The sequence below is a fragment of the Nuphar pumila genome, chromosome 7 (assembly GCF_984573655.1).
Source record: "Nuphar pumila chromosome 7, dmNupPumi1.hap1.1, whole genome shotgun sequence".
In the NCBI taxonomy this organism is placed as follows: Eukaryota; Viridiplantae; Streptophyta; class Magnoliopsida; order Nymphaeales; family Nymphaeaceae; genus Nuphar; species Nuphar pumila.
In genome coordinates, this window is record NC_143255.1 from 54,916,904 (window position 1) to 54,988,992 (window position 72,089).

Consider the following 72,089-nt stretch of genomic DNA (forward strand, 5'->3'; position numbering starts at 1 on the left):
GTATTTCCCAAGTTCCAAATTCAAATTTTTTAAGTTAGAATTTCAATTTCAAAGTTTGAATTCAGAGAAACCAAGTCTCTCAGAATCGATTTTCACCAAATGTCAAGGATTTCTCAAAATCGATTTATACTTCTCTCAGAAGTATATTTCAAACCCCATTTCACGATTTCTCATGTGATATCATTTCCAAGATTTACATTTTCTAAACATTTCAATCATTCAAAGCAAACATCATGTTTTCAAATGTGCATTTTCTGAAAATTCATAGCACATGCCTGATTCTATGTGCATTTAGAAATTAGAATATGATTTAGACAAGTTGAATAGAGCATAGCATAAGATTGATCCTTGGTTCAATTACCCCTGTTAAAGGTGGCAGGAACGGTTGAACCTCGTACCGACAGGCGAGTCCCATTCTACGGAATTTTCCCGCATTTTTAAACGGAGGTGAGTTATTTTCAAAACTTTTTCAAAGGTCAGTTTGACTTGCAAAAGTAAAATTTTGCGATGATAACAGATCATCATGAATTGTTCGGCTTTGCTGTGAAGCTATGTGTTTGCGCCAAGAGAGTGAAGCTCGATTTAAGCTTTGACATGTTTGTTGATAATTCCTTGTTAAATCTGAAGGTTAAGTGTGAGCATATCCATTCTGCTTGTCTGGTCTTAAACAAGGTATGCTAAAGAGACAATGTAGCATGGAATTCCATGATAGATGGTTATGTTTTGGTTAATCATTTATGAAAATTTTTGTGGCCTCTCTATGAGTTAACATGATGAAGCCATTTTGTTGGGTTGCCTATAACTATGTCTAGTTTGGAATGTATCTAAGCAATCAATCGAGGTTGGTGTGACCAAATCCACTTTCAAGTGGGTTGGATTCCTTGGTTGCTCCTGACTCTGGAATAACTCTTCCAATTTTGGTTTTGTCAAAATGCCCAGTTTTGTCTCTCTTAAGCAGTATGAACATTTCAAGATAAGATTTTGACGTATTGGCGATCCGAAGTCTTAGCTGCTGCCCCGCGCAAGGTGGACAATCAAGCATTGCTTAATTTGTTTTTAGTCTAATTAATCTCGATACTTACCAGGTATTTTTCTCAATTTGTTCTTAAAGCTAGCCCCTACAGCATAGCGTATCCATCTATGTTTGTACTTTTTCCTGTTATTGCATATCCTGTTCTCACTAATAGTATTTCCAAGCTTTAATTTGTATCCATATTATAACATTATCTTCATATCTCGTATCCCATGATATATACATATGTGTTGTGTACCTGTTCACCACCATGTATGTCCTTAATTCTATCAGTTGATGTTGTGTTTCCATAATATCTAGTTGAGATGACACGGTCTAAGCTCTCTTTATTCGTTACATTTGTATTAGATCCATCTCAGCATATGACTTAAGCATACAGGTGGGATAATTTATGGAATCTTGTATGTCTGCTATCAGGACAATACTAATTTGTCTGGAAGTTCCCCATCTAGACTTTATTATTAAGATCTGTTCATTTTTTGGTTAAATGGACAATCTGTTCACTGGGGTGACGATCCCAATTTCCTGTGGTGACAAGCTGAAACTGTTGAAACCGAGCCCTACAACTTGGGAAGATATGTTACTAACATGAAGCAAATTTGCCAGGGCTTGGTTATTCTGGATCTTAGCTTTGAAAGCATCTCATTAGAGGAGTACCAGCAGGGGTATATCAAGTAACCATTTTATTAAGGTTCAGTCTGAGGGCAAAACAATCGATTGCGGACTTTGTACGTTGTTAGTTGTTGTTACTGTCTAAACACTCGTCACTGAGAGGACACGAACTTCATCAGAGAGGTGATATTTGTTGTGATGGCAAGGCCATCCTACAATGATGATGGGAGTTGCTGGATGGTGGTCTCAATATAAACACTGGTGGAGTCTGTGGGTATGTCTTTCTGACACAAAAGGGACTTGATATCATTTCCACGAGTGTACTCGTTGAAGACACTTTCTCTCTATATAATGTGATTCAAGGATTGTCATTATAAGCAGTTGAGAACAGAGAGATTTTTTTGGATATATGAATGCCAATCCGGAGCCTAGGCTAACAGTTTACATTTGTTGAAGCCATTCATCACATATGGCCCAGCAAAAGCTTCCAGCCTATAACATAAACTCTTGACATGGACAGAGTTTATCAACTTCGAACCTATATCTACCTTGTATGAGTCTCTTTATACATTTGAGAAGGTTATGGAAAGTTACAGTTTTGTATTGACTGAAAGTTCAGGTGTTGTATCCAACCATCTTCAAGAGGAAACAAGAACAAAGAAAGGAACTACAGAAGAAGATTGATCGCAGGAAAGACCTCCTTCTCTGGTGGACCCAGTGACTGCCTTTGTCACTGTAATCTGACATTTGAAACAACTCTTCTATCTTCTGTCAATGAGGGGACTATTAAAGCTTTATCCCAGAGTTTTGCAAAACATCCTGGGAAATACATTCCTTGGTTGGTTGAGTGTTGTAGGGTTTCTGAGCTGTCAAAGCTATCTGTTCTCTTCATTATGCTGAAATCTTTTATGATGCAAAAGGAAGGTATTTTCTCTTATTACCTATTGAAAATAAATTGAGATACTTTCTCCTTGTTCATTGCATTGTCCTTGTCATCACCTGTATGAAATTGTTTTAGTTTCGCAATTGCATAAGCTCAATATTGTTCTTTCTTATTCATGTTTACCTTTACTTTTAGATTGGTTGTAAAACAATGTGCATATAGATTCACCTTTGATGCTTGGTCATGATTGATTGTGTAATGTATTTGCATCTCTTTTCAAGTTATATGTCAATGCATATATTTATAATAGCCTAGTCTTTATGAATTTTCTGTACATTAGATCTTTAGTTTGCTTGATTAGGCATTTAATTATGTGACGGGTGTCCTACTGGATTTGCTACATAATGACCTTGGTTTTTACCAATAAAGATGGATATTGATTTGCTGAAGTCAGGCATGCTATCTCTGTGTTAGCAGTTGAAGCACTCCTCTACGGTGGTAGCCATGAGAGAGCTAATCTGGACCATTCTAACACTAAACTAATGATATCTTCTACTTCAGCAAATGTTGTTGGCACGGTATTCACCACCATGGAAGAAGAGCACTCATCACACAGCCTCCATCACCTCCAGCAACGCCCTATCACTTACTTTCAACCCAGCACACTACACTCCACATACAATGTCACTTATCGATCCCTGCAACACCCCTATCACCTACTACTCCCATTTCACTGTTGCACACTCACTATCTTCATGCACTTCACTTCGCTGCATGGCAAGCACCCAACCACCACTTCATATACTCGTTGTATGCTTAACACTCACAATATCACAATTGTTCCTTACTCCCTGCAGCTTCATATACACAGTAGCCCATGGGCTGCTGTAATTTTTGTTCAAATACACAGTAGCCCATGGGCTGTTGTAGCTTTCTTTGTCCATCTATATAGTGGCCCAGGGGCTGCTGTAGTTCTTTTGCTATGTTTACAAGCGCAGTAGCCCATGAGCTGCTGTAATTTTTGTTCTAATACATAGTTGCCCATGAGCCGATGTAGCATTCTTTGTTTGTTTGCGCAGTAGCCCAGGGGCTACTCTAATTCTTGTTCATATACATGGTAGCCCATGGGCTGTTGTAGCTTTTGTTCATAAAAATAGTGGCTCATAGGCTGCTGCGGTTCAATTTTCATCTACGGTAGCCCATGGGTTGCTACAGCTTCATTGTAACATTCATGTCATTTTTCTTCACACTTCACACTCCCTTCCACCTCACTACCCATCTACAGACTTCCACCTATATACATATATATATATATATATATATATATATATATATATATATATATATATATATATGTATATATTCATATATATATATATATGTATATATTCATATATATATATATATATATATATGTATATATTCATATATATATATATATATATATATATATGTATATGTATATATATAGATATATATATATATATGCATGTATATATGTACATAGGTATATATCATTTTCATCTTTCTACACTTTAGATCTTTCATATCTTGGCATATGAGCATTTTATCATTAACATCCATATGATATGTACAATTTTCCTCTATTTTCATACTAATCAAGTGTTTTGCAGGGAATATGTGGAAAATGTCATTACTTGGGAGTTGTACTTTCAATATTAAATGTTGTAATAAGTTAGGTCTTAAATGAGAAATTACATTTCGAGCTTTTAGATAAAATGAATGAGCATTGTAAATATCATAAATTGCTTATTTTCATGATTTTTGCCTTTATTTCCCAAAATCTCACAATGGTGAAACACGAATGGCACGTGCACCATTTCATAAAAGGTGATTAATCCTAAGTTGATGACTTACATCAATGGCCATAGTCAGGATGTAAACAAAACTTAGGATTTTCATCTTTTATAGAATAACACTAGATCCACACTGGATCATCTTTAAAAATCATCATATTTTTAAATATTTTCTTCTTTAATCAGAGTTTAACTTAAAATTAACTCAAAATATATATCAATGGCCATAGTCAGGATATATTGAGAGTTAATTTCATGCTAAACTCTATAAAAGCACCAAAATACGTTCCATTCTTCACCTGAATTTAAATATAGATTATTATATAATACATTCAATGACCATAGTCAGAAGTGTATTATATCCTCAATCTTATTTTAATTCACTTAAAGAATGAAATAAGATTTTTCAAATCCAATTTCAAATTCTTTAAATGCATTTCATCATTTAGGATAGAATTGCATCATATTTCCAAAATTCTTTTTCCAAAACCCCAAGTAATCTCAAATATCTTTCTTCAATCTCTATTTCAGTCCATTCTTCTATCTTATTTCAAAGATTTAAATTTCGATTTCAAGGTCCAATTTGACTTTGAGATTTCAAATTCAATTTTATATCCAAAATTCCATTCCCAAAATCAATTTCAAAGTTCAATTTAACTTTGAGATCTCTAATTCATCTTCTGAGTCAAAATCAAGTTTATTTTCTTATCTTCAAATTCAAAACCAAAATTTGAGATTAATTCCGAATCTCAAAATTTGACTCCTCCTAAATTTTTAAATTAACTCTGGGTTTTTCAAAACCCAGACTCATCTTCAAAAGTCTCATTTGGACTTTCAAAATCCAAATCCAAAGTTAGAACCCAATTCCACTTTGGATCTCAGACTTCAGATCCAATTCCATTTTAGGATTCAGAATTCAATTTCACTTTGGATCTCAGACTTCATATCCAGTTCCATTTTAGGATCCAGAATTCAGTTCCACTTTGGATCTCAGACTTCAGATCCAGTTCCATTTTAGGATCCAGAATCCAATTCCACCTTGGATCTCAGACTTCAGATCCAAAACCCATTTTAGGATCCAGAATCCAATTTCATCTTGGATCTGAGACTTCAGATCAAAATTCTATTTAGGATCCAGACCTTTGATCCAAATTCCATCTTGAGTTCCAGATTTCAAATCTAATTCTATTCCCAATTCCATATTTCAAATTCGGATCTATCTTGATTTCCATATTTCAAATCCAATTCCATTTTTCAGATCTCATCTGGACGTCTTAAATCCATTTCTATTTTTAAATACCATTTGAATTTCTCAAATTCAAATTCCATCCTGATTTCAAACTTTAAATCTAGAATTCAATATCACTTCAAATTTTCATCTCCTTCTCTTAAATCCATGTTTAAATTCAAATTCAAAGTCCATTTCTGACTTTGAAGCTTCATTTCCTTTTCACTCATCTTCCAATCATTCTTTTCAAATTCGAAAGATTTATTTTCCCAACTCTGATTATTTTAAAAACTTAGAACTTCTCTGATCTATCTCAAGTTCTAAGTTAGATATTTTCATTCAAAAATCATTTCTCCACTCCATCATCGAGTTCATCCCAGAAAACTTGGAAATTTTCAAAAACATTTTCTCAAAAGAGCATACATCCTTGCGTTGCACAAGCATGATTCTTTGTGCATTTAGATTTAGAATAAATTCTTAGATAATATTTAGGCAAAGCAAAAAGGCATAAATTCGATCCTTGGTTCGATTACCTCTGGTAAAGGCGCCAGGAACGGTCGAACCTCATACCGACGAGCGGATCCCGTCTCCCAATTTTTTCCGCAAATATTTTCAAAATGAAGGCGAGTAATTTTTTTAATATTTTTAAATCAAGGTCAAGTGAGACCCCACAAAAGAGTTCTTCTCTCTCTTCTTTTCTTTCTTTTCTCTTCTCTCTTCTTTTCTGTCTTTTATTTTTCTCCCTTAAAAAAAGGAGGAAAATAGAGGTTAGAAAGGAAAAGAGAAGGAAGAGAGAGAAACCACAAGAGAGACAAAATTTTGCGATGATCACAATAATATCAGAACAAAGCAAAGGCATAGATCCAACCGGACGAAGATGAGTCCCATCACGGTCGCCAAAACTGTGATCATCGCAAAATTTTTCCTCTCTTGGTATTTCTCTATCTTCCTTCTCTTTTCCTTTCTAATCCCTATTTCCTTCTTTTTAAAGGGAGAAAATAAAAGATAGAAAAGAAGAGAGAAGAGAAAAGGAAAGAAGAGTGAGAGGAATTCTTTTGCGAAGGTCTCACTTGACCTTAATTTTGAAAATATGTAAAAGATTACTCGCCTCCATTTTTGAAATATTTGCGGGAAAATTGGGAGACGCGGATCGCTCGTCGGTACGAGGTTCGATCGTTCGTGGTGCCTTTACCACGAGTAATCGAACCAAGGATCGGATTTATGCCTTTTGCTTTGCATTAATATTACCTAAGAATTTATTCTAAGTCTATAAGAATGCACAAAGAATCATGCTTATATAAATGCAAAATGTATGCTCTTTTGAGAAACATGATTTGAAAATTTTCCAAGTATTTATGAGATGAACTTGATAATGGAGTGAGGGAATGGTTGAATCTAACTTAGAATTTGAGATAGATCCGAAAAGATATTTGAAGTTCTAAGTCTTTGAAAATAATCAGAGTTTGGGAGAAATAAATCTAGACTTTGAAAAGAATGGTTTGAAGTTTTGAGATAAAAGAAAAAGAAAGGAAGTTTCAAAGTCAGATTTTGGACTTCTAATCTGGATTTTAGGAGAGGAAATAAAGTTTAAAAATGGAATTGAATTCTAGATTCGAAATTTAAAATGAGAATGAGATTCGAGAACTCTAAATTGAGTTTGAAAAATAGAATTGGGTTTGAGAGATCAATATGGGATATGAGAATTGGTTTTTGGATTTGAAATCCGGAAATCAAGATAGAATTTGAATCCAAAATCTGAATTCTGAAAATGGAATTGGATCCGAAGTCTGGGATCCAAAAAAATGAAGTTGAATTCTGAATCTTGAATGAAATTGGATCCGAAGTGTGAGATCTAAGAGGAAGTTTGAATTCTGTATTTAGAATCCTAAATGGGAATTGGATCTGAAATCTTAGATCCAATGATGAAGCTGAATTCTGGATCTTAAATGGATTTGGATCTAAGATCTGGAATCCAAGATGGAATTTGGATCTGAAGTCTGAGATCCAAGATAGAATTGAATTCTGGATCCTAAATGGAATTTGGATCTGAAGTCTGAGATCCAAGATGGAGTTGGATTCTGGATCCTAAAATGGATTTTAGATCTGAAATCTGAGATCCAAGATGAAGTTGGATTCTAACTTTGGATTTGGATTTTTGAAAGTCCAAATGGGACTTTTGAAGATGGGTCTGGGTTTTGAAAACCCAAATTGAATTTAAAATTTTTTAGAAGAAGAATTGAATTTTGACAGAATCAATCTCAAATTTTGATTTCGAATTTGAGAGGCATTTTGAAGATAAAAAATGATTTTGAATTTGAAATCAAAAGATGAATCAGAAATTTCAAAGTTTAAATTGAACTTTGAAATTTGATTTGAATTGGAGATTGAAGTTTTGAATACAAAATGAGTTTGAAATTTCAAAGTCAATTTGGACTTTGAAATCGAATTTTGAGTCTTGAAAATGAGATAGAATTTGAATCTGAACCTATAAATAAAAATTGATCTGAGAAATGAAGAAAATACTCAAAGTCACTTGGATTTTTGAAAAAGAATTTTGAAAATATGATGCAATTCTATCCTAAATGATGAATGAATTTAAAGAATTTGAAATTGGATTTGAAAATCATATTTCATTCTTTAAATGAATGTAAATAAGATTAAAAATATGATACATCCCTAACTATGGTCATTGAATGTATCATATAATAATCATATTTAAATTCAGATAAAAAATAAAACACATTTTTGGTGCTTTTATAAGGTTTAAAATGAAATTAACTCTCAATATATCCTGACTATGGCCATTGATATATATTTTGAGTTAATTTTAAGTTAAACTCTGATAAAAGAAAAAAATATTGAGAAATATGATGATTTTTAGAAAGAGATCTAGTGTGGATCCAATGTTATTCCATAAAAGATAAGAATCCTAAGCATTGTCCACATTTTGACTATGGCCATCAATGTGGATCATTTGCTTAGGATTAATTACCTCTTATTAGAATGGTTCACGTGCCATTCGTATTTTCCCATTCGTAAATTTTTATAAAAAAAAAGGAGAAATGTGAAATAAGCATTTCTAGAGAGTCTACATGAACATACATAAAACTCTCATCAGTATCTACTCATTACAACCTTGATTTGAATCTAAAATTATGAAAGCTTCTAATTTTAAGGAGGAATTTAGCACTTTAATCTCTCCTGCAAAACAGAGTTAGCAGGATGCCACATATAGAAGAAGATGAAGACACTATCTTGGAAATGCAAAAGTGGACGTGATCATTTATTTTCTAATGAGAACACCTATACCAAATTTGCTATGCTTGTATCAACAATAAAATACACACATATACATATCTTATACTAACGAGGCAATGGCCTCTCAAGCCAATGGAAATCTACATATGAGAAGGTGCATTCAATGCCTTGGTGTTTAATGGAGGTATGTATGATAAATGACATAATAGAGATATAACCATAATGTGATGAATATGCCTAGGTAAGGAAAAACAGATAGGTTGCTGAAAGCATATCAATTAACATGTTATGAGCATTAAAATGATACGTTGTGGGTATGAACAAGATACTTGATGTGTAATGAACATGCCAAAAGAAAAGATGGATAGGGAAATACAGTAGGTGGTTGTGTGTGCATTGTTGTAAATGCAGTGGCAGTGAAGAGAGGTAGTGGATGGTTTAAGCATGGAATGTTAGCAGAGTATAGCATATATTGCACAAAAATTATCCATCGGTATTACCAACAATTGCAGAAAAAATATATGATAGATGTAATATAATGGAGGTATGTGGCAAGGTATGATCATGTTGTACAGATAACACAGTGAATGTACAGGGTACTGGTAAGTGTGAAATGGTAGTGAAGAGCTGGAAAATGTGTAGATGCTTGTGTGGTGGGTTGTGCTGCTAATATAGGTGATGTGGTTGTGCTGGAGCATACTAGATAAATAACATATACGCTAGAACTGATGTTGGTATATATTACAAAATGTTGAAACTGCTATTACGTGCTTGGTGGAAAAAAAGAAAAAAAAAATTAAGAAAAGCATTAAAGAACATAAAACACTTACCGTGAAGGGCAACAATTGATGAGAGCAAAAGGCGTTTGAGAATCACTACTCCACAACAAACAAAGACATGGTAAAAACTCAAATGTAAGAAACAATTAGTTGTAAAACAATAATTATGACACACTACCTAACACACCCATTGCTAATCATGCCCTAACTTTGTTAATAATATGTTGATACTGACTGCTAGTGTACAACACTAACCCCTCTTTTAACTTTTAGTAATACAGACCATTAACTGCTAATGCTAGTGTATATCCGCTGTTAATCATGACTTTCATTATAAACCCACTGCTAGCCTAACTGCAGACACCATGCCATGTTGCCTTGATACTAACAATACCAGCATTCTGTGTTGACACAAGACATACTGACAAAGGCCAACACCTACATTATAACACATACTCATGATCTAACACACTGCTAATATACCTACCCACCAAGGTTTAATATTCAGCTTTCAATTGCATTGTATACATTACATCCTATCATACTGAAGATACAATTTGTTTGTTACTTATATAAAAAAAACACTGACACACCATACCATCAATATATAAGTATATTACACAGATCAACTACCTCACATGATACTAACACATTCTGCTAACACCTACTAACTACATATTGATTGTCACATTCTGCGTTAGCATTCGATAACCAGTACTAACCCACTTGATATTCATCTATAGTAATCAAATTCCACTTCCAAACCTGGAGATAACATAATAGAGCTCATATGTAACAATGCCCAATGATAACTGGCTGTGAAGCAACGAGTATGTATGCAGTGGTGATGGGGTGATGAGGCGGTTTGCAATAGTGATTTCAGAAGCATCACAGGGATGATTCTCCCTGACCGAGCATATGTATGAAAGTCGCCAGCAAAACAAAACAATGATGCAAAAAGTATCAACTGAAACATAGTAAAAGGATAATGTGTATCTGCCAACAATAAAACAAAATTTTAGTGTATTGCTAACAAAATCAAAAGAATGTTATAAATGAAGCAGAAATAGTGAAACCCAAAGCACACACAATATAGATGGTGACAGTGAATACAAAAAAAAAAGAAGAGAAGCAAAAGAAAATGCTAACGTGTGTTGGATGTAAATCTACTGTAATATACAGGAGAACACACAGACGTACATGATAAAGAAGATAGAAATTGAAAACAAGATAAAAATAAAGTGAGAGAGGCAGATCAGATCAGCAATCAGAGAGAAGATACAAACAGAAAATTAGAGATCAAAGGGGAAATCAAGGTGTAAGTTGATTATCTAGAATAAACTAAAATATTTATAGGAAATTCTTGATGAGATATCCAAAAGCATGAGAATTAACGCTACATGATAAGAGCAATGTATTGAAAAGAAAACATCTGATGGTAATATCATGTAATATCAAAGATATGAACTCCTGTAGATGCAATAGTGAGGGCTAACATTAGAACATAACAATTCTGACTTCCTGTTTTAGTCAATTATTGATGTTGAATGAAAGATGAGATTAACAAGAGATGGATGTTGCTATTTAAATAGAAGAACAAAGACATTTTGTAAAATATGACCCCCAACCCTGATGCTACTTACCTTCGGGCCCAGACCACGACCAGTATCATCAGAGAGAATGAGGTACCCTTGAATGACGTTCGCTTGGTCTGCGACCAATATCCATGCCAGTTTCCGTCCCTTCAAGGAAGCTTTAGGACTCTTAGAGATATCACGGCCCCGATAGCCTCATCGATCTGGTTATCATGTCGTTCTTAAACCCCAACAACAGTCGTATGATCTAGGATGGATAGTTTCAGATCTTTGAGAACCTTCTGAAGGTCCTCAACTAATAACCATATCTTCCCCCCCCCCCTTTTTTTAGTTCAGGTCTCAATCAATAGAGAATCATAACCACTCGCGTGATCTGATCTCGGATTATCAAGTATCGCATCCACTTGTGGAGCAGGTCGCTCTCTGCATCTCTCATGCTTTTCAGACAATGATATACAGAAAACAATCGGGCGAAAGACCCATCAGACTCATTGTTAAAGAGAATATGCATAAAAGACGATAAAATGTTGGAAGCACAATGTAGAGTGAGAAATAGCAACAAGAACCAGACACAAAATGCCGATATAGATAAAAAGAAAAACATGAGAACACCGTTGGATAACATCAAAACCAAAAAGTTAAGCATAAACAGGAAACGAGAGTGAACAGGAAATCAGAAAAAACGAGGAAAGGAAATGGAAAATCGATAATATCAACCAAAAATCAAGATCACAAGATAACAAAAAAAAAAGGGAAATGTTGAATCGATGAATATTCAAAATCGCTTAATCATAAAAAAAAAAATTGAAAAGGAAAGAATAAAACAAGTTTTGGAGTCTGATGGCTCCCTTGATGTAGCAGCAGGTGGGTCGATTTTGCTATAGGCAAATCGATCCCACCATGTTGCCTTACGAAAAGGAAGAAAGTAAAAAAAATGAAAATCAAAAGAAAACCAAGACGATGTTATGAAAGGGAAAGGGGGTTTCTAAAAAAAATCAAAGAGGTGTGGGTTACTCACCTGTAAGCGCAGGTGCTTTGTAGTCGACTTTCTTCGATCGGATGAACAAAAACTTAGGAAATAAGAAGAAGCGTGAAAGAGGGGTGCTGGGGTGAAGGCGGATGGTCGATGAAGTCCCCTGCATGCTTCTCTTAAAGGGAGAGAAGGAAGGTTCGAGAGGGAGGGTTCGGTTGGAGATCGAAGGTGGAGAGGAGGGCAGAGGCAGATGGACGAAGCAGAGAGAGGGAGAGAGTGCGATGGAGGAAGGTTTCCGAGGGAGAGAATACGAGAAAAATCGGGAGAGAGAGAGAGCCACCCATTTTAGGGTTTTTCTCTCTTTTTTTCTTTTTTCAAATACACCCTTTGATTTTATCGAAATTTCTAAAATGAGGCTTTTTCAAAAAGATAGATTTTATAAAAAGGACGTTTTCTTCAAAAAGGTGGTTTTTAAGAGCTCATCATTTTTTTGTATATTCTTTTTTTTGTTTTTTTCCTGATTTTTTTTGTATTTTTCTTAAGATTTTCTACATTTTTTGTATTTTTGAGAAAAAAAAAACTCTAGAACTAGGGGAAATGAGAGATTAAACTATTTTTGGAATTTTTTTCAGAAATATTTACAAAAGAGGGGTTTTTTGAGAATTTTAATGTTGTTTCTTGAAAAAAATTCTTCAGAAAATGGGTTAGGAAAAAAATGAGTTTAGATTCCAGCGAATCCGAAAAATGAATGGAATTTTTGGTTAAAATTTTACCCGGTTATTCAGAAAATGTGAGTCAGGGGCAAAGAAGGAATTTTTGGGTTTTTTTGAAAATTTGGGGATGTTCACAGATACCCATCAAATCCTGGAGCTTTCCAACCAGATGAATCTCGCATGACCGAGAAGATTTCATTTTCAATGAAAGACACCTGCATCGACTTGGAGAGAGCATGGTCCATGGACAAGACTAAGACGAGACCCATAGAACCACTTGTGGCTGCAAGAATACAGGTTAGTGAAATAATTGGTAACAGCTGGGAGAACCTGATCGCCCAAGTAGGAAACACCCTCGATGGACATAGATTGAATGGCTTGTCTCCTATGTCTATGAGAGGCGAATGAATGAAAGAACTTGGTGTTCCTGTCACCCACTTTAAGCCATATCACCCGAGACTGCTGCTTCCAGCAAATCTCATCCTTCAATCGCCAAGATTGCAATAGCAGAGTCAGCTCGACCAATCTCATATGCAAACAAAGAGGTCATAGCCAAGAGAGACTGATGGATAGAAGACAGTTCACGCTCACATTCCCCCAGATTTTGGAATTTGCTTATGTTATTGGAAATAAGTCAAGATTTGATGTCGCAAGATAAGTGAAAGAGTTTAACCAGGCATCGGGATGTCGCTCGGGTCGCATAACAAGGTCTACTCCAAGACTGAAGGACGATCGACTTGAAACCCGCCTCCTTAAGCCACCATTGCTCAAATTTGAAGGTTCTATAGCTGGAGAAGTCATGCCCCTATTAGATAACAACCTGACTATGATTCGAGACGAATGGGGGAAGGAGACAACACGAGATGTCATTAAGAGAGCTCAGCAGATCTGGGGATACGAGCACTCAGTCGAGCAGACGGTAGCACAGGCGAGATCGCTGAATGGTTCAAGAGAAAGATTCACCGACATGGGGGACGGGGTACAGTCGGTGCATCTGAATAAAGTTTTGGAAGCCGAGTAGGAAACCAGAATACTTGAGTCATTTGACGACAACAGGCAGTTGAAATCTCTCATGATAAGATGTTGCTCCCTAAAGGATTCAATGAACCTATTCAGGTCCGACCAAAACTCCTCCCGACGGATCTGGCGGTGGGGACCGTACACCATGGTGACCACGACTGGCACAGGCTTGGCCGAAAGGGGAAGGGCAATGAAGATGGAAAACGCACCTTCGTCCCGTTGGTGTAAGCCTAGAGAAGGCTTCTCGAGGATGAGAAGACCTCCCGCATAATAGAGTGCGGGCTTGAAGAAAAAATCTGCACCATGACAGATTTCAAAAATGACTAAGCGCGAGATATCCGCCATCTTTGTCTCACATAGAGCGATGAGTGTAACGCCACGAAATCTTAACTCAAATTTTGAGGATTTTTTTTTTCTTTTTGAAACAACGGAAACAAGTAATACTATATGGTTAAGTATTCTGAAACATTACAGTGGGGCGCAAGACCAAAACATTTATTTCATTTTATTATTAATGAATAATAACATCAGAGTTTCTCAAACTATCCCTAGAACAGTAAATCCAAAATCTCGATCTGATGCCTCATCCCACAGCCGCTCATAAGCTCTAATCTTCACCTAAAAAATGAAATATTTATAGAAATTAGACTACAACTGTCTAAGTAGGAATTACTGTAATTTTTCTTGCAGGTATATCATGTGTCAAGTATGTGGTGCGGGTGCCGAATGTGCTTTTCAGCATATACAAGAATAAGCAAAGGTCTACACTACGACAATCAACAATTTATCAGAAGTTAACTGGCAAGTAATATCATTAGCAGCATTTAAATATCCCATAACCACATATACGAATTCATGCAATAATTTAGAGGAATGCATTTATACAACATGGTGCATCTATTAGGCATAAAACAACATTCATCAATATCATGAATTATAATTTAAGTAGAACATGACATTTAACATGCATTAGAAATTAAACATCACACATCCACCAATCATATAACAATTAAGAGAATAAATAACATATGCATGTTCTAATGCATAGCATGAATATACATGATTTATATGCAATGCATGAACACTTTATTATCTTTTATTAAAGTTTCTTTTTCCATATGCATGCCCTATTAAATGCATACAATTTAAGCTCATCGTTTTAATTAATTATCGTTGCCCGCGAATACACCAAATGGGTAAAATCCCCGACGTCAAGTTAGGTTCCCAGGGTAGCTTAACACACAATTTGTATTTTATTACTGGGTTCCAAACTTAGCCCTCGACCGATATCAGGAAACAACACCATCCATCGGAACATTGGACCTCCACATCTAATGTTGGGGACACAAGGGACACCCCACGCCCACAAGTGTCACTTTCTTCGTATACCAAAATAACAACAGTTGTGTCAAACACACCTCCCCTAGGTCAAGTGACGGACTCTCCCTAAAACCGTGGTCAGGAGAAGAAACCTCAATATCGGGTTCAGGGGACAAAAATAAAGCCCACAGAGTTTTTGTATCCTCACAGTCTCTCCAAGACTAGAACTCTAAGATCCCCATTCTCCAGATGGGAGATCCCAGAACGTATATTACATTGTTCTTTACTTTCTTTTTTTCTTATTATTAATTCATTTCTTTTACATTTGCAAATCAACATGCAAATTTAATAACATAGGCTTGCACATCAGCATGCAACCATAAGCTCGCAAATCAGCATGCGCAGCTCTTCACGGTCTACCACCTGTGGCAACAAGAGAACGGTGCAATAAGACAATAATATCAATTTTATAAATTTACAAATCAACATGCAAACATAAGCTTGCAAAACAGCATGTCAAGCTCTTCACGGGACCACAACCCGTGGCAACACATAGAACAGTGCAATAAAAATAAATGTGATTTTTGTGATGCATTTAAATAATTAAAGAAAGAGCAAACCAAAGCTCAAGACTCTTCAGGCTTGTGATGATTCATTTAGATCATCGATGCATCATACGCAAAAATTATAATAATATGCAATTTATGCAATGATACCAACATGATTCCAAATGCACATTCATTCATACCAATTTAACAATGTGCATGAGCTACCAGAGTGATATGCATGTGTTCACCATCCATGTGAAATTGCTTTCGTGAAATCACTTAACACACATGCATTCATTCATGATTCATAAGTATATGAGAACATTTATGCAAGATTATACATGCCAAATACACATTGATTCCATGTATGCACATGCACTTGAAACCAAATCATAAATGCATGATAATTAAACATGTCTCATAAATGTAGGCACATGAAACTTTTCATTCATAACATGTGTTAACATCCACACACATGAACATAACCCGGATCTAGAAATTGAAATTTCATGGCTGCACACATTCATATCATGTATGCACCTGTACCAAACAAACTTTGCAATAACATATTAACAAAAATCAAATATCTCACATGTTACAAACTATAAAGCATGCTAACACGTGCCATTAAATATTTGAAACCAATCTAACAACCTCATTCCTCAAATACATATAACATGAGCTTAAGCCTTAAAGATAAACTGTGTCTAGAGTTTCAAAGCATTAAAATGGGAACATTTAAGCTATGACTGTCAAAGCCATAAAACACACAGATAAGACATGAATTTGTTAAATCCGCATATTTGATCAATTATTTTATGTTTGGTACCATGAACAATAATGAAAATTTGCTTCAAAAGACGGAACATAATGAGATGACATAGGCATGTTGGTTAAACTCTCACTAGTGGTGAAAAATTCAATTATGCAGCTAAGAAGCTGAGGTCCACAAGCACTAAAATTGCAAATCTGGAGCTAGACCTTTCAAAGCAGAAAGCCTGACAAGCAATAGTAAATTGATACTTTGTTCTTGTTATTTATGTTGGGTTCCACAAGAAGTAATTGAAAAGCCTACCCTCACTTTAGATCAATATAGTATCAGCTATTGCACTATCTAATGAGTGGTATGCAATATGGATTCATGTTAGAGTATTAACATCAAAGCATATCTACTTTAGAGTCGAAGATACACTTTCGAATACATGCTGCATACAAGCAATACAAATCATACATTTTCTGACAAAAAAAAAACAGTTTAAGCATGTGGTATTTCGTGTAACTTAGTCACAACACTAGAGAAACCCAGAAGAATGCAATTTGAAGAACCCTATAGAGCCCAACAGCAACTGGGTCCAGCATTAATCTTTTGTTATATACATTTCAAGTTTACATGATTTCATGATTCTAACCTCAAAGATACTTTGGGATAGAAACTCTCAGTGTAGGATATAATTTCAATAAGCATGCACTCACCTATTTTCAATGTAATATCCTACTAAGTTAGGCTACACTTCATATGCTACAACATATTGAACAACAATGTATTTAAAAGCATATTACAATATCAACTGAACAAGACATACAAGAGGATGTATCTCAAATATTCACAAATAGAGAGGGTAAACGAACTGAGCAACTCATGGCTTGGCTTCGTTCAACTTGTTTATCAGCCCTATCCAAAAGAATATAAAGTTCCAGATTGCTAACTTTGCATTATAGAAGCATGAGATAGAAGTTGGATGAATCCAAAGGAAAAATTATAATCCCAAATCAGATTTTCAACTTTCAATTATCATGACCTTGAAATCTATTAAAAACGACTCCACCATCCAGAAGAAATGAGTCAACTCAAAATTCGAGAAACAAGTCACCTTGAACCTACAAGATTAGTACGTCATGGATGACCCCAGGTCCCAGAATATTCCATAATAAGATGCTATCGTGCAACTAAATCCAAATCAAGCAATCCATGTAATAAGAAATCTAATCACTTTCCACAATAAATAACCTAGACCGGACAACAATACAAATGTCTCACAATGCCCTCCAATCTATACGAGTTGATCCTCAGGACTAAATTACTGAATCAAAAGATTGGATAGAATTCTTGACTAGCATCTACAATTACAATATGCCTTAAAGACAGACATATTTACATAATTTACCACATAAAACCAGAAATTACAAGAAAAATCTTAGGACCCAATTCCAAATTCACGAAAACAACAAATGATCTATTGCAACTGCTCCTCAACAATATATCCCCCCCCCAAGTCCGAGGTCGCAGCCACCGGAATCCCCCAACCTCACAGTCTTGGGTTTTTCGGCAGCCAAGACTTCCATTAGAAACATCAGAGCATGTGACATCCGGGTTTCCTCCCCCTTGACTGACCCAACCACAATCAAACTCAATCTATACCTAACAAGAAAAGGTACAAAATCCTACCTTTTTCGGCGAGAGGATGGTTGCCGACGACTGGGGGTGGCTGGCGACAGCAGCAGCTGGTGGTCGGGAAGCCCTCCGACGTTGATGACCTTCCCGGTGTACGCGAAACCAAAAGAGAAGGAGAGATACAGGGGGACGAGAGAAAGAGAGAGAGAGAGAGAGAGTTCTGGTAAAAGGGAAGGGGAGGAGGCGAGATATAGAAGGAAGCCACAAAAATTGGGAGGGTTCCGTTATCCTCCCCTTCACCCAGCGGCTGTGCATCCCCCTTCCTCAACCTCCTTACCTCTACGTTCTGTTAGGGTTCAAAAATGAACCCTAACACTCATTTTTATCGGGTTGCCTGTTTCGAGTCCTTTTTTTTAACCTGGTTCGTAACACGGAGCACGGTCCGGGAATGAGACCCGCGAACCCGCCGCTATCAATGGATCCTTTACTCAGTTGAGTTTGTGGTTTGGGCCCATACGGGTCTAATTGTGGATCCATATATATATATATATATATATATATATATATATATATATATATATATATATATATATATATATATATATATATATATATAACACTACCAATTAGGTACGATTTCGGTTTGGCCACACTTGTGACTCGCAACCCATTCATAAAAGGGGTCCATGTTTTGGGCTATTCGGATCCATCCAAGGATCCGAATCCGCAAAGTTTTGAATCATTCCTTTTATAGATTCCAACGTGGTAAGGATCTTCGGTCCAATTTGTTTATGACTTCATGTGGGCAGCTCTGGGTCCAAGGATCTGAAAATTTTCTCTTTATTACATGATTGAAACTATGAATCCAAAGGATGTAATTTGGATCCAAACCTTCAGTAGATTAATATAGCTCCAAAATAAACTATTAAGGATTCTAATTAAGTTTTTTATCTTAAGACCCGTTTTAAAATTCGTGGATTCCTACCATTCATCCAGGATCCAATATCAATTCTAACCCAGATATTAAGGACCAAAATCAGAGGCCCAAACAAGAGATTGAAATTTATTGTTAGATATCCATGCAATATATTTGTGATCCAATAACTACGATTCGAATAGAATATTAGGGATTTGACATTGAAGATCCAAACAGGATACTCGAGACCCAAATATAATTAAACAAATACAACGCTAAAAAATATCCTTATACTAGCTTAAGGCTTTAACTCTCAAGTTTATTTATCTGATAAAAATCATGGGTATTACATCCTTTCCCCCTAAAAAGAATCTCGTCCTCGAAATTTACATGCAAGGACTGCTCGAAAAGACTGGGGTACTTTCCTCTCATACTGGCTTTAGGTTCCAATATGGTTTTGACGGTACCATAATATTGGCATCTAACCTTGATGGTATATAATGTTGGCATGATATTCATATAACCAATCTATATTCACTAGGTTTTCTTACTTAGTCATATCGAGTAGGGTCAGGTTAACGGTAATTTCTTCACGTCCAATATTATTTATGTGGCTAGTATATAGATTGCACATATAAAATTTTATCGGATAGGGTTATTATATACATCTAATACATGCTTCATTGGTTTCATGTTCACACCTAGTAAGGTTTGTAAGGTCTACGATATAAAAGAGTATGACCGCATAATAAAAATAACAATTAACATGACTAATAGCAAAACAAAACGAATTATACTCACACAACACTTGCAGGGTGTGGCACGACCATGATCTTTGATTTAGTGTTCCCATGCTCTGATACCAAAACTGTAACGCCCCAAAATCTTAACCCAAATTTTGAGGATTTTTTTTTCTTTTTGAAACAACGAAAACAAGTAATACTATAAGGTTAAGTATTCTGGAACATTACAGTGGGGAGCAAGACCAAAACATTTATTTCATTTCATTATCAATGAATAATAACATCATAGTTTCTCAAACTATCCCTAGAACAGTAAATCCAAAATCTCAATCCGATGTCTCATCTCGTAGTCGCTCATAAGTTCTACTCTTCACCTGAAAATGAAATATTTATAGAAATTAGACTACAACTGTCTAAGTAGGAATTATTGTAATTTTTTTTGCAGGTATATCATGTGTCAAGTATGTGGTGTGGGTGCCGAGTGTGATTTTCAGTATATACAAGAATAAGCAAAGGTCTACGCTACAACAATCAACAATTTATCAAGAGCTAACTGACAGGTAATATCGTTAGCAGCATTTAAATATCTCATAACCACATATACGAATTCATGCAATAATTCAAAGGAATGCATTTATACAACATTGTGCATCTATTAGGCATAAAACAATATTAATCAATACTATGAATTACAATTCGTGTAGAATAGGGCATTTAACATGCATTAGAAATTAAACATCACGCATCCACTGAGAGGCCATCAATGAGCATGCAGATGAATCGAGGCTGAGCCGAGACTCCAATAAGAGGTTGCTGATTGACCCACACAAAAATTGAATCATCCGAGACCTGGACCTTCGGCTGCGGAAAAGACCCAAGATCTGAACCACCATTGCTCAGTGCAGACAAAAATGATGATGCGGCCTTTACAAAGGGGTAGAGAGAATACTGGGGCGCTTGGATGGCCACTGAAGGACCCCTAGGCCAATCTACCTCAGGCAAGGGGTGTACCATAGGGATCGACTGCAGCGAAGCCCGCTTCTCGAGCCTCCACGAATCCCACAAAAGACTGCATGGGCGAAATCGAGGAAAAGATTGCTCAGAACTCCCACCAGCCCACCCTTGAGTCGGTCTATCGCCTCAGGGAGGAGAGGTACAGGGGGAGGAAGGACCGAGATACGTGCTACATGAACTGCCATGCATACCAATCCCGGACTCCAAAGTGCAAAGGGGCGGTCCCCCAAGATGAATGAGAACTTCGAAAAAAGATACAAAGGAGACGACATATAAGGAGGGCGGTGAGCTCCCAAACCGAGGCGGATGATTACCGCATGCAGACCCATAGGTAAATGAAACGATAAACGTCAGCTTTTGTAAATACGCTCGAGATGAGCAACCGCCTTGCACCAAAGTGGGCCCGGATGCCAAGGTCGCTATAGGAGAGCAAAGGGCTGATTGAGAACCTTGGAAAACTTTGCGCGGCCACGAGGACCCAGCGACGTCGATCAAGGGAACTAGCCTAACCAATGGTTGTCACTGGTTTCGAATATCAAGAGGCCAACGCGGCCACCAAAGCATAGAATGACAGAGTCTAGGCATAGCTAACGTGAAGGAACCACCTGCCTTACCTTTTTTGCCTTAAAAGCACCTCGAGAAGCAGAAAAGGGAGAAGTTGAGATATAGTACTTAAGCCAGTTAGAAGAAATCATACTAATCGCAGCAACCATAGAGCACATGAACGGCATCCCAGAGTTGTAATCATCATCGGAAGAAGAACCCTCAGAGACGAAGGCAACATTAGAATGATGGGGAGCTAACAATGAGGTGCAGGACCCGAGTCGGGCATTGAGGGCGAGCGGTCCATCGGGACGGATACGATAGAGATGGTTGAGCCAGAAACGCTTTCTTGTGAATGACATAGGCGCAAATGACGATGAGAGAGTCGGCACCCAAAGTTGATCTTGATAGCCATGAACGTAGACGAAGGATCCTACAGTTGGCCGGTCTGTACCCAAGGCGAGAATGAGGTTTTGCGCCGGGGTGCTTAACTCGCGAAGAAGCTCGACCATAGGAAGGAGAATAGGTAACATCACTAGAGCGCCTGCAGACCGGGTGTCGCCTGAACCAGAATGACGAGGCACAATGGAGGCATGCACGACGCTTTCAAAAATTGAGAGATAGACAATCGGCACACCACCAGTCCCCCAACTTAGCCTGAGGAAGAAGATAACGAGAAAGACTCCGGGAAAAAGACTGCTACCAGGATGACTTAACCTCCTGCCAGCCACGGACGGTGTCCGATCGGGGAGACATACGATAGAAAAAAGGAGCATGGAGCAGGGTGTCGACAAAGCAAGCACGAAGGGATTCAACCTTGACGGCCTGCAAGAAACGCCGGATGTCACGAGGGAGCAACGAGCCGGAGGCCAGACAAGAAGCGAACACCTCTGATAGGGAAAAGAACACACGGAAAGAGAGGTTGAAAGGGAGGGCAACAGAGGCGCCTTGGCGACGCAGGGCGAAAGCTATCCCCTAGTCATTCAAAGCCTCTTGGATAGAGGAGAGGGCCTGTTGGTTGACGGATGGGTGGGGCATAGGCCCCAAAAGTAGAGGGATGAGGGAGGCATGGGTCATGGCAAGCGAAATACCCAAGCCATTTTGAGAGAAAGAGAGAGAGAGAGAGAGAGAGAGAGAGAGACTGGTGGACGACGGGAGTGGGAGGGGATCTGGATGCTCGCCAGCGTGGTGGTGGTGCTCGACGTCTTAGGGGAAGAACATGCGGCGGTGTGGTGGTGCTTGACATCTTATGCAACGACGTGGGGAAGGAGAGGGTAGGTGCTGCCTCGCGAGTCATGCTAATGCCTCTCCGTAATGGGGCACCTGTAGAACTTCCTCCCAGAGTTTCTATTCGTCTGGGAAGTCAAAAACCAAACACGGGCCCCGCCATAGGGGCATTGCTACTCCAGAACCGAGGTGTCGTCGTTCACAGGATCGGGCGTTCTAGGGCTCTGCTTCGCCCTCGTTAGGTTAGGGTTCCCCGTCTCGGATCGGTGGCAGCTCCGGCGAAGGGGAGCCCAACGTGAGGGGGAAGAAGACGAAGAGGGAGGAAGAAGGGTCTCAGAATTCAACAGAGGAGTCGGGGGAGAAAGGGGGATCTCAACGAGGTGTGTCAGACAAAGGAGGTCGAAGGTCGAAGGCCGGGGGTCGAGGGGGAGAAGGAGAGCCCAACGTGAGGGGTAAGAAGATGAAGAGGGAGGCGGAAGGGACTCGGGTTTCAGCAGAGGAGGCGGGGGAAAATGGGGATCCCGGCGAGGTGAGTCGGACAAAGGAGGTGGAAGGTAGAGAGAGAGATGAATATGTGAGTTTCCATAACTTCCAAGAGAGAGTAGAGAGTTCCAAGATAACAGAGGCTTAAGAAAGTAATTTAGAGAAGAATTGTTGAAAAGAAAGTCTCAACAGGAGTCTCAACGTAAAGAGGAGTTTTATCCAACCAAAAGAAGAAGTCAAGATGAATCAGAAGTCCAACTTAAGAGGAGTTTGTCCTCTCATGTAACCTAAGCACATATAAATATGTGTGCCTGTAACCTCTTAATGATATGAATGAAAACAAGTCTTTGAGGGTGTTGGGCGATGGATGTAGGTAGGGGTGGCAATCGGGTCGGGTCGGCGGGTTGGCGGGTCAGAATACCTCAACATGAACCCGACTCGTTTATTAAACGGGTCGGATGTGGCAAACACGAACATGACCCATTTATTAAAGGGGTAACCTGACACGACCTGATTAACCTGTTTAATAAATGGGTTGGGTCGACATGACAAGATTACAACGATAACCTCTGACATGACTTCTGTGGAGCCTGTAATCGAATAGAGGGAGTAATTGTATCCTTGTCAGAGATGCCATTTGGAGCTCTACTTTTTTTTTTTAAAGCTTTTAAAGGTTGGCATGATAGACGTCAGGAGGAGAGACATCTTTTGGTAGGATAAGTAGAGATGACTTTTCAGGAGGCGCCTTTAGTGGAGATTTTTTTTGCCCAAGCCACAGTGGCATTCTGTTAGACGACAAGTGGGGAGACATTCTTTGGGAAGGTAATGTAGGACACACTGGCAGAAGATGAAACACCCTTTAGAGGGGCATCTCTTGGAGTGCCCAGGGCATATTTTGGTCTCCACGCTAGCTTATAATAATTCACCTTGAGCTAGAGAAACGCCTTTCCTTTAAGCCAATGAGGAAGCTGCATGGGGAGACTCCTCATGATTTAGTGTTCTTGAATCTCGCCAGAGTTCCTTGGTCGACACTGGTGGGAACTGCTTTTCCCAGGCAAGCAGGTGTCCTCCAACTCCATATTCGATTTGTGTTGCTGATCATGACCCTATGTTGGAGGATTACAGACGGGGATCCAATGGCTTGCCACCATGAAAGAGCACAGTGTTGCAGTTGGAATGCCTTACCATTGCCGACGGGTTGAATGAGACCTTTCTGTGAGGCTTGTTTCATTCTTCAACACTCGACGTCCAAAAACTGGTGTTTACGGTGGTAATTATCTGTGTGCCAGAAAAGTACTAAGAAATACGTGTAGTACCATTTTCCTTTGTTGTTGTTTCCCTCTTTTTGAATGATGTTGTACAGCCTGGACTTAATATATATAAACGGGTTAAAGGTTAAGGGTTCATGTAAACCGGTTGACCCGCCCGCCTAACCCGTTTATTAAACGGGTCAAACGGGTTGGCGGATTGGCATACCCCTAACACAAACCCGACCCGTTTAATAAACGGGTTAGGCAGGTCGACCCGTTTACGACACAAACCCATTTAAGCCAAACCCGAACCCGGCTAAGAAGCGGGTTGGCGGGTCGTGTCAGATTTTGCCACCCCTAGATGTAGGTACAACTTCAGTAACCATGTAAATCTTGTGCATGCCGTACTGTGTTAGTGTGTTATTTTCCACTTCTGTGCCACAAGGCTGCAACCGTCTCTGATCCACACCGCATGCAGTAACATAAACTAGATAAAAAATAATTTGTAGCACTGCATAGCAAATTATTGCAAAGGTCATTTAGTAAAGAATTTTGTGTGGATAAAACAGAGGAAAACTTGTGCAACCAAAAACAGGGTGAAATCCCATAAAAAAATTTGAAGGAATGCAATATATCTTAATTCTCTATCAAGTACTGCAGAAGTTGAGCAAGCTGTTCAAAGAAAGTCCTGAAAAGGCAAAGCTTTTGGTAAAAAGATTGCACATAAAGCAGAGACGCATTCAGTTGCACAAAGAAATATGAAAATAAAGTTGTGAATCCGGAAATCAACGCCATTATTTTGCTTCATTAGCAGGGATTACCATCACCCTGGAACTATACAGCTAATAATACTATATATAATTTAGTGACTTCAATAAAACGTCAAGCGCCTGCTTAGAAATGTCTTAGAGTTCTGCATCTGCAAAAATGCATAGAATGGTCAATGAACATTTTCTTTTGCCTTAAAAATTAAAACCATGGCCAGATGAACTTACAATTCCATATGCAAGGCCCGCACCAAGACCAACAATGCTAACTATACGATGAATTAAATTATCAAGGCTAATATGGTCCTCAAACATGCAACAGATCAGATCATAAATCAGATAAGCAACTGTCGCAGCCAGTGTCTGCTTCTACAAAACATAAGGAACCAATGTCTACTTTAGAAGAGTAAAAAGATTGCAATTGCCAAAAGATAAGTACGATGAACAGACAAAGATTGGTATAAGAATGAATCCATCGATCACTCACTCATTCTAATTTTACTAAATGTCAAGATTCATAGATTATGTATACTTCAAATCCAATTTAAGCAGAAATCACTCATTCACCTGCAAAGGAGTGGATGGTGAGGCCAATGGGCAGACAGGACAGCTCCAATCTTGCACTGTTAGAGAAGCTAAGCAATCAGACAGACTGGCATGGCAGACAAATAATTCGGTTGCAAAAATCAAACGACCTTGACTGAAAGGAATTTTGCACTAAAGCAAAAGCCATGCCCCAGAGAAGAACTCCAAGGGGAATCCATTTGAAAAGGTATTCATCCATCTATCTTCCAAATCTGCTTCTATCAGAAAAAACAGAAGGAAAGGGAACAAAGGGAATAGTTAAATCTTTCCTTCACACAGTCTGAAATCGCTAAAATGTCGATACCAACGAAAATATATTTTAGAAAAATGAAATTTGGGACCTGTCTTTTTTTTTTTAAAGGCAAGCGGCAGACCCCTGAAAATTGGGACCTGTTACACTATTAAAATCTGAATAGATGGCATGCAAGGAAAACCAGACACCATACACCCAAAAGTAAGGTTTTTATAAATATTTAGCCTCACAATGAAAAAACCAAAAAGGAAAATACTCTAATGGCAATAAATACTGGGGCACTGAAAAAAAATGATTGGCTACAGAATACCACTAATGAGGGAAAAAGAGAAAGTTGAGCAGGTCAGCTGTACAATTGCTCACCAAATTGGACTACTAAGCTGTTCCTTCTGCCCTTTGGAACCATTAATTTATATCTGTTGGCGATATTGATGCCCTTTGGAACCATTAGTTAATATTTGTTGGTATTTGATAGTTACGGGTCAATCAAGTGCGTGTGCTCAACATTTTCAATTTGTACTGAATTTCTGCTATATGCTTTTGTGAAATATAATTTTTCTAAGTTGGCTAATTATGGTAAGCCTCGACTACGATGGTTTGAATCGGTTGGGAGTAGTTAAATAAAGCTTTCCATTGTTGATGGTTACGAGGAAATTGTTTTCCTCAAGGCAAGGGAAAAATTGTAAAAATTAGTGTCATTATTCAAAGTAGAATCTTTCCAAGATGCTAATCAGAGATCAGTCCGAATTTTCTCCTTAAATGGATATGCCTTATTAGCATGATTTACAGAAACTAATTAGGCCTAAGCAGGTTTACTCAATCAATATCATACGATCAAATTAAGCAATCAGCCACACTATGGTTTAATGTAGCCTCTTGGATAATAATGTATTATTTTGTTCAAGTTAATGTAGACATTGTTTAGTAATGAATTAATTGAACAAATTGGGCCAGCCCAGCGATAGGCTAATTACTTGCACAAATTGAACATGTACCTTCAGATCAGTTCACCGAGGCTCTTATAAACTTGATTGGTTTTTAAGTATGATGCACCCATTTCAGTTTTATAATTCATATACTGCATCTAGCATCCAAAAAAAAATTTATGTGGCAATGGTTAGATCATAAGCCTCTTATCTCACCGAGCGTGAGCTAGAACAAGACAATTCAAGCTTGATTCGATTTCCAAACTACTAAGATGAGTTCATAAGCCCAGGCTCGGATCAAGCATAGACCGTGGGAAGCCTTACCATATAAAAAGTTAAAAAAAAAAACATATTCAAGGTGGTTCCTTCATTTAAATGTTGTGGGCCTTGCGGTGCAATTACATGAATATACCCTCCATTACTTTTCTCTTAAATGGTAAACATGTTAGGTGATCCTATTCCATCCTCTTCCACAAGTTATGCTTTAAAATTGGTACAAATTTATTGCAAATGTAGCTTTTAGGTCTAATCGGTTTCCTCAACACATTGACTCTGCTCCACAGAGATGTCCTAATTGATTGTCATCCAAAACCTAGCCCTAAAATCCTGACTCGTTAATCTTGCCCTAAAATCAATTGGCAGGACTACAAACTTTGAGTTAGCAATACGTCATCCTTCTTCAAGGCTATGATCATGTGGCTCAAAGCAAACGTAAGTTAGAAATCCTCTAAAATCCTTTTCTGGTCCATTTTGGACGGTGATTCGACGTCAGCGCTTGCTTGCGTATAATCATGCCTAATGTTGTACACTGTAAAACATTCTCTAATAAAACATGATTAAGATATTGTTATTGGCAAGTTATTGCCATACTACGATGTCAGTTTGGAAAAACTTGCTGCAATTTACTGTTTTTCTTTTAAGGCAAGCTGGGGTTAGGCAGACCCCCACCAGTTATTATTCAACGTACCACTAGGGTTTTGAACCTGCAACGTCTCACCACAGTGATAGCTCCTACCAACCACGCAGAGCCCCCATTGGTTGCTGCAATTTACTGTTGCCAGTTGCAAAGTTGCGCACTTTTCCCACAAGTAGTTTCAGCCTTCTTTGTGAGTGCATCCGAGCGCGAACATGCACACACACCGGGGAGCACACGACTCTATTGCCATTGCAGTAACTCCAGTGATTGCTTGTGGATCAGAGCATCGCCTGCTGCCACAACATTATAACCTGAACTTGTAAACAAACAGAAAGAAGAAACTTAGTATAAACATGTAATATCCGAGGCAAATTGATTATGAAAGCTTGTTGTTTGTGATATAAAACAAAGCAATAACAATAGAGGCGAACTTCAGGATAAAGTAGAAAGCTGTCGAACCAGATCAGTCCAGATGCAGGCTTGCATAGGCTAACCATGGACAAAGAGATACCAAGAATTGGTTTTAGAAAATAATTTTCACCCACCAAGAGCACGAGACCTTATGGTTACAGCCGTGACATAGTATGTTAATGAAACAGCAAAACAGGGCTAAGTTAATTGGAACATAATATACTGTAATGAACTGATCTGAACAATCAATAGATTAGATACTGGAATAGCACTACTGGAGCCAGCCTCCAACCCCGAGTTCAGTAGACATTGATACTGCTGATGTAAAACCAAGGATTGGATAAACTAATGTTTTCCATCAAGAATCTAAAAAATAGAACCGAGAAAGAGGAATTGAGGCAAGAAAGAAAGGCCACCATACTTGTCACTCTCGAATGTGGTGAAGCCTCCCAGGAAAGCTTTTGTCCTTTCCAATCAGTTATCACCCCCCCAGCACCTTCGATGACTGGTACTAGAGATAAGAAATCATAGGGCTGCAAGCAATCAGACATTGAGCAAGGATATATCAACTCTGAAACTTCATCAAGAAAATCAGTGAAATTCTACAAAACAAAAACTGTCTTCAGTATAGAGCAGCAGCCTCCAACTAGTTTCAGTCAGTCAATGAAAGGTTGGATTTGTGCATAATCCAAGGCACATTTTCTTCATTGTTTGCACAAACATGCATCAAAAATCAAATACATTATCTACCCCATGAGAATGTGCAAACGCACAGGTCTGATAAGTAGCCAACCCTTGACAGATTCTATTTTCCCATTAGGCTCGTCCTTGCAAAAGAACTTGGACCACAATCAGCGTAAGAGTTGCATGGGAGAGCATACACAAATCAAAGACCTTTGCATCAGAGAGAGAAGCATAGGGCATTCCATCTAGACACATACAGCTTTGTTTTCTTTCTTTTTTCTTTTTTTGTTCTTAAAGTTTATTTCATATAAACATCAATCTTTTTCATGTATAGTCAACTAAACCTTTTCAGATCCCTTCAAAAAAAAATTTGTTTCAATGATTGTCTCCTGCTTCTTTCCGTTATATTGAAATTACTTCACCATTCTGTTCTGCCAGATGCATGTCCTGTTCCATCTACATAATTTCGGATAAGCAGAAATAGGAATCAGAAATAATAATGTCATTTCTTGACAATCAATCACGGATCAATGTAACTTGTAGTTGACTCAGGTCATGCTGCTCAGACAAGGTCATGACAAGTGTTGTTATATTCAATGACCATTATTGCAACTCTCTTTGTTCTTGTTCAACTCAATACTGGTTATTTTCTGAACGAGTCACCATTTCACATTGACTGTAATAGATTGTGATGGGGGAATATAATTCTAAGCAAATAGATCAATGAGGGAAAGCCTGAAGGCATAAAATCACCTTAAGACCAGATTCAACGACAAGATCAACATATCCTGTTGCCAAAAGGGCATATGCATAGCAATCACACCCATATAATGGCACCTTTACCTGAAATGAAGGTGCAACTGTGTAAGGAGACAAGCATGGTAATATAGTACCCATTCAGTATTAGCGGCTTGGGAGATGTCAAGTGCTACTATAAAAGAAATGATCAGCCTGTTAATACATAATGTGATGTCATGTATGTAACTACAAGCTACAAGACAAAAGGCGCATAAAGAAAAACAATGACTATAAACTATCATAAATAAAATAGCAATTGTCCTACAGAGACTGGTCTTTAACCTATATTTTGAAAACAAACACGGCATCAAAAGATGGCATTTTGGGACTCATGCTTTTAAATAAATAGACAAATAGAACCTTGAATCTAGTTTCACCCATAAGATCCATCTGGAATGTTTATTCTATCCTTGCTTTGTAGAAGTTGTTTCTACCCTTATGGTCCACAGAAAGGCAGCTTTACAAGTTTGTTACAGGAAAATTTTGTGGTTAATGTGTAATAATCTGAGTTAATGCTACTTATCCCCATTTGTTTATTTCTTCAAAAGGATGGTCCTTAAATCAATTTTCAAAAAATAGGGTTCTATATTTTGGAAATAGGGTAAAGGATGGATCTCTGAGATTTCTTGGAGAGTTGTCCCTGCAGACAAAGACAAAAAAAAAATAGAAAACACAAAGAGAAAACCCTGAAGAACAACAGGACGTCTCACCCTAACTGGGTGATGTCTTTTAATATTTATATGTTGGTTGTTACAGTTACAATAATGCCCCTCTCCCTTTATGACATTTTTACATAATGCATATGGAGTCTAAATATGGATCCAAAACCCATGTATATTCTAACACGCCCCCTCAAGCAGAGTGTGGTCAACGACCATAGACAGTTTGGATTTCAGATTCTAGCGATGACGAACAGTAAGAGCTTTGGTGAAAAGATCAGCCACCTGGTCTTCTCCTCGAATAAAGACCGACTGAATTTTTTTAGCATTTTTCCGAACAAAATGTTGATCAATTTCAACATGTTTCATCTTACCATGCTAAACTGGATTAGTAGAAATAGCTATTGTACTTTTATTATCACAATAGTGTAAAGTGCTGGATATATACTGATACAAGCTTAACAATACTTGTTTAACCCATGCAACTTCCGCAAGAACAACAGCCATAGCCTGATATTCCGCCTCGGTACTTGAGCAGGCAACAGTTTTTGGTTTTCGACTAGCCCAAGAGACCAAGAGCGTTCCCAAATAAACACCATAACCAGTCACCGAACGCCTTTTGATAAAGATCATGGGCCAAATCTGCATCAGAATAGGCTATAACCTTAATGGACATATGAGAACTCACCGAAGAAGGTCAAAGATAGATAAGGCCATCTGAAAGAGTATCCTTAATATATCTAAGAATCCTCTTCACCACTTCCATATGTCGCATCTAAGGCTTATGCATAAATTGAGAAACTTGATTCATTGAAAAAGTCAAATCTGGAGGCATGAAGGTCAGGTACTGTAAGGCACCAATAATGCTTTAATATTTTTCAAGTTCGGGAAAATCAGCATCAGACTATTACCCATCTGAGTTAGAATAGCCATGGGAGTGAGTACATGTTTGCATTTCAGCATTCCACTGTGATGTGGTATGTCTCTAACATACTTTTGTTGCGAAAGAATAAGATGTTTTGATTGTTGATCCACCTGCACACCCAAGAAGAACCGAAGAAGGACCAGATCTTTCATGTGAAATTTACTATGAAGAATGAATTTTAGCTGAGTAATCTTTGCATGATTGTTGCCTGTGATTATTATATCATCTACATAAACCAATACGACTGTGAAAGCAGATTTGTCATGATGCACAAACAAGGAGTAATCACAATGACTGCACTCAAAACCAAGAGAACAAACCACATTGATGAAGGTATCAAACCATGCTCGTGAAACTGTTTTAATCCATATATGGCCTTTTTCAGTCTCAGAACAGTGGTCTGAGTGTCTCCCTCAAGATAGCAAGTGGATGCTCCATATATACTTTTTCACACAAATCACCATGGAGGAATGCATTTTTAACATCTAACGAGAATAAATCTCATCCATTAGATATGGCAAGAGACAAAATAACACAAATCTCTCCCATGCGAACAACTAGACTAAAGGTTTCATCAAAATCAAGTCCATGTTCTTGAGTATATCCTTTGACTACCAACCTGGCTTTAAAGCGCTCGATGCTACCATAAGATTTGCATTTAATTTTGTACATTAATGACAACCTACCATGTTTTTATTTGTTGGTCGAGAAACTATTTCTCATGCATTGCACTCATGAAGGGTTGTTATTCATTATTTATAGCATTCATTCATCGTGAATGACGACTAGCTTCAACAAAAGACCGGGATTCTTGAAATCAAGTATACTTGAAAGTCCAAAGAAAATGACTCATAACTGACCCATTTATCAGGAGGGTGTTGAATCCTGCTGAACATGTGAGTAGAGTGAGGTTGTTGCTGAACGAAACCAACGTTTATTGCATTATTTGATAGCTGAAATGGAAAACTGCTAGTAGGCTTATTGGAGGTGCTATTGTCAACCAATGAAGGAGGATCTATAGTCTGATCAGCAGTGGAAGTAGAGGGTAGTGGAAGTAGTGGACTGAACGGGTTTCGCAGTTGATTTGCTATATTTTTCAGGCTACTGTCCACCTTTTCTGCTATAAACCTGTTTTAAAAAATGAAAATCTGGTTGTTGTTCATGTGTTGGTTGAGTATTATCAACAGCAACTTTGTTCGTAAAAGCATGCTGAATTTGTTGTGTGGATGATGGCCAAAAGCAAACTACCAGTGATTTCGGATTATGCAGCCCCACAAACATCATCATTAAAAACAACATGACAAGAGATAAGAACCTTATTGGCAGCATGATCAAATCATCTATATCCCATGTATTCTTCGTCATACCCAATAAATTGACACATGGTTGCTCTAGGAGATAATTTATTTCGCATCGAGCCATCAATATGGACAAAGCACAGACATCTATATAAACATTGATCATGCATATTTTCTGCATTTTATATACATATTTTTATTCATGATCCATCGAAAAAATAAATTTAAAACTCATTCTTGTAAATGTTTTCGAGAAACTGCTTTAAAATCAAAATAGAGATGAAAATCGCACATTCAAAACCTTCCCTACGTTTTTTCAGAGTTTTGATTAGTTTAGAATTTTTAGTTTGTAGTTTAAGTAATTTAGGATTTTTCAACTAACATTTTGTTTTGTTTAGAAGTGTTTTTTTTATGAAACACGTTTTAGAGGAGTGTCCTTTTGGAATTTTCAGAGAATTTAAGAGAGTTTTTCATAAAATCGTGTGACCTAAATTTCTAATATAAAAACCAACTTTTAAGCAGAGAGGGGCGTCTTTTCTCTGGGAATTCACGCCCCTTTGTCTTCCTCCCTCTCTTCTCTTTTTCTCCCATTTTACTCTTGGCCAGTTCCTCCCTCGGTTCTTCTTTCTTCTTCTTCGTTTCATCTTACCTTTAACCTTTGTTATCGTCGGCTTCTTCATGTCCCTAACATCAGAGGCACGTGCATCCTGGAGAAAGACTACATTCTTCTTCTCAACCCCTCCATCGGAGGTAAACGGCAAGGTTTGCTTCTTCTTTCCCGTCTCTCCATAGTTTCTTAGTTATATTAGTGCTTGGTTATTTCGTAGAATACATGCATAATATTTCATTATTGTATATAGTATAATTTAATCTTTGCATAATCACTGCATCTAGTTTAGATTTTTGTTTTCTAATGCAAATATATATATATATATATATCACGGTTAGCATCGCATATAGTGTAAAATGATTTATGCAGCTTGTCGTAGGAAGAATAGTGAGAAATCGCTATTTTCATATCATATAGTGGATTTCCTTTTGTTTTCGCAATTTAGTTTCTTTTAGTGTTTGTTGCTTGCTACTGCAATTTGTGCGAAAGAAAAATCAAATCTGTCATCGTTGAGAGATGTTATCGTTCTTTATTATTGAAGCAATATTGGTCTGATCAAGAAACTGGAAGCCGAGGTGCAGACTTGAATTTTTTTTAAGAGGACAGCACAATATCATGTTACAAAGCTGAAGCCGAATACAATTTTATAGCAGACCTGTGAGGTGCACGCTGAAGTATCTGAGCACACGTGGGTCTGCACAACTCAGTTCACACGTTGAATCATGAGAACCGATTTGCGCAAAAATTCTTTTTGGTACCAGCACTATCAGCAATATCGGTTTTCTTGTCATTTGGGTTTCAATTAGTTAGCTCTGAAGTTTTATTTGTTTTTGTTTTTGTTTTTTTTAGCTGTGTAATCAGTTCATTAAAATATAGTCATCATCTTCGGTAGTTTATTTTGTTTTGAGTTGTTCTATAGCAGGTAGTTAACATAGTTTTAATTTTCGGTATAGTTAAATTTTTGTTTTCATTTAGTTAGTGTTTAGAATAATCATTGTTCAGCAATCGAATACTTTTTCTTTTGTTATAATTAGTCATATCTTAAATCAGGTTTTCTCATTATTTATTAGTTAGTCATCTAGTAATTCAGCCTCTAGGCTAAGCATTGTTTTTAGTGTAATCAAGTAGATTAGATTCATTTATAAGTTTTAATTAGTAGTTGTTCAGTTCATGTTTTCTTGAATTAGAATTATCAATTTGTTTACCTTATTTCATATTTAATTAGTCTTCGTTAAGTGTTAATTTAGTTAATTTAGATTCACGGTTTTAATGTTCAAGATTAATTAGTTATAGTTTGTTACATGTCAAGTTATTTGTTTTGAATTAGTTAGTGCCTTTCCTGTTTCAAGTTAGTTAGTTTGTTATCAAGTTGTTATTTAGTTTGTTGCTTAGTTAGTTTATTTGCTACATGTTAGTTAGTTTGTTTTAAATATGTTAGATTCTATGTCACATGGGTGCGGGTGCGGGTGCGACACGGGTGCGGCGCAATTTCAAAAATTTTGGACACGGGGACTCGGCTATATATATATTAAAAAAAATATATATATATATATATATAAGACTCGGTCAAAGTTGTGCCCATTAGGGGACAGGTGATGAGTTGTGAAGGCATTCTGTACACTTTCTTCGTACAGGAATAATTCACTTTTGGGCACTTTCTTCATACACTGTAATAATTCACTTTCTTCATACAGGAAAAAACCACAAAAACTTGAGTTGTGCCCATTCTGTACTTAAAACTTGAAAGTGTACAGGTTTTTTAGTTGTGATGGGTTTTTTTCCTTACAGCTGTAGCCCAGAAAATTTAAAAAAAAAATTCAAAAAAAAAAATCCAAAAAATGGACCAAAATGACCCTGGGTGCGTTGACCACACCCAGGGTCGGGTTGACCGAGTCCGAGCCGCACCCGTGTCGGTGCGTGTCGACGCGGGTGCGGCGACCTTGGAGCCGAGTCCGTGTGACATAGGTTAGATTAGGTTGTTAAGAGTCTTATTTTCTTGATTTTTTTTAATCTAACATAAGATTTGGGCATAGTTTTATTCGTTTGTTTTGTTTTTGTTTTGTCTTTTTCAGTGTTGTGAAAAGCGTTGAGGCGTAGCAAGGCGTTCCACCAAAAACCAAGGCGAGGTGCAAGCCTCGAGGCGTAAAGCGTAAGCCTCAAAAAAAATGTTGAAAACTTAAAAAATATTATAAAAAAATATCTAAAAATGCAAATAAATAAAAAAATGCTTTATTGATTAAATAACAATCAATAAGAAATAGAAAATCTCAAATACGTAATAAAAAATTTGAGATTAACATATAAAAGTAACTAAAAACTGATTACATAACTGGAAAATATATGAGATTAACCAACAAAAGTTAAAATATATGAGATTATTCTAAAAAATATGAGATTAACATATAAAAGTAACTAAAAAATTGATTACATAACTAGAAAATATATGAGATTAACCAAAAAAAAGTTAAAATATACTAAGAAACTGATTACATAATTGAAATAACTGGAAAATATATGAGATTGACCTACAAAAGTTAAAATATATGAGATTATTCTAAAAAATATGAGATTAACATATAAAAGTAACTAAAAACTGATTACATAACTGGAAAATATATGAGATTAACCAACAAAAGTTACCTTATCTCTTACTCGAGCAAATGCTGCTTCAGCATCTCCACTAAACAAATGGGGACTTGTAGTATACCTGGAAAAATGTTACTGGTTCCTGAGAACTGTATAGGGAAACAAATAACAAACAATATCAGAACACTGCATGTAATGAAAATGCCTTTCCTAGGGTCCAGCTCCAACTTTCTTGCCCCTTGTGCCATGATCACTCCACACAAAAAACAGTGACAGCCTCACATACATGCACACAGACAAAGAGAAACACTTGCAATGCATGTGTGCACACACTCACACACACTAATGAGTACCAACACATGAATGCATGCAGACCCGGATTCAAATTTGCACATTTAAAATGCAATATGCTACAACTAAAAATAGGAAAAGAGTAAGAAAAGGGAAATGAAAAAAACCACAAGGCATAAGCAAGTTTACCCTAAAGAGAAAGAAATATAAGGCAAAGAAAGATGGAATTCATACAGGTAGGCATCAGATAGTTTACTACAGGAACGTGTGGAAATTTCCTCCCCATTTAGTGTAGTCCTTCCGCATGCACCAATCCATCTTTCCTTTAAAACAGGCTGGTCAATGATGCCAAGAATCTGTAACAGTTTTGTCAATTTAAGAATGAAGAATGGTGTATTTTCATTAGAGAAAATAAAACAAACTTTTTAAAAAAGGTCATGTAGCATACCATTTTTGTGATGTTCCTAAACAACTAATTGATTGGAAAGTTTACATGTACTAGGTAACCCTGTCATGGCTTAAAGAGAAAAAACTAAAGGGCTCATGGTAGAGATAGATGATGGCTAGGAAAAGGTTGTTGGCTCACTAGCTGTATCAAATTATGGGTCTCTATGCTAATTCCTCCATTGACTAGGAAACTAAAACAATCCCATACTCAATAAACAAATTAAGATCTAATTTAGAAGGATAAAGACAACTTTTCTTTTTTTGAAGCCCTCCTTTTACAATGTATCCGAAAAATATGGTTCAAAGATGCAATTCATGAGAAATTGTGGTTTTTTTTAGAAAGCCTCTGATGAAAATAACATCCTTTCTTTATAATAATGGGAATAACATTCTTGCACAACTCTTTTTTTCATGACAAATCTGGCATGAGGATATCTCATCCTCTTCTTTATGTTATGTACATTGTTCTGCTGCTATTTAATGAATTCCCATTTGTTTTGTCTCAAAAGAAAAAAGACAAATCTGGTAAAAGCTAATCCATGATCGGCACTCTTGGAAAACCAGCAGTTGCTTTTGCATTGGTACAAAGATATTTTTCTAGTCCAAGAAAAAATGCTACTTTTACAAACCAAAGCAAAAGAGAATCCTCCAGTTCTAGGATGTCTAGAAGTTAAAGTAAATAGAGGGGTAGCATAACAACTGGGCCTTTTGAAGCATGTTTACTTTGTGGGATAAAGCATATTTCACGTACTGTAGATTTTTTATTTTTGAATTTCATCAACTATGGAATCCAAGTCCCATGAAAGGTGAAAAAAGAACATCATTAGGTATAAATTGAATTAACCTTTGATGATGCTCTTTTTTACTGTGGACGGTGCAGTTAAAATAGAATTGTTGATACAGAGGAATCCGCTATCAACCGTAAATCAAACAACTATCATTAGTTTATACATGTGCCATGGTTTATCAATGTCAGCTTAATACTAGTTCTAACTTCAATAGGGTAATGTCACTGCATTAGTCAGAATTTGTGAAAACAGGTTAAGAGCAAATAATTGCGAGCATGCATCCTACCGGTTTTCCATTGTACAAGAGAGCAATAAGAGTGCCAAACAAGGGCTTCCCTGCAATCCAAAAGAACGTCAAAATAAAACAAAAGATCAATGCATTAATTTTAAATATTAATGACGTCTTCATTCTATGAAATCATTTCTTTATTCAGATTAATGCAGACCACATTGTGTTAAACATAAAGTAACAATCTATTATACCAGAAAAAAGATATCTAAAAGTTTTCCTTTCAAGAGGGCAGACGATTGGATGAGATACAGTTAAAATGTTTTGATGGTGATGACTACAATGCCATAAGCATGGATTATGAGTTTTATACAAGAAAATCCTGACTACGGCTCCTCATGGAACAGTGCTTCTTCCGTTGGTGGCAGAATACTAGAGAATTTGAAAAAAAAATTACCAAGGATTAGTGGAAGCAAATAAACACAGGTCAGTTTTTTCAAGAGAATTAAAAAGTAAACAGTGGATTGAAGAAGCAAAAATAATTCAAAATGTAGTGTCGTTCATTCTCATGGCATGTTAAATGCATCCTAGTAGTGAAATAACCTATATATGTAACTGAATATATGGTAAAGAATCTATCCATTATTAGGCTTGTAGTTTATGCATACACGAAACTGCAAAATAACACTGATGAGAGAGCATTGCATCAAAAAAGGACAGTAATAACTGATCAAGACAGCAATAACCATCCAGATATAGAAGGTTATTTTTAAAACTGTATTCACATATGGAGAAAATGAATCTTACACTAAAAAGGGATGGTGATACATCCAAGTGTCAAGGAACTAGATCATGCAATGAAATATGGATAGTTGAATCATATAAGCATGAATATAAACCACTTTGAAAGGGAGCTATGTATGTGTGTCCAAACTCTTAATAGGGAACCTTGCATATATACATCAATAATACTCAATATTTTACATAAAGCTGCAAGCCTATCATATCATTTCCAATAATTAGAATTTCTCATAAAGAGCACAAGCGAAACTACATTCAGAAATTCTTCCATGACCAGATATTGCTTATGCTAGTTCAAGTAAGGACCTGTAATGAAACTTTTTGTCCCATCAATTGGGTCTAGAACCCACACGTAATCAGTATTTTTCTCTTTGCACCTCCATCCATTCTCCTCTCCATATCTAAAATGACATTTCACTACCATTAATGTAGTTCCCAAAAACAAATAAAAGAGTATCACATGTTTCATGCTTGTAATTTTGAGATCACACTTTATGGGGAAGACAGGCAATGCAGTCTAATTCAAGTTCAAACATCTTACATTGCATGAGAAGGAAAGTTCTTCAAAATAATTGAAACCATAGATTCTTCAGCAGTTCGATCAGCAATTGTCACTGGACCTACAAGTATCTCAAATAGAAAGACACTTCATTAGAAGTGAGGAAATTCAACCACATATTGCATGTAGTACCTATGTACACGTCAAAGTCAAATCTCGTTTCAACAAGCATAGAAAGTGCCAAACTAAATCATAGTTTATAACTGAGTCCAGGATGGGTTGCATAATTGTGTTAACGAAAACAAATTTATATTCTGAATTACATATTATAATGCTACAATTTTTTCAGTAGAAAATGTATGTCATTCCTAAACTAATTGAAGCAATGTACAGAAACCCTGGTTTTTCAATAAGTGGAATCACATTCCGAATAGAGTATAATCCACTGAAGTCTGAGATTACATTCACCAAAATAAGTCTAGACTTTTAGAGCTAATTTGTCCTAATGTAACAATTTTCCTGCTGAAATGTGTCTAGCTATGTGATTCTTCGAGCTGCAACGAAAGGAGACTAATCATATGATCTTTAGAAAACAAGTTACTACGATCCTTGACACAGTCTATGGCTTTGATAAGCATAACTTTGAGTTATAACGATAGTTTTCATAAGCAATAACTCATTTCGAAGTATCTGCAACTACTTTTGCAAACTAGCTCTGTATCTTTTCTAAGAATCCATTTCTCCCGGTTCAAAATCATGGGAGTTGGATTGGTGATAGAAATAACACAAAAAAATGTGAGATTTTCTGGTGTATTTGGAGTGATGTAACAATTTTTGTCATAACAAAAGAGTTATCTAAATAAACTTAATTAGAGCAACATTTTCTTTTGCACATGCATCGGATTCTTAAGGCGTCCTTAGTGGAATACAATTCCTTGAACGCAGGAAGATAGCTAAGGTTATTCTTCAAAATAAATCGTTGACAAAACATCGATAATAGGAATTAAAGATCAAAAAGCTCAAATTTAACATAATTCACGAAGAACTTACTCAGATCATCCTTGTCCAAAATCTCAAACTTCTTGCGGAAATACCGACGAATGACCTCTCCGGCCGCATCGGCGACCTCGTTCCCCACCTTCAGAAATCCATCGATCTCCTCCGAAACTCCGAAACGATCTGAGTCCATCTTATTCGAAATCGACCGCCTGCGGAGATCAGATCTCCGCGGGAGAACGCTTATAGGGCGGGCCGGAAGATCTAGAGCAACGATCAGAAGACGACTCCTCCTACTCGGGAGAGATCGAGATAGAAAAGGATGAGAAGGAGAGGAAGAGCCGAAATCTAGGGCAAAATTCGGAGCGACAGCGAACATCGCGAAGAGAGAGAGGGTGGTAGCGAATAAAATAGGCGGAAAGAAACAGAGGGAGATTGACGTGGATTGCATTTGGCTTTGGTATTTATAGTTCCGTCTTGGCCGGTGGAGCGGCGAGAAATTCACCAAAGAACCGTTCACTTCGCTAATAATTACAGAAAACCAGTATTGTCTGAATTGGTTTTGAACCAAATCAAATCGAATCGATCAATTAAAAATAAAAGCTTAAAAGAAATTAATTAATTATAGATGTATAGATTATCTGCCCCTTTTTCGGTAGGTAATTGTTAGTGCTTTCTAAAAAAAACATAGTTTTAATGGTTTTATGCTCTATTTGAATGGTTAGATGTGCTTTCATTATAAGCAACAAGTTTTATTTCAATTTGATTTGATGTATTTTATCACAAAATTTTAGTACAATATCAACGGTTGATCTTTATTTTTTGTTTTTTTAAAATACACATATCAGAACAACGATGCTTAATCAATCAACTAAAACTAAAACTACTGGATTAATTCTAATTTTTTCAATTAGATGAAGGATTTTGAACCTTTTATATTAATGGTAGCACCATTCGGTTGATTAAAATGACTAAAATATCTTGAAAGTCATTATGTAGTTACTTTTGCCCGTGTTTAGATCACCTTATAAATTGCTCCTAGTCATTTATGCTTTTTTAAATAGCATGTTTGGGTGTTTGAAATAGTAGTTTTATTTTGTATTAAGATTTTATAAACTGCGTCCTTTTATTTTAAATGAGAAAGGATCTACTTATTTTTTTCATAAATGCTTCATCACCACGAGGATTTATCATCTCCACCCATACTTCTTACCATTACCACCACCACCACCACTGTTATCATCATCACCACTGTCACTATCATCATTATCATTACCACCACCTCCACCATCAATACAGCCACCATCACCATTATCACCACCACCGTCACAGTTGCCACCTTAAAATTTAAATAGTTGGTGATTCACACATTCACTTAATTCAAAATAAGGGTAAGTATCTTTATTATAAAATGAGTTTTAATTTATTTTTGTAAACAAGAACATATTCAAACAGACCTTCAAGTTATACAGATTAGGTTCTTCATTTGAAAAAATAAATCAAAAGTAATTATCAGAAACCAATCAAGATTACTTTATAAAACTTTAATTGAAACTGAAAATGATTTTTTGACCATAAAGAGTAATTTTATATTTAAAAAGTGCTGCCACTTCTGATATTGTTTTAGCTATTGCAAATGGTTGATCATTCCTCGTGCTAATATAAATGGTGAAAAGTTTTAAACATGCAAATACTAAAACAACAGCAAAGTCAAACTTTTAAAACATTACTACCTTCTCATAAGTCCAAATTTTAAGAATACTAGATACATGGCCCATTGTTTACTGAGAGAAAAAACTTGTCATGAACTATTGCAAAAAAAAAACCATTAACTTTTGGAATCCTCATGCATCTAAAATTAAAAACCGACTAGGGGTGTCAATAGATCTGGTTTGGTTCGGACCTAACCAGACTTGAACCAGATTTTTGGGTATGGTATCAGGGTTGGACCTAGTCTAATCGGGTCCACTATAAAAAAATCCTACCCGGATTTGTTAAGAACTACATGAACCAAACCTGAATCGTACCCAATAAAGCCATATTTTTTATAATTTTTACATTAAAAAATTGTGGGTCTTAATCAGAACTTGGGTCGGGTCTGGTATAAAATTTCACAAATTATACCTGGGTCCATGTATTAATCGGACCTTCAGGTCCAAACCCGAGTCTTCTTATTTATCACCATACCCGGGCCCTATAGAGTTTGGGTTGGGCCTGGGTAAATCATGCCCGTTGACACCCTCTCTCTCTCTCTCTCTCTCTCTCTCTCTCTCTCTCTCTCTCTCTCTCTCTCTCTCTCTATATATATATATATATATATATATATATATATATATATATATATATATATATATATATATGCCCTTTGACACCTTTTATTAGATACCCATCTTAACATGAGATATGAATGACCCTTTGGATCATTATTCGGTCAGTTGTACCTTATTTGGATCAACATCTTGAACTAGATTTTTGTTTGGATATGGATCAAAATATGATTATTTTTCTTCTACATATAAAACCCTTTCAAAATCTGCCATAATTGCCACATAAAATTTAGATCCAGATTCAACTTGGCCATGTCAGATTTAGATAGGATCCTGATCCAGATTGAGATCAGATACTGAAAAGTGAGACTGAGATTGGGTTCAATTAAAATCCAGCCTATATCCGTCCTGTTTGCATCCCCACTCCAAATGTACCAGGACCAGCTCAATGACCTAAAAAACTTTTCAGAGCATCTTGTCAGGGCAATCCACTTGGATTAGCACAAACTTTTGACGTTTTCCAACATGGCCAAGCCACTACTTAAAAGTGGGTTACTGGAAAAACATATTATTTAGTCAATCAGGCAGGACTAGGTCATACTCGATAAGATCCAGTCTGACCCGTAGGCAGAGATCGGTTCTAGGTTAGGTCCAGCACACCTGCTTCAACCCCACTTGAGGGTGGCATAATTGTGCTTTTATGTCATTGTCTGTCCATTTATAGCAAAAACTCTCTCTATCTATCTATAGGATTCAGAAACAGCACGTTTGAAAGTGAGAAAGATGTAGGAAAACTAATCCAAAATAGAAAATTCATATTAATTTTTTTCAAACAAGAAAGTACACTTCTTTTATACAAAACATTTAATGTGGAGGAATGTTTCCTACCAAAAGAAAATTTATTTATACACTCCCTACCACTCATCTCAACACCACCCACAATATCACAATCACTACCACCCATCTCACATCCAACATAGATGCTGACGAGTCACTGGCAGCAATACAATGTAGAGCAGTGAATCCATTGGAAATGGAAGCATGGTGTATGTCGATACTGTAGGTGGAATGTAATGTCGTCCACCTAGGGCGGTTACAGGAAGAGGAGAAAATGTTACCCCTCTCCCACTCCCACGAAAATGAAAAGTGAAAGAGGGAAGGGGAATATGTTTCCCCCTTCGTTTATGGAAGGAGGTAGGTAAAGGAGGGTAACGAACCCCTCACCCATAGCTATAAAAACCATGGGTGCTCCCCTCTCTTCCCACTCGATCCCGCAGAGAGAGGGACACAGATAGAACAAGAGAAGGAGAAGAGGAGACGCAAACCCATCGATCAATAGGTAAGTCCCCCTCTCCCTCTCAATTCTTTTTATGTAGAGGTCACGGTTGTCGACGAGTTACAGGGGTATAGGGACAGGGTGGGAGGGTAGCATAAGGGTTTCCCTCTGCTAATACCCCCTGAAGGTGACATGGGACAAGCAGCCATCGACGATTGGCGATCGCCTGTAGTGCCACCTCATTTACATGGGATGCAGCAATCCCACAATAATAAGCTTGTCAGAACTGCCGCACAGAAGAGGTGACAAACCGCCTGCCACGAAGAGGCAGGAGGTCTGGCTGTTGCCTCACCGTCTATAGGTACCGACTGGAGTAGAAAAAAAAAACCTTCAGAGCCCGTGAAATGGCAGATTTGGTCTGCACAAAAGGCAGTCTGAGTGGGCCATATCGCTTGGTCTAGGCATGATCCAGACCTACCCGGGTCAAGTGCAGATCGGGATGACTCAGTCTGGGCGTGCCTAGACTTAGCCAAGCAATTGAAAAAAAAATAACAGTTTGACAAACCAACTCTGTCTAGACAGACCAAATCGGGTCTGCGTATTAGTAATAGATCAACTTGGTCTGAACAGATCGAGTCATATATGATATTTGGCAGATCGAATCAGTCTATTCGAATCCAGTCGGGTCCAATTAGCTTTAATAGACTGACTCGATTTGGATAGACCGAGCCCGATTATGTTCAGGGCAGACCGACTCAGATCTATTTTTGCGAACCGACTAGGTCCAGTCTAAGTCGGGCCTGATTTGGGTCATATCTACTCAGTCTAGACTGAGACAATTGAACTTTGATATATATATATATATATATATATATATATATATATATATATATATATATATATATGTGTGTGTGTGTGTGTGTGTGTGTGTGTGTGCACGCGCGTAAGTGAAATCAAATGAGTGTAGTAGAAAATCGAGATAGCAAAGATCTCGATTTTCTAATACAAACTGAATCCAAGTTTGGATCTAAATTGGACCCAAAACTCAAATCGGATTGCAGACACCCAAAGTAAATCTGAAACTAAGTGAATTTATTGGAGTTTAGTCCAAATCCAAGATTGTTCAGCATAGACGCCATACATGTGTCAAACCATCATGAAAAAGTTTGGATCGGGCATATTGGATCCAAGATCCAATCAAAATTACAGTTAAAAAACCTAAGTGATCCATTTTAAAATTAGAGTGGATCTGGATTCAAAATTTAATACGAAGTAGACATAGTGTAAAGATGTGGTGTAAAGACTACAATATTATATTTTAAAATTAGAGTGGATCTGGATTCGAAATTTAATACGAAGTAGACATGGTGTAAATATGTGGTGTAAAGACTACAATATTACATGGAACTACAATATTACATAAAACTTCAAGATCCAATCGGAATTACAGTTGAAAAACCTAAGTGATCCATTTTGAAATTAGAGTTTATTTGGATCTGGAATTTAATACGAATTAGACATAGTGTAAAGATGTGGTGTAAAGACTACAATATTACATGGAACCAGGGGTGGTCAAAAAGTAAAAAGGTCATTTTGCCCTCAATATGCTTGATTAGTAAACAATGCATAATTTGGTACCCTAAAGTCAAATTCAAGTGATTTTTAGATTCATGGATTATTCTCTTCAAGTAGGATCCATTAGCAGAGGATGTAATGATAAACTCTGAAAGAACGAAATCAGAGTTTGGTATTAAAGCCCAAGGGTATTTTGATAATTTTTATAAAGACGAGGCTATAAATAATAATACGAAATATTCATTGATTTCATATAAAAACTTGCGAGAGGCTAAGGATATTCCTTAGAATTGGAATTTTATCATTATAGGTAACTGAACATTTATAAATTCATCCATAGTTAAATAAAATACATGTTAGTTGGTTTAGGCATCTTTCAATGTGATTCCATGTGCTTTAAGTATGTTAGTTTTATTTATCTTGAATAAAACAATGTTTAGGATGCTTAGGGATTCATAAATTGTGATGTTCAATATGATGATACATATTGCATGTCGTTTGATTCATGACATGATTTAATTATGAATGTATCATGCATGTTGGAAATTATGACATTACTTCATGTAAAAGATTGATATATGATTTTAAGAATTGTGTGTAGAGTTTCAAACTCTCGAGGTAGGAACTATCATGAGAATGTTATGCATATGCTTTGGGAGGGACATTGTAAGTATCCTAATTTAATAAGTTTGTGGTGAGATGTTATCCTTAAGTTTATAACATATGAATTTGTGTTCAAAAGTACTTAGTGGACATACATTGATGATTGTATAATGGACTAACTTTAATAAATGAATGTTGAAAAAATTATGTGCAGAGGATGACCACACAGGGCATAATAAGAAACTCTACTATGAGGCATAGTCTAAGGCATTGTTGAGGTGTGTACCTTGTGTCTACCTTGTGAATATCTCAAATGTTCCTAGATGACCCTTAGGGGTTAAAACATTGCCCACTAGACACATGTAGGATGTAGCATGAACCACAAAACCTTAAGAGCATGTATAACTTCTCGACACCTTGGGAGCAGGTATAGCTCCTTAAGACACCTTGTGGGTAGGTATAGCTCCTTGAATACCTTGGGGGCAGGTATAACCACCCTGGCTCTTCGGCTAGCTACCAACTAAGCTCGTTCTAGCTTTCGGCTTGCAATTGGCGAGCAGCTGCAACACTTGTGTTCATAGTCTGGGCCGGTTTGGACTATGTTGTTGTCAGTAGTTCATATGTTTGGTCAACATTGTAGACTCTGAGTTGTTTACATGGGTTGCTACGCCCAAGAAGGCTACATCTGAAATAGTCGATTAGAGTAGAGTATGAGTTTGAGAATGATGATAGAGATACGGTAAAAGGAAAAAAAATTCTTAAACAACATTTTTGTATAATTAGCAAATTAAACTAAGATTAAGAGCTTAGAGCTCACTAGAGTTGTAACAGTCGTGTCTATTTGTAAATGGAAAGTTACTAGGTTGTAGACTCACCCCCCTCTCTTGATTGCAATTGTAGGTTTAGGAACTGTTACCAACTACAGGAATTAGTCGAGGACTTTGACTCTACCACCAAATTTCATCACGTTCGAAATATGACTCACTTTCACTTTTTCTATTTATTCTGCTTATGATAGTTGTATTTGGATGGTTATGATTATTGTAAATGGTTGTATGGACCTTCAGTTTTTTAATAAAAAAAATAAATAAATCTTGGCATAGTTTTTGAGGTTATTACAATAATTTCTCTCTGAGAACTAACGTCCACAAACCCGGGCTTGAGAGGTCCCGGTTTGGGTCGTTACAAATGGTATAAGAGCAAGGTTTTTGAGAAAACTTGGATTTTGATAAAGTTGATGATTATAATGATTGGAAGGTCCTAAAAGAGATAACTTGAACCATCTAAATGAATAAGTGGCAATGAGTCATAGAAAAATCTACATAGTTGATTAGATCATAAATTTATTGAGTATTTCATGTTAATGGAAATGAATGCTAACAATAGTAATAGCAACGGAAGCGACCGTAGGGGTGATAGTAGTGCAGGGAGGCGAAGCCATTTTAAAGCCATACAAACTGACCAAGTGGTCATCATCCTATCTCTTTTTGTGGTGGCCACAATGAACGTAACTAGGACAATTTAGAGTATGATACCTCCCATTCCTCCCCTAGCTCGAGTTATGATCATAATCAACGACCGAGAGCACAGAGTCGAAGGGGAAGGGGTAGCACCACCCCAACCATCCATTGAGGAATCGCCAGGGTCACATGGACGTCCTCCCTATAGGCACATTAGGAGATGATCATTGGCAAACTGTAGAAGTAGAGGAGCAGCAACGTGTTGTTCGGGTTGCGGTAGGACTCGCTATGGCCACTACGAGGCAGGGCTGAGCAACACTACACCTACCAGTAGCGGGTGAAGAAGTCATGAGCAACCCATAACATGCTATCACGAGGCTGTTAGGAGGACAGTAGTGCAATAAGAAAGAAGCATTGTCGTCCTAGAATAAAATCAAGCAAGAGCATTTTTGCAACCTCTTCTAGGTGTGTCCCTACCTAGGAGAGGTAGAGGGCATATGAATAGGCACACATACCTATGTGCCTTTAGCAACACAGAAGCACCAGCACCGGTTAGGGTTCCTTCAGACGAAGAGGACTCCACTTACACCCCAAGTACCCCTACACCTTAGGGGATTTTATGATGTTGGTCTAGTGTCTTGTTAGTCATGTAATAAAGGTCATTATCACCTAGTTGTTTGTAATAAGTCATGGATTGTATTATGGAAGAACCTCTGAAAACGTTGTAAAGATGTCTTTTTAATAAAATATCAAGTAGACACACCAGTGGGAAAGACCGTTGGTGTAGATAAGGATATCAAGGGATGCATGGTACCAATCAAAAAATGTCTATTGCCGCTAGACCTCTTAATATTGGACTTTAAGAGAGTGGACGTTATCTTGAGCATGGATTAGTTATCTAACCATCATGCAATAATCAATTATTGAAGAAAAAATGTCAGTTTTCAACACTCCAAAGCCCCAACTTTTATCTTTCAGGGTGTTAGAAAAATTGCAAAGCTGACAATTATTTAATGTCTTCAAGCCAACCATTGCCTATAGAAGGGTTGTATTGGATATTTGGCTTATATAAAGATTGAGATCGACGATAAACTCTCAGTCATAGAGGTAGAGATTGTGCAGAAATTCATAGATTTTTTCTCTAAAGAACTTCCAGGACTTCCACCCGATAGGGAAGTCGAGTTCGAGATAGATCTAGCTCCTGACATGACACCCATCTCTATTCTACCATATAGGATGGGATATGCAAAGCTCAAGGAACTCAAAGATCAGCTACAAGAGTTGTTGGATTTGGGATTTATCCAACCATCGATGTTACCTTGGGGCGCATCGATCTTGTTTATCAAAAAGAAGGACGGGTCATTGCGTATGTGCATCGACTACAGGAAATTGAATGTAGTGACAATAAGGAACAAGTATTCACTATCAAGGATAGACAATTTATTCGATCAACTCCAAGGGCCACCTATTTTTGTAAGTTTGATCTATGTTTTGGGTATCACCAGTTACAAATACAGGAAGAGGATATGAGCAAGATAACTTTTCGAAGACATGGGCATTATGAATTCTTGGTCATGCCCTTTGGGATGATGAATGCCCCAATGACATTAATGGATCTAATGAATCGAGTATTCAAACCATTTTTGGACAAGTTCATGGATGACATTCTCATATATTCGTCCAGTAAGGAACAACACATAGAACATTTGATAACAGTTTTGCAAATACTTAGAGAGCATAAGCTATATGCTAAGTTCTCTAAGTGTGCATTTTGGCTTTATCAAGTATCACTTTTGGGACATATCATCAGTAAAGGAGTGATGGTGGACCCAACAAAAGTCGAAGTGGTGACCAACTGGCCTGCACCCAAGAATGCCAAAGAAATTCAAAGTTTCTTGGGGCTAACCGGATATTATAGGCGATTTGTAAAAGGATTCTGAATATTGGCAGCCCCATTGACTAAGCTAACAAAGAAAGATGTAAAGTTTCAATGGAGCAAGAAGTGCAAGAAAAGTTTTTAAGGAATCAAGAAGCGATTAACCACTGTACCAGTGTTAATTCTATCTTCTAGCACTGAAGATTTTGTTGTTTATAGCGATGTGTCACATAAAGGATTGGGTTGTGGCTCGATGCAACATGGCAGAGTTATCACATACGCATCTTGAAAACTAAAAGTGTATGAGATGAATTACCCAACTCATGATCTTGAGTTGGCTGTAGTAGTGTTCGAACTAAAAAATTAGCGACACTGCTTATATAAAGAATGATTTGAGGTTTATATCGATAATCAAAGTTTAAAATATATGTTTTCTCAGAAGGAATTGAATATGAGACAAAGGAGATGGTTTGAGCTACTCAAAAATTATGATTTTGAATTAAAATATCATACATGAAAAGCTAATATAGTAGTAGATGCACTTAGTCAGAAAGCAGAATCAACCACAAGACTATCTATGTCAAACATGCTTGTCAGCATCGTGGAGCAAAAAACAAAAGTGCAATGTCTTCGAGGTCGGTTGATGTTTGTCCAGACGATTTTAGGGTCGAAAATTTGAGACAAAATTAAGGAGAAACAACCCTTAGATCAAGAATTAGAAGGAATCAGATCTGCAGTATCTAAATGTGAAGATCCATATTTCAAAGTAGACGACCAAAGTATTCTAGGATTTTGAGATCGAATATGTATTTCTAAGGATAAAGAACTTAGAAAACAACTTCTTAAGGAGACGCATTGTAAAGCCCAAGATTTTTCCATGATAATTAATAAATAAATGATGAATTATCGGTGTATTTATGACTATAATTATGAATTCTTGATTTTGATTAATTATGAATTTTCATCTTAAGTTATGAATAATAATTCAAGAATAATCGAAAAAGTTAAATTATGAAGATTTTATGCCTGGGTGTAGTTTGTATCTTGAATTTCGGTTTTGGATCCAAAATTGCTATTTAGATTTGAGTTTGATCTAGGGTGCAATTTGGTTTGGATCCAATTCAAAATGTTATTAGGATTCATTGAATATATTTTGGACCCTCATAGGAGACGTCCAATGTGGACCTTCATTTGGATCTAAGAGTCCAAATGGATTCAATTACTCTCTAGTTTTAAATTATATCTATATATATATTATAATTGAACAAAATAAAAAGAGGATATTTAAGACTTTTAAATTAAATAATTTTAAAGCTTTAAATATAGGGGACATCACACACATTTAGAAGAGTCCACATGAGTAATATAGCTGGAATTAGATGTTGAAAAGTTAAACTGAATAGAGTTCTAAAAAGAAAAAAAAATGTAATTACCAAAATGGTTAAGAATTAGAAGTCTAGAAGATCAAGACCTTTCTAGAATAGACCTCGCTCCCCCTCCACATGATTTTGGAGAGGGAGGGTCCAGATTTAGCAAGTTTAAGGTTACAAAGGGGATATAAACACCCCTTCTCACACGCCCCTCACAAGTTTTGAGAAAAAAATTTCTTCTCTCTTCTTTCTCTACCTCTTTTTCCTTTTGTTCTTTTTTTTGGGGGTTTCTTCTATCCTCCAAAATGTCTAGGAGGCTTAGAGAACTCTTGTGCAGCCATTAAACCTGCACTTATTTGATTGATGGTGGTGGAATAGTTGACATACCACTCATTTTTCTCAATTTACTGCAAAAATCTATCATTGACAGGTAAGATTTACGTATCCGATGTTTCTTACACACATATAACATGCATGATTAGATTATTTTGATTTCCATTAGCATTGAATATGTTCTTGATCTATTCTACTCATTTTCTTGGTTGAAGTGGTGTGAGTTTTATAAAAACCATTTTTAAAACAATATTTTTAATGAAAATCTAGTGAAAGCCAGACACCAAAATATAAAAACTGGCTCGCACGAGTGGTGGAGTCCGGGTCGATCTCAGGGAATGGGATATACTCGTATTCAAACACACAACTATGCTACTCTTTATTGCCAAAATAAAAAGAATTAATTAAATAATTAACTAACTAAGGGAGTACGGCCCTACGCAGAGGGCTTAAACAAAATAAATAAATGGTTTTATTATAAACCCAATTAATAAAATAAAATAAAACCCTAATCTAAAAAGAAAAGAAAAGGCTTCAGTGCTTCGAGTCTTCTTGTCCCTTCTTGAGGTAATGTATGCTTTCTTGAACTTTTGCTTTTCTGAGGGCTCCCTGAGGGTCTAAGGGCTCGACCGCACGTTCCAATGCTCCCTTGCAAAACACAAAAACACAAAAACAAAGCAGTACGATAAAAACTAACACAAATTTACTAACTATGATAACAGAAATCAGCAAAACAAGAGTTGAATTAAGTAACTAAACTAAACATGAACAACTAATCTATCCTAACACTAAAAGACAAAATAGTAGAACAACCCAATTAACTAATCAATGGTTAACTAATTCAAGAAATCAAGAAACTAACTAAGACATGGCTATGTAATTAAATAAAGCTTTAAATGACTAAAAATGTGAGAAAAAATACGACAATATGATAGATCAATTAATTACAGCAAACTGAATTAAATGGCTAAATTACCTAGCTAACAACTAAGCAACACATGAATTGACATAACTAAGATATATGTAATTAAGCTATTCAAAGCAAACAACTAAACTAAAATGTTAAACAATATAAATAATAACCTTAATGACCTATTGAACCAAGTAATCAACTACCCTATCCTATTGACATTAAGTAATTTATTTAACCTACTGAAATACACTAACGTCACACACAAAGACAAATTCTGGACTGACCTATTCACTAACAATTAAACTATTCTACCTATGTAAACAAAGCAACATAAACAGCTAATGAATAAAGAACATATGCAATGAACTACTTAATAACCAACTAATGGACTTATCTAACGTAGGTAATAACAAATGCTGAATAAAAAAACTATGACAGAATCATGACTGAATAAAACAAACTAACACCAACGTTGAACCTAACTATTACACAACGCTACAACTAATTAACACAAAACGACTAATCCTAACCACATAAAAAAAAAACAATTGCTGACTAAGAAACCGACTGATCTTATTTCTGTAAGCTATTCAAGCACACGACTGCAATATAAAACCTTCAAAGTGAACGGCTGCAACTGGAGTATGCCCAACAACGTTTTTTTTTTTTTCTTCACAGCGTGAAACACTGTGTAATTTTTTTTAAAAAAAAACTAAACTAAACTAATGACAAACAACGATACCAACAATCAAAGTAACTAACTGAACCAAACAAAGATCAAAACAAGAAACACGGTTAAGGAAATCTACTCTTTGCAAAAACAAATAAAGAGAAGGGGAAGAAGAGACTTACCCAGATCGGCGGGATGGGTTGAGAAAAGATTGGTTAATCCTGGCTGTTGCTGCACCTTCCCAATGAAGAAGATGGACGAACCGATGCTGGAGAATACAGTAAGAAGAACAAGAAAAGAAAAAGGGAGAGGACGCAGGAGAGAGAGAGAGAGAGGCGTGCAGTCCACCCAAGAAAAAAACGTCTTTCTTTTCTGCTGTATACTACTATTTATAATATTATTTTAGGGTAAAACAAAATTTTCAAACCAAGTCCAACAATTTTCAATAATTTTCAAAAGACCCACTTTAGCAAAACATGTTTTATTGTCTAAGAAGCAACCTTTCTAAAAATTACAAATTAGCTCATACCAACCTAAGCTAACTAAGCTACAATTAAGAAAATCTAAATCTAATAAAAATACTAAAATAGTAGGGAAAGCTTTGAAAACCCGATCTTCTGATAAAATTCAATTAAATGCAGTTTCTCAAAACTAACAATAAAAATGGGTTTTTAGAGCGATTTTTACATGGATCATGCATAAATAATGATTAATAAAATGCAAATATTATGCATGATCAAATACCCCCATGCTTATCATTTGCTAGTCCTCGAGCAAACTGAAGCAAAAACAAAAATACTAAACTAGACACAATAAAAACCTATCTCACTTTCGTAGGAGTCACAGTTGCATTTAGCATATGCAACAAGCCCTTTCAACCCCTGGGTTACCCCAGTGGACGAGTAACGTCTCGTGAGGGTTTGCAGTGATGCTACCCACAAACATCTCTATCAAGTATGCATAAAAATTTTAAAGCACAAAGCATTAGGAAGTTAAGGAGTTCGTTTTCACAAATATTTCATGTCATTGCATTATCAAAACATGATTAGAGTCTTCTACCTGCCACCACAGAATAAAACATTTTCTTTCACTTTTCTAAATAGCATAATCATTTATGGTTCAGTCTTAGAAATTCACACACATACATGTTATTATTTACTTATCCTCACTCATATGTGTTCTGCACAGGTTTTCTCAATATTTGCTTCTAAGCAATGAACTTTTCTCTTTGACACTCTTTTCTTTTTCTTAATTTTCATCATTTTTTTTTCACATATATTTTTTTTTCTTTTATTGAGCACTATATCAAATTTTCCGTTTTCGTGACCCGTGTAACGAGCTTTGGATCAGTGACTCCCAGTCAGACGACCTTAGGGCACCAGATACAAAGTATCCCTCAGACTTAATTGCTCGAGTCACTAGACTTTCAATTTTTTATATTTTACGTATAGTCTACTTCTCTGTCATGTGCAATGTCAATATCTATTAGGCTCTCTATAAAGTCCATGTAACGGGCTTTCGGGCCGGTGGCTCCCAAACCAGATGACTTTAGGGCACCACGTGTAAACACCCCTCAGGCTCTACTTGCTCGAACAAAATAGGCCACAGATATCAACATAGACAAAGAATTGACTTCCTTCGTTATCCTTTTCAACATGGACTCAAACACTTCAACTTGTGTCTAAGCCCAGCTACTAGGGAGTACGAAGATATCAAACAACTAAACGTATGCTCGTTTCACTTTTTGAGCTCTTAAATGCAATATAGTTCATTTGCTTAGTTTTTCAAAAAAAATAAAACTGTGCATATCCATACTTGTGATTCAAAATAAACTCTAACATGCATCTATAATCATTTCTTTGAAATCCACATAAATAACCATGGTTTTCTAGATTCGTGTTAGAAAAAGTTTTTCGTGGGGCTTAAAAATTCTCTAAAAACGTTAGATGTTGCAAAGCAATCATATAAGTTCAAACCCATTCCCTAACAGCCTAATTTTTATGAGTTGACATAAAAATGCAAGTACAAAGACATGAAAAAAATTGGGTGTGCAAACTACACCCTCCCTCATGCTTAAATGACACTGTCCCAGTGGCACTCCCCCATGCTTATATGAAACTAAGGGACTGCATATGAAAACAAGATAATGAGGAGAAAAGAGTAGAAGTCACCTGAGATATGAATGCATGTCCTATGAATGCACAAGAATGGATACCTGATCTAACAATATACTCATGAGCTACAAGAAAGCAAAGCAAAATAACGAAAAACCATCTATGATATTTACTAGATCCTACTAAAAATACAACACACAAACCTGTGCTCCCCCTCATGCATCCACGAGGTTAATAGCCTCAATGTCTTGCTGCACTACCATATCAGAAATGTAGGGCTTCAGTCGCTGCCCATTAACTTTGAAAATGCTACCCGTTCGAGGGTCCAAAAGATCTACCGCTTCATGTGGAAAAACTCTATGGACTATGAATGGTCCATCCCATCTGAACTTCAGCTTCCTTGGAAAAAGATGGAGACGTGAATGATAAAGCCACACCTTTTGACCAGGCTCGAACTGCTTCCTCACAATATGTTGATCATGGAAATGCTTGGTTCGAGCCTTATATATTTTGGCACTCTCATAGGCTTCATTGCGCAACTCCTCAAGCTCACTCAACTGCAACTTCCTCTCAGCGCCAGCTTGGGTCATATCAAAATTGAACTTCTTGATAGCCCAATATGCCCTATGCTCCAATTCAACAGGAAGGTGGCATGGTTTCCCAAAAACCAATCGGTATGGGGACATGCCAATCGGAGTCTTGAAAGCAGTCCTATAGGCCCAAAGGGCATCATCAAGGTGCTGAGACCAGTCCTTGCGGTCTGGTCGGACTGTCTTTTCAAGAATCTGCTTGATCTCTCTGTTAGAGACCTCAACTTGGCCACTGGTCTGCGGGTGGTAAGGTGTAGCAATCCGATGATGCACAGAATATTTCCTAAGGAAGCTACTTGCACATTACGAAAGTGCGTACCACCATCACTAATGATCGCTCTAGGGACTCCGAACCGGCTAAAAATGTTGTGCTTGATAAATCGAAGCACCTCCTTATGATCATTGGTTCGGATGGCCACGGCTTCGACCCATTTTGAAACATAATCAACTGCCACTAAAATGTATACAAATCCAAACGATGGCAAAAAAGGACCCATAAAATCAATGCCCCACACATCAAAAATCTCAACAATCAAAATAGGAAGAAGGGGCATCGTGTCACGCTTGGCAATGCGTCCTGTCTGCTGACAGCGCAAGCACTTCCTACAAAAATCATGGGCATCTCTATGCAGTGTCGGCCACCAAAATCCTGATTGGAGGACCTTCGCGGCGGTCTTTCGACTAGAAAAAAGGCCTCCACAAGCCAAGGAATGACAAAATGATAGAATGGAGTCATACTCCTCCTCAGGAACACACCTCCAAATCATCTGATCTGGGCATAATCGAAACAACTCTGGATCCTCCAAAAAATAGTGCTTTACCTGCGAGAAAAATCGATCTCTCTCATTGCGGTTCCAATGCGCAGGGTACTCTCCAGTCACCAAAAAGTTGATGATATGCGCGAACCAAGGCAGATGCTTGACATGAAAGAGCTGCTCATCTGGAAATGAATCATCAATCTGTCCCTGATCAGTGGATGTCTCCACTGTCAGTCTGGATAAATGATCTGCTACAAGATTCTCACATCCACTCTTATCTCGAATCTCGAGATCAAATTCTTGTAACAGAAGGATCCATCGAATGAGACGCGGTTTGACATCCTTTTTACTCATCAAATATTGCAATGCTGCATGATCTGAGTAAATGATGACCTTAGAGCCTAACAAATATGAGCGAAACTTCTCAAGAGCAAAAACTACGGCTAGTAATTCCTTCTCAGTGGTGGTATAATGCATTTGCGCATCAGAGAGGGTCCTACTAGCATAATAAATCACATGAGATCGTTGCTCAATCTTCTGACCGAGAATCGCTCCAACCGCGTAATCTGACGCATCACACATAATCTCAAATGACACTGACCACTCAGGAGATCGAAGAATAGGAGCAGTAGTCAGAGCCTCCTTCAGGGCCAAGAATGCCTTCAGACAGTCATCATCAAACAAAAATGGTTGATCTTTCGTTAGCAGGTTGCACAACGGTCGAGAAATCTGGCTAAAGTCCTTAATGAACCTTCTATAAAAACCTGCGTGCTCTAGAAATGATCGCACCTGCCGCACAGAGGTCGGTGGAGCTAATCTAGCAATGGTCTCCACTTTGGCCTTATCAACCTCGATTCCTTTCTCAGACACAATATGTCCAAGAACAATCCCCTGTCTCAGCATGAAATGACTCTTTTCCCAACTAAGAACCAGATTTGTCTCCCTACAACGCTGAAGCACACGAGATAACTTTTGGAGACAATCGTCAAATGAAGAGCCATAGACTGAAAAATCATCCATGAAAATCTCAAGGACATCATCCATCATATGCGAGAAGATCGCCATCATGCACCGCTGAAATGTTGTCGGGGCATTGCAGAGCCCAAACGGCATTCTCCTATAAGCAAAAGTGCCATATGGACAGGTGAACGTCGTTTTCTCCTCGTCCTCAGGATGAACGACCACCTGGTTGTATCCTGAATAACCATCCAAGAAACAAAAATATTGTTGGCCCGCGAGTTTCTCCAAGATCTGGTCGATGAACGGCAGAGGGAAGTGATCCTTCCTAGTTGCATTGTTCAACTTTCTATAATCTATGCATACTCGTCATCCCGTGGTAGTCCTCATGGAGACAATTTCTCCTTTGTCATTCATATCTACAGTGAGCCCAGACTTCTTGGGGACAACATGGGTAGGGCTCACCCACTGACTGTCGAAGATGGGATAAATGATCCCAGCATCCAACCATTTGACTACCTCCTTCTTTACCACCTGCTTCATATGAGGATTTAGTCTCCTTTGCACCTCTCTTGAGGGTTTAGCCCCCTCATCCATGATAATCCGATGTATGCAAAAGGAGGGGTCTATCCCCTTCAGATCTGCCACCGACCATCCAATCGCCTCTTTATGCTCGTGCAAGACCTATAACAGTTGACACTCCTGTGTGTTAGTCAGGTCTGCGGAAATAATGACGGGGAGAGTCTGATCCTTGCCTAGGAAGGCATACTTGAGTGAAGCCGGTAAGGGCTTCAACTCAAGCTCAGGCGGACTCTCTATGGATGGTCGGGCCGGCTTTTCTGCCAATTCAGGAAGCGACTCGAAGTGCCAGGTCCAACTCAGATCACCTGTCCGACTCTCTATTGACCCATGGCAATCTTCTTCAAGTGATTCATCAACCTCCTCTTGAGGTGGATCACTCAATAACCAGGTATGCTCTGCTTCTACCAGGTCCTGAATGAAGTCGACCTCGAAAGAAGCCTCATCTCTAGCAGGTCCCATCGCCGCATGAAAAATGTTCAGCCTCATCTTCCTGTTTCCAAATGAGACATCCATCGCGCCTGTGCGACAATTAATGCACGCATTGGCAGTGGCCAGAAAGGGGCGTCCAAGAATGATGGGGGTCTGTCGCATATCATTAACTCCCTCTATATCTAAAATGATGAAGTCGACAGGGAAGTAAAAGTCCTCTACCTTGACTAGAACATCTTCCAGAATCCCTCACGGGACCTTGATTGATCTATCTGCAAGCTGCAGGGTCATAGGTGTTGGCTTCATCTCCTTTAATCCAAATTTGTCATAAAAGAAACCCGGCAAGATATTGACACTTGCCCCAAGGTCGAGCAATGCACGCTCGACAGTGATGTATCCTATGACACATGAAATAATTGCAGTCTCTGGGTCCTTAAGCTTTGGTGGGGTTTGATGCTGCAACACCGCACTCACCTGCTCAGTCAAGTATATCTTCTTCGGCACATGTGACTTTAACTTTCTTTTCTGCGTACAAAGCTCCTTTAGAAACTTTGCGTATGCAGGGACTTGCTGAATGGCATCAAGCAATGGGAGGTTTATCTGGACGTGCTTGAATATCTCAAGCATCTTCTGCATGTTCACTCCATGCTTGCCTAATGACTTTGGTCTCTCTAGCACCTCAGGAAAGGGGGCTTTGGGAGTATAGGACTTTGAAGGCTCAGTTGGTAGAGCCCTCTCACTTTCCTGAGGTGGGACGGTAGGGACATGCTGCTTCTCACTCGTTCTCTCTCTTTCTTCTTCAGCCTCCCTCGCTTGGTATTGCTTCCCATTCCTAAGGGTGATTACCGCTTGAGCCTGCTCTAGATGGGCATCTGTCATGTGCAGGCCATGCATCGGCTCCTTACCCCTAGAGTTCACCACCGGTTGGCTAGGTAAAGCCCCCTCACTCCGCCTGCTAAGCGCCTCGGCGAGTTGTCCCATTTGCGTCTCAAGCTTTGCAATAGAATGTGTATGGGAGTTCAGATTTGCCTTGATATCCGAGAAGGCTTGCAGCATCTTGTCCTCAAAGGACTGGCTGGACGAAGGCTCCTGAGACTGGGGTTGATTATAAGTAGGTTGAGCTGAAGGGTAGCTAGTTCTCTAAAATCCAGGCGCATAACCGCCTTGCCTGGGTTGGCTTTGGGAAGGGTTGGGAGGTTGGGCTTGTGGATTTCTCCATGAAAAATTGGGATGGTTCCGCCAGCCCGGGTTATATGTACGGGAATATGGATTGGGTGCGGGCCTAGCGAAACTCTGCGCCATCTGAGCTTGCTCCTGGACAAACTCAGGGTACTGTGGCGCAACGGGGCAATCAACAACATGGTGTGCAGGGCTAGCACACAATACACACACCTGTAGGACTGGAGAGGGACCCGACAACAACTGATCCAATTTCTGGGACAGTTGGTCGACCTTGTTTTGCAACTCAAGGTGTATCCCTATCTTGAATATACCAGCCTTCTTCGCGCCATCTTGCACAGGTGTGGCCCTCTCAGATCGTGAAGCAGAAGCATGGTGCATGGAGTTCTCGCTCAAGGTCTCAAAAAGGGCCCATGCTTCATCTTCACTTTTGAGTATAAAAGTGCCCCCACAGGCAGCGTCAACCATTTGACGGTTCTTCTCAGTGAGACCATCATAAAAATATTGCACCAGTTGCCAGCGGGGCACCTGGTGGTGGGGACACTTGCGGAGAAGATCTTTCATCCTCTCCCACGTTTCATGAAACATTTCTCCCTCGATCTGTGAAAAGCTAGTGATGGCTTTTCGATATTGGTTCGTCTTACCAATTGGGAAGTATTTCTTTAAAAACTCCCTTTGCATATGTTCCCAAGTGGTAATTTGAACTGTATCGAGGGCCTTCAGCCAATGCTTGGCTTTATCCTTAAGGGAGAAGGGGAATAACGTCAACCTTAATGCGTCATCTCCAAAATTGTTGATCCGCACCGTAGAGCAGATCTTGAGAAATTCGTCGAGATGACGGTATGGGTCTTCGTTGCTAAGGCCATAAAAAGAGGGTAACATCTAGATGACACTGGCCTTGATTTCAAAATGGTTCGCTCCCACATCAGGTCTTGTGATGCAGGAGGCAATAGTGTATGTGTTGGGCATGAAGTACTCCCTAAGAGGACGGATCAACTGTTGATCTTCAACCATGGGGTTGGATTGATGGGCTCTCCTAAAGAAAGATTCGGGATCCTCAACAAATTCGGCAAGCTCAGGTTCAAGCGTACGTCGCCCGTGCATGCACCAAAGGGTAGACCGGTGCAGCAACCGTCCTAAATTGGGGTTTTCTACCTAACTAACGCGCTAGCGGCCATACCACACAAACCACAAAACGAGTAACAAAAACAATTACTGAAAACAAGAAATAACAAGCACCACGCAGTTGCACTCAGTAGAGAATTTATGAAAATGAAATCTATGTGCACGGTACCAATCATACACAGTCACTTCTAAGGGGATCCTAATGGGTGAGCTGTGCAGAAAAGTAAGCTTGTTTCTACGGTATGCACACACGTGGTTCTAAGCGTAACTGCGAAAAGCAAACTAAACAATCCTAATTAAAGAACTGAATTAAACTAACAACCTATAAATACGAGAACAAACACAAGCCAATAAAGTGAATACTAGTATTTTGCCGTTCCCCGGCAACGACGCCAAAATTTGGCGTGAGTTTTATGAAAACCCTTTTTAAAACAATATTTTTATTGAAAATCCAGTGAAAGCCAGACACCAAAATATAAAAACCGGCTCGCACGAGTGGTGGATTCCGGATTGATCTCAGGGAACGGGATATACTCGTATTCAAACACACAACTATGCTACTCTTTATTGCCAAAATAAAAAGAATTAATTAAATAATTAAATAACTAAGGGAGTACGACCCTACGCAGAGGGCTTAAACAAAATAAATAAATGGTTTTATTACAAACCCAATTAATAAAATAAAATAAAACCCTAATCTAAAAAGAAAAGAAAAGGCTTCAGTGCTTCGAGTCTTCTTGTCCCTTCTTGAGGTAATGTATGTTTTCTTGAACTTTTGCTTTTCTGAGGGCTCCCTGAGGGTCTAAGGGCTCGACCGCACGTTTCAATGCTCCCTTGCAAAACACAAAAACACAAAAACAAAGTAGTACGACAAAAACTAACACAAATTTACTAACTATGATAACAGAAATCAGCAAAACAAGAGTTGAATTAAGTAACTAAACTAAACATGAACAACTAATCTATCCTAACACTAAAAGACAAAAGAGTAGAACAACCCAATTAACTAATCAATGGTTAACTAATTCAAGAAATCAAGAAACTAACTAAGACATGGCTATGTAATTAAATAAAGCTTTAAATGACTAAAAACGTGAGATAAAACACGACAATATGATAGATCAATTAATTACAGCAAACTGAATTAAATGGCTAAATTACCTAGCTAACAACTAAGCAACACATGAATTGACATAACTAAGATATATGTAATTAAGCTATTCAAAGCAAACAACTAAACTAAAATGTTAAACAATATAAATAATAACCTTAATGACCTATTGAACCAAGTAATCAACTACCCTATCCTATTGACATTAAGTAATTTATTTAACCTACTGAAATACACTAACGTCACACACAAAGACAAATTCTGGACTGACCTATTCACTAACAATTAAACTATTCTACCTATGTAAACAAAGCAACATAAACAGCTAATGAATAAAGAACATATGCAATGAACTACTTAATAACCAACTAATGAACTTATCTAACGTAGGTAATAACAAATGCTGAATAAAAAAACTATGACAGAATCATGACTGAATAAAACAAACTAACACCAACGTTGAACCTAACTATTACACAACGCTACAACTAATTAACACAAAATGACTAATCCTAACCACATAAAAAAAAAACAATTGCTGACTAAGGAACCAACTGATCTTATTTCTGTAAGCTATTCAAGCACAGGACTGCAATATAAAACCTTCAAAGTGAACGGCTGCAACTGGAGTATGCCCAACAACGTTCTTTTTTTTTTCTTCACAGCGTGAAACACTGTGTAATTTTTTTTAAAAAAAAACTAAACTTAACTAATGACAAACAACGATACCAACAATCAAAGTAACTAACTGAACCAAACAAAGATCAAAACAAGAAACACGGTTAAGGAAATCTACTCTTTGCAAAAACAAATAAAGAGAAGGGGAAGAAGAGACTTACCGAGATCGGCTGGATGGGTTGAGAAAAGATTGGTTAATCCTGGCTGTTGCTGCACCTTCCCAATGAAGAAGATGGACGAACCGATGCTGGAGAATACAGTAAGAAGAACAAGAAAAGAAAAAGGGAGAGGATGCAGGAGAGAGAGAGAGAGAGGCGTGCAGTCCACCCAAGAAAAAAACGTCTTTCTTTTCTGCTGTATACTACTATTTATAATATTATATTAGGGTAAAACAAAATTTTCAAACCAAGTCCAACAATTTTCAATAATTTTCAAAAGACCCACTTTAGCAAAACATGTTTTATTGTCTAAGAAGCAACCTTTCTAAAAATTACAAATTAGCTCATACCAACCTAAGCTAACTAAGCTACAATTAAGAAAATCTAAATCTAATAAAAATACTAAAATAGTAGGGAAAGCTTTGAAAACCCGATCTTCTGATAAAATTCAATTAAATGCAGTTTCTCAAAACTAACAATAAAAATGGGTTTTTAGAGCGATTTTTACATGGATCATGCATAAATAATGATTAATAAAATGCAAATATTATGCATGATCAAATACCCCCATGCTTATCATTTGCTAGTCCTCGAGCAAACTGAAGCAAAAACAAAAATACTAAACTAGACACAATAAAAACCTATCTCACTTTCGTAGGAGTCACAGTTGCATTTAGCATATGCAACAAGCCCTTTCAACCCCTGGGTTACCCCAGTGGACGAGTAACGTCTCGTGAGGGTTTGCAGTGATGCTACCCACAAACATCTCTATCAAGTATGCATAAAAATTTTAAAGCACAAAGCATTAGGAAGTTAAGGAGTTCGTTTTCACAAATATTTCATGTCATTGCATTATCAAAACATGATTAGAGTCTTCTACCTGTCACCACAGAATAAAACATTTTCTTTCACTTTTCTAAATAGCATAATCATTTATGGTTCAGTCTTAGAAATTCACACACATACATGTTATTATTTACTTATCCTCACTCATATGTGTTCTGCACAGGTTTTCTCAATATTTGCTTCTAAGCAATGAACTTTTCTCTTTGACGCTCTTTTCTTTTTCTTAATTTTCATCATTTTTTTTCAAATATATTTTTTTTTCTTTTATTGAGCACTATATCAAATTTTCAGTTTTCGTGACCCGTGTAACGAGCTTTGGGTCAGTGACTCCCAGTCAGACGACCTTAGGGCACCAGATACAAAGTATCCCTCAGACTTAATTGCTCGAGTCACTAGACTTTCAATTTTTTATATTTTACGTATAGTCTACTTCTCTGTCATGTGCAATGTCAATATCTATTAGGCTCTCTATAAAGTCCATGTAACGGGCTTTCGGGCCGGTGGCTGCCAAACCAGATGGCTTTAGGGCACCACATGTAAACACCCCTCAGGCTCTACTTGCTCGAACAAAATAGGCCACAAATATCAACATAGACAAAGAATTGACTTCCTTCGTTATCCTTTTCAACATGGACTCAAACACTTCAACTTGTGTCTAAGCCCAGCTACTAGGGAGTACGAAGATATCAAACAACTAAACGTATGCTCGTTTCACTTTTTGAGCTCTTAAATGCAATATTGTTCATTTGCTTAGTTTTTCAAAAAAAATAAAACTGTGCATATCCATACTTGTGATTCAAAATAAACTCTAACATGCATCTATAATCATTTCTTTGAAATCCACATAAATAACCATGATTTTCTAGATTCGTGTTAGAAAAAGTTTTTCGTGGGGCTTAAAAATTCTCTAAAAACGTTAGATGTTGCAAAGCAATCATATAAGTTCAAACTCATTCCCTAACAACCTAATTTTTATGAGTTGACATAAAAATGCAAGTACAAAGACATGAAAAAAATTGGGTGTGCAAACTACACCCTCCCCCATGCTTAAATGACACTGTCCCAGTGGCACTCCCCCATGCTTATATGAAACTAAGGGACTGCATATGAAAACAAGATAATGAGGAGAAAAGAGTAGAAGTCACCTGACATATGAATGCATGTCCTATGAATGCACAAGAATGGATACCTGATCTAACAATATACTCATGAGCTACAAGAAAGCAAAGCAAAATAACGAAAAACCATCTATGATATTTACTAGATCCTACTAAAAATACAACACACAAACCTGTGCTCCCCCTCATGCATCCACGAGGTTAATAGCCTCAATGTCTTGCTGCACTACCATATCAGAAATGTAGGGCTTCAGTCGCTGCCCATTAACTTTGAAAATGCTACCCGTTCGAGGGTCCAAAAGATCTACCGCTTCATGTGGAAAAACTCTATGGACTATGAATGGTCCATCCCATCTGAACTTCAGCTTCCTTGGAAAAAGATGGAGACGTGAATGATAAAGCCACACCTTTTGACCAGGCTCGAACTGCTTCCTCACAATATGTTGATCATGGAAATGCTTGGTTCGAGCCTTATATATTTTGGCACTCTCATAGGCTTCATTGCGCAACTCCTCAAGCTCACTCAACTGCAACTTCCTCTCAGCGCCAGCTTGGGTCATATCAAAATTGAACTTCTTGATAGCCCAATATGCCCTATGCTCCAATTCAACAGGAAGGTGGCATGGTTTCCCAAAAACCAATCGGTATGGGGACATGCCAATCGGAGTCTTGAAAGCAGTCCTATAGGCCCAAAGGGCATCATCAAGGTGCTGAGACCAGTCCTTGCGGTCTGGTCGGACTGTCTTTTCAAGAATCTGCTTGATCTCTCTGTTAGAGACCTCAACTTGGCCACTGGTCTGCGGGTGGTAAGGTGTAGCAATCCGATGATGCACAGAATATTTCCTAAGGAAGCTACTTGCACATTACGAAAGTGCGTACCACCATCACTAATGATCGCTCTAGGGACTCCGAACCGGCTAAAAATGTTGTGCTTGATAAATCGAAGCACCTCCTTATGATCATTGGTTCGGATGGCCACGGCTTCGACCCATTTTGAAACATAATCAACTGCCACTAAAATGTATACAAATCCAAACGATGGCAAAAAAGGACCCATAAAATCAATGCCCCACACATCAAAAATCTCAACAATCAAAATAGGAAGAAGGGGCATCGTGTCACGCTTGGCAATGCGTCCTGTCTGCTGACAGCGCAAGCACTTCCTACAAAAATCATGGGCATCTCTATGCAGTGTCGGCCACCAAAATCCTGATTGGAGGACCTTCGCGGCGGTCTTTCGACTAGAAGAAAGGCCTCCACAAGCCAAGGAATGACAAAATGATAGAATGGAGTCATACTCCTCCTCAGGAACACACCTCCAAATCATCTGATTTGGGCATAATCGAAACAACTCTGGATCCTCCAAAAAATAGTGCTTTACCTGCGAGAAAAATCGATCTCTCTCATTGCGGTTCCAATGCGCAGGGTACTCTCCAGTCACCAAAAAGTTGATGATATGCGCGAACCAAGGCAGATGCTTGACATGAAAGAGCTGCTCATCTGGAAATGAATCATCAATCTGTCCCTGATCAGTGGATGTCTCCACTGTCAGTCTGGATAAATGATCTGCTACAAGATTCTCACATCCACTCTTATCTCGAATCTCGAGATCAAATTCTTGTAACAGAAGGATCCATCGAATGAGACGCGGTTTGACATCCTTTTTACTCATCAAATATTGCAATGCTGCATGATCTGAGTAAATGATGACCTTAGAGCCTAACAAATATGAGCGAAACTTCTCAAGAGCAAAAACTACGGCTAGTAATTCCTTCTCAGTGGTGGTATAATGCATTTGCGCATCAGAGAGGGTCCTACTAGCATAATAAATCACATGAGATCGTTGCTCAATCTTCTGACCGAGAATCGCTCCAACCGCGTAATCTGACGCATCACACATAATCTCAAATGACACTGACCACTCAGGAGATCGAAGAATAGGAGCAGTAGTCAGAGCCTCCTTCAGGGCCAAGAATGCCTTCAGACAGTCATCATCAAACAAAAATGGTTGATCTTTCGTTAGCAGGTTGCACAACGGTCGAGAAATCTGGCTAAAGTCCTTAATGAACCTGCGTGATCTAGAAATGATCGCACCTGCCGCACAGAGGTCGGTGGAGCTAATCTAGCAATGGTCTCCACTTTGTCCTTATCAACCTCGATTCCTTTCTCAGACACAATATGTCCAAGAACAATCCCCTGTCTCAGCATGAAATGACTCTTTTCCCAACTAAGAACCAGATTTGTCTCCCTACAACGCTGAAGCACACGAGATAACTTTTGGAGACAATCGTCAAATGAAGAGCCATAGACTGAAAAATCATCCATGAAAATCTCAAGGACATCATCCATCATATGCGAGAAGATCGCCATCATGCACCGCTGAAATGTTGGCGGGGCATTGCAGAGCCCAAACGACATTCTCCTATAAGCAAAAGTGCCATATGAACAGGTGAACGTCGTTTTCTCCTCGTCCTCAGGATGAACCACCTGGTTGTATCCTGAATAACCATCCACGAAACAAAAATATTGTTGGCCCGCGAGTTTCTCCAAGATCTGGTCGATGAACGGCAGAGGGAAGTGATCCTTCCTAGTTGCATTGTTCAACTTTCTATAATCTATGCATACTTGTCATCCCGTGGTAGTCCTCATGGAGACAATTTCTCCTTTGTCATTCATCTCTATAGTGAGCCCAGACTTCTTGGGGACAACATGGGTAGGGCTCACCCACTGACTGTCGAAGATGGGATAAATGATCCCAGCATCCAACCATTTGACTACCTCCTTCTTTACCACCTCCTTCATATGGGGATTTAGTCTCCTTTGCACCTCTCTTGAGAGTTTAGCCCCCTCATCCATGATAATCCGATGCATACAAAAGGAGGGGTCTATCCCCTTCAGATCTGCCACCGACCATCCAATCGTCTCTTTATGCTCATGCAAGACCTATAACAGTTGACACTCCTGTGTGTTAGTCAGGTCTGCGGAAATAATGACGGGGAGAGTCTGATCCTTGCCTAGGAAGGCATACTTGAGTGAAGCCGGTAAGGGCTTCAACTCAAGCTCAGGCGGACTCTCTATGGATGGTCGGGCCGGCTTTTCTGCCAATTCAGGAAGCGACTCGAAGTGCCAGGTCCAACTCAGATCACCTGTCCGACTCTCTATTGACCCATGGCAATCTTCTTCAAGTGATTCATCAACCTCCTCTTGAGGTGGATCACTCAATAACCAGGTATGCTCTGCTTCTACCAGGTCCTGAATGAAGTCGACCTCGAAAGAAGCCTCATCGCTGGCAGGTCCCATCGCCGGCAGGTCCCATCGCCGCATGAAAAATGTTCAGCCTCATCTTCCTGTTTCCAAATGAGACATCCATCGCGCCTGTGCAATAATTAATGCACGCATTGGCAGTGGCCAGAAAGGGGCGTCCAAGAATGATGGGGGTCTGTCGCATATCATTAACTCCCTCTATATCTAAAATGATGAAGTCGACAGGGAAGTAAAAGTCCTCTACCTTGACTAGAACATCTTCCAGAATCCCTCACGGGACCTTGATTGATCTATCTGCAAGCTGCAGGGTCATAGGTGTTGGCTTCATCTCCTTTAATCCAAATTTGTCATAAAAGAAACCCGGCAAGATATTGACACTTGCCCCAAGGTCGAGCAATGCACGCTCGACAGTGATGTATCCTATGACACATGAAATAATTGCAGTCCCTGGGTCCTTAAGCTTTGGTTGGGTTTGATGCTGCAACACCACACTCACATGCTCTGTCAAGTATATCTTCTTCGGCACTTGTGACTTTAACTTTCTTTTCTGCGTACAAAGCTCCTTTAGAAACTTTGCGTATGTAGGGACTTGCTGAATGACATCAAGCAAGGGGAGGTTTATCTGGACGTGCTTGAATATCTCAAGAATCTTCTGCATGTTCACTCCATGCTTGCCTAATGACTTTGGTCTCTCTAGCGCCTCAGGAAAGGGGGCTTTGGGAGTATAGGACTTTGAAGGCTCAGTTGGTAGAGCCCTCTCGCTTTCCTGAGGTGGGACGGTAGGGACATGCTGCTTCTCACTCGTTCTCTCTCTTTCTTCTTCAGCCTCCCTCGCTTGGTATTGCTTCCCATTCCTAAGGGTGATTACCGCTTGAGCCTGCTCTAGATGGGCATCTGTCATGTGCAGGCCATGCATCGGCTCCTTACCCCTAGGGTTCACCACCGGTTGGCTAGGTAAAGCCCCCTCACTCCGCCTGCTAAGCGCCTCGGCGAGTTGTCCGATTTGCGTCTCAAGCTTCGCAATAGAATGTGTATGGGAGTTCAGATTTGCCTTGATATCCGAGAAGGCTTGCAGCATCTTGTCCTCAAAGGACTGGCTGGACGAAGGCTCCTGAGACTGGGGTTGATTATAAGTAGGTTGAGCTGAAGGGTAGCTAGTTCTCTAAAATCCAGGCGCATAACCGGCTTGCCTGGGTTGGCTTTGGGAAGGGTTGGGAGGTTGGGCTTGTGGATTTCTCCATGAAAAATTGGGATGGTTCCGCCTGCCCAGGTTATATGTATGGGAATATGGATTGGGTGCGGGCCTAGCGAAACTCTGCACCATCTGAGCTTGCTCCTGGACAAACTCAGGGTACTGTGGCGCAACAGGGCAATCAACAACATGGTGTGCAGGGCTAGCACACAACACACACACCTGTAGGACTGGAGAGGGACCCGACAACAACTGATCCAATTTCTGGGACAGTTGGTCGACCTTGTTTTGCAACTCAAGGTGCATCCCTATCTCGAATATACCAGCCTTCTTCGCGCCATCTTGCACAGGTGTGGCCCTCTCAGATCGTGAAGCAGAAGCATGGTGCATGGAGTTCTCGCTCAAGGTCTCAAAAAGGGCCCATGCTTCATCTTCACTTTTGAGCATAAAAGTGCCCCCACAGGCAGCGTCAACCATTTGACGGTTCTTCTCAGTGAGACCATCATAAAAATTTTGCACCAGTTGCCAGCGGGGCACCTGGTGGTGGGGACACTTGCGGAGAAGATCTTTCATCCTCTCCCACGTTTCATAAAACATTTCTCCCTCGATCTGTGAAAAGCTAGTGATGGCTTTTCGATACTGGTTCGTATTACCAATTGGGAAGTATTTCTTTAAAAACTCCCTTTGCATATATTCCCAAGTGGTAATTTAAACTGTATCGAGGGCCTTCAGCCAATGCTTGGCTTTATCCTTAAGGGAGAAGGGGAATAACGTCAACCTTAATGCGTCATCTCCAAAATTGTTGATCCGCACCGTAGAGCAGATCTTGAGAAATTCGTCGAGATGACGGTATGGGTCTTCGTTGCTAAGGCCATAAAAGGAGGGTAACATCTGGATGACACTGGCCTTGATTTTAAAATGGTTCGCTCCCACATCAGGTCTTGTGATGCAGGAGGCAGTAGTGTATGTGTTGGGCATGAAGTACTCCCTAAGAGGACGGATCAACTGTTGATCTTCAAGCATGGGGTTGGATTGATGGGCTCTCCTAAAGAAAGATTCGGGATCCTCAACAAATTCGGCAAGCTCAGGTTCAAGCGAACGTCGCCCGTGCATGCACCAAAGGGTAGACCGGTGCAGCAACCGTCCTAAATTGGGGTTTTCTACCTAACTAACGCGCTAGCGGCCATACCACACAAACCACAAAACGAGTAACAAAAACAATTACTGAAAACAAGAAATAACAAGCACCACGCAGTTGCACTCAGTAGAGAATTTATGAAAATGAAATCTATGTGCACAGTACCAATCATACACAGTCACTTCTAAGGGGATCCTAATGGGTGAGCTGTGCAGAAAAGTAAGCTTGTCTCTACGGTATGCACACACGTGGTTCTAAGCCTAACTGCGAAAAGCAAACTAAACAATCCTAATTAAAGAACTGAATTAAACTAACAACCTATAAATACGAGAACAAACACAAGCCAATAAAGTGAATACTAGTATTTTGCCGTTCCCCGGCAACGACGCCAAAATTTGGCGTGAGTTTTATGAAAACCCTTTTTAAAACAATATTTTTATTGAAAATCCAGTGAAAGCCAGACACCAAAATATAAAAACCGGCTCGCACGAGTGGTGGATTCCGGATTGATCTCAGGGAACGGGATATACTCGTATTCAAACACACAACTATGCTACTCTTTATTGCCAAAATAAAAAGAATTAATTAAATAATTAAATAACTAAGGGAGTACGGCCCTACGCAGAGGGCTTAAACAAAATAAATAAATGGTTTTATTACAAACCCAATTAATAAAATAAAATAAAACCCTAATCTAAAAAGAAAAGAAAAGGCTTCAGTGCTTCGAGTCTTCTTGTCCCTTCTTGAGGTAATGTATGTTTTCTTGAACTTTTGCTTTTCTGAGGGCTCCCTGAGGGTCTAAGGGCTCGACCGCACGTTCCAATGCTCCCTTGCAAAACACAAAAACACAAAAACAAAGTAGTACGACAAAAACTAACACAAATTTACTAACTATGATAACAGAAATCAGCAAAACAAGAGTTGAATTAAGTAACTAAACTAAACATGAACAACTAATCTATCCTAACACTAAAAGACAAAATAGTAGAACAACCCAATTAACTAATCAATGGTTAACTAATTCAAGAAATCAAGAAACTAACTAAGACATGGCTATGTAATTAAATAAAGCTTTAAATGACTAAAAACGTGAGATAAAACACGACAATATGATAGATCAATTAATTACAGCAAACTGAATTAAATGGCTAAATTACCTAGCTAACAACTAAGCAACACATGAATTGACATAACTAAGATATATGTAATTAAGCTATTCAAAGCAAACAACTAAACTAAAATGTTAAACAATATAAATAATAACCTTAATGACCTATTGAACCAAGTAATCAACTACCCTATCCTATTGACATTAAGTAATTTATTTAACCTACTGAAATACACTAACGTCACACACAAAGACAAATTCTGGACTGACCTATTCACTAACAATTAAACTATTCTACCTATGTAAACAAAGCAACATAAACAGCTAATGAATAAAGAACATATGCAATGAACTACTTAATAACCAACTAATGGACTTATCTAACGTAGGTAATAACAAATGCTGAATAAAAAAACTATGACAGAATCATGACTGAATAAAACAAACTAACACCAACGTTGAACCTAACTATTACACAACGCTACAACTAATTAACACAAAACGACTAATCCTAACCACATAAAAAAAACAATTGCTGACTAAGGAACCGACTGATCTTATTTCTGTAAGCTATTCAAGCACACGACTGCAATATAAAACCTTCAAAGTGAACGGCTGCAACTGGAGTATGCCCAACAACGTTCTTTTTTTTTTCTTCACAGCGTGAAACACTGTGTAATTTTTTTTTTAAAAAAACTAAACTAAACTAATGACAAACAACGATACCAACAATCAAAGTAACTAACTGAACCAAACAAAGATCAAAACAAGAAACACGGTTAAGGAAATCTACTCTTTGCAAAAACAAATAAAGAGAAGGGGAAGAAGAGACTTACCGAGATCGGCTGGATGGGTTGAGAAAAGATTGGTTAATCCTGGCTGTTGCTGCACCTTCCCAATGAAGAAGATGGACGAACCGATGCTGGAGAATACAGTAAGAAGAACAAGAAAAGAAAAAGGGAGAGGATGCAGGAGAGAGAGAGAGAGAGAGAGAGGCATCCAGTCCACCCAAGAAAAAAACGTCTTTCTTTTCTGCTGTATACTACTATTTATAATATTATATTAGGGTAAAACAAAATTTTCAAACCAAGTCCAACAATTTTCAATAATTTTCAAAAGACCCACTTTAGCAAAACATCTTTTATTGTCTAAGAAGCAACCTTTCTAAAAATTACAAATTAGCTCATACCAACCTAAGCTAACTAAGCTACAATTAAGAAAATCTAAATCTAATAAAAATACTAAAATAGTAGGGAAAGCTTTGAAAACCCGATCTTCTGATAAAATTCAATTAAATGCAGTTTCTCAAAACTAACAATAAAAATGGGTTTTTAGAGCGATTTTTACATGGATCATGCAAAAATAATGATTAATAAAATGCAAATATTATGCATGATCAAATACCCCCATGCTTATCATTTGCTAGTCCTCGAGCAAACTGAAGCAAAAACAAAAATACTAAACTAGACACAATAAAAACCTATCTCACTTTCGTAGGAGTCACAGTTGCATTTAGCATATGCAACAAGCCCTTTCAACCCCTGGGTTACCCCAGTGGACGAGTAACGTCTCGTGAGGGTTTG

At 38.1% G+C, this 72,089-nt stretch overlaps 1 protein-coding gene and 1 non-coding gene across 6 annotated transcripts; one reads left to right on the plus strand and one right to left on the minus strand.

The window, feature by feature from the left end:
- Nucleotides 1–27,653: 27,653 nt before the first annotated feature.
- On the minus strand, nucleotides 27,654–40,248 carry IMPL2 (inositol monophosphatase family protein). 5 transcript variants are annotated; one of them, XR_016433331.1, is made up of 10 exons: nucleotides 39,871–40,247; nucleotides 38,863–38,941; nucleotides 38,628–38,722; nucleotides 37,578–37,627; nucleotides 36,291–36,412; nucleotides 35,820–35,886; nucleotides 31,258–31,381; nucleotides 29,643–29,732; nucleotides 28,627–28,738; nucleotides 27,654–28,105 (listed from the first exon to the last, which is right to left on the minus strand). XR_016433331.1 is itself a non-coding variant. In XM_090014417.1 (9 exons), the coding sequence occupies exons 1-9, from the start codon at nucleotides 40,193–40,195 to the stop codon at nucleotides 28,035–28,037; spliced, it is 1,011 nt and encodes a 336-aa protein (XP_089870543.1). In that variant the 5' UTR covers nucleotides 40,196–40,248; the 3' UTR covers nucleotides 27,654–28,034. The 5 variants fall into 5 exon arrangements, 3 of the variants coding, with proteins under 3 accessions (XP_089870543.1, XP_089870544.1, XP_089870545.1); XM_090014417.1 differs by lacking the exon at nucleotides 31,258–31,381 and having other exon boundaries at nucleotides 39,871–40,248; XR_016433332.1 differs by lacking the exons at nucleotides 27,654–28,105; nucleotides 28,627–28,738 and adding an exon at nucleotides 29,210–29,345.
- Nucleotides 40,249–68,797: 28,549 nt separating this feature from the next.
- On the plus strand, nucleotides 68,798–68,903 carry LOC149832292 (small nucleolar RNA R71). The gene has a single exon (XR_016433448.1). It is a non-coding gene; the product is annotated as a small nucleolar RNA R71 (small nucleolar RNA).
- The last annotated feature ends 3,186 nt before the right edge of the window (nucleotides 68,904–72,089 follow it).

What these genes read in the sequence shown, in the direction of transcription:
- IMPL2 (XM_090014417.1), bottom strand. Translation starts at nt 40,195, where the DNA reads ATGTTCGCTGTCGCTCCGAATTTTGCCCTAGATTTCGGCTCTTCCTCT. An exon ending in TTTGGACAAGGATGATCTGA is followed by an intron (nt 38,942 to 39,870) that starts GTAAGTTCTTCG and finishes AGATACTTGTAG; the next exon opens with GTCCAGTGACAATTGCTGAT. An exon ending in TTGCTCGAGTAAGAGATAAG is followed by an intron (nt 29,733 to 35,819) that starts GTAACTTTTGTT and finishes CCTTCATTTCAG; the next exon opens with GTAAAGGTGCCATTATATGG.